The 72,089-nt window shown below is 37.7% G+C and overlaps 4 protein-coding genes across 7 annotated transcripts; 2 read left to right on the top strand and 2 right to left on the bottom strand.

Moving 5' to 3' along the window:
• Positions 1–1,464: 1,464 nt before the first annotated feature.
• LOC122650282 (endonuclease III homolog 1, chloroplastic-like) lies at positions 1,465–10,195 on the bottom strand. Of its 2 annotated transcripts, XM_043843657.1 has the most exons (11): positions 10,038–10,195; positions 9,786–9,907; positions 9,166–9,229; positions 7,994–8,062; positions 6,169–6,287; positions 4,867–4,933; positions 4,388–4,479; positions 4,051–4,188; positions 3,865–3,969; positions 1,841–1,924; positions 1,465–1,631 (listed from the first exon to the last, which is right to left on the bottom strand). In XM_043843657.1, exons 1-11 carry the CDS (start codon positions 10,171–10,173, stop codon positions 1,488–1,490), a joined length of 1,140 nt encoding a protein of 379 aa, XP_043699592.1. In that variant the 5' UTR covers positions 10,174–10,195; the 3' UTR covers positions 1,465–1,487. The 2 variants fall into 2 exon arrangements, with proteins under 2 accessions (XP_043699592.1, XP_043699593.1); XM_043843658.1 differs by lacking the exon at positions 7,994–8,062.
• Positions 10,196–17,261: 7,066 nt separating this feature from the next.
• Positions 17,262–30,893, top strand: LOC122650281 (protein transport protein Sec61 subunit alpha-like). Of its 2 annotated transcripts, none has more exons than XM_043843656.1 (7): positions 17,262–17,345; positions 24,804–24,981; positions 25,513–25,740; positions 25,821–26,175; positions 26,257–26,384; positions 26,556–26,691; positions 30,599–30,893. In XM_043843656.1, the coding sequence occupies exons 2-7, from the start codon at positions 24,836–24,838 to the stop codon at positions 30,836–30,838; spliced, it is 1,233 nt and encodes a 410-aa protein (XP_043699591.1). In that variant the 5' UTR covers positions 17,262–17,345; positions 24,804–24,835; the 3' UTR covers positions 30,839–30,893. The 2 variants fall into 2 exon arrangements, with proteins under 2 accessions (XP_043699591.1, XP_043699590.1); XM_043843655.1 differs by lacking the exon at positions 17,262–17,345 and adding an exon at positions 23,613–23,619 and having other exon boundaries at positions 24,609–24,981.
• Positions 30,894–51,390: 20,497 nt separating this feature from the next.
• Positions 51,391–52,966, top strand: LOC122651009 (protein GRAVITROPIC IN THE LIGHT 1-like; the record flags this gene model as incomplete). Its single annotated transcript, XM_043844353.1, has 1 exon — positions 51,391–52,966. A coding segment is annotated over one exon (1,356 nt), but the record flags the coding sequence as incomplete, so codon positions are not given.
• Positions 52,967–67,097: 14,131 nt separating this feature from the next.
• Positions 67,098–71,324, bottom strand: LOC122652474 (probable alpha,alpha-trehalose-phosphate synthase [UDP-forming] 7). Of its 2 annotated transcripts, none has more exons than XM_043846220.1 (4): positions 71,175–71,324; positions 68,762–70,839; positions 68,386–68,659; positions 67,098–68,031 (listed from the first exon to the last, which is right to left on the bottom strand). In XM_043846220.1, the coding sequence occupies exons 2-4, from the start codon at positions 70,741–70,743 to the stop codon at positions 67,723–67,725; spliced, it is 2,565 nt and encodes an 854-aa protein (XP_043702155.1). In that variant the 5' UTR covers positions 70,744–70,839; positions 71,175–71,324; the 3' UTR covers positions 67,098–67,722. The 2 variants fall into 2 exon arrangements, with proteins under 2 accessions (XP_043702155.1, XP_043702156.1); XM_043846221.1 differs by having other exon boundaries at positions 68,762–70,930; positions 71,175–71,312.
• Between the last annotated feature and the right edge of the window lie 765 nt (positions 71,325–72,089).

The following is a 72,089-nucleotide window of genomic DNA, read 5'->3' as shown; positions in this document are numbered from 1 at the left end:
AGTGCATCAAATACATGGCAGCAGATGATGGATGGGTTGCGACAGGGCTGAGAGAATTCAAGTCCAGTTCTACACCATTTAGTCATGGATGGAGATAGAGATTACAATGGCTTTCAGAGCCAAGATTGGCCTGTATGAGAAGTAACAAGCCTATCCAATTGTTCACCTATCTGAAAAAAAATGGAGACCCACAGATGGGTGCCATGGTGGCTTCCAAAATTGCATATGATTGATCTATGCATTACCTTTTCAAGTTCCTTGTTATGTTCATTTGAAACTTTTTTCTTCTTTCAACACTGTTGGAATCTGTTAAAAACACAAGTTACATGCATATCATACTTATAATATCCTTACTCTCTACTTTAATTACAAAATTACAATAACTGTTAATCACATTGTTATATCAAAGAGAGTATGAATACATTCAGAAGGCCACACCACATCAACCTTTTTCGGTTCCAGCAGAACAGAATCCGTCCAAGCTACTAGTGATTTACTGCCCAATGACAGTGATCCTTGGACCCCTTGGAGAAGTCCCTTACCTCTGCCTCACCATGTCCTCCCTTGTTAACACCCATGCAGCTGCAATACTCACAAATTTGTGTTCTTGGTGAGGAAAATTTAACCCCACCCAATTTAACAAAATTTCAAAAATGGATCCACGATTGGAACGTGGTTCAAAAATTAAATACATCGTTAGTTCTATCAGCTACGGGCAGATCTGGTAATGGATGGTTTGTATCATAGTTTCAGACCAATCCCTCATCAATCTGCCATGGGGCTGGCAGTCAATTTTGCTGAGCCTCAGTTCAATTCAGTTTTCAGCAACCCCTAAGGAACAGGGTTCACATCACCATAGTCAATTTCTAGCCTGTAAGCATCTTCATCTTGGTTGACATTTTTCAAGAGCTTTGACTGAATTGACCAATTTTGACTACCCAATTAATTGAGGAGAGTTAGACACTGGATGACCGGATATGAGAACCAGCACCTTATATCCATTGTGTTAGTGTCGGATTTATTTTATGTTTTTTCTAAAAAAATCTAAGTACATGTTCAGTCTATCAAGGTAGGATCGTCGGACTACCAGCCTCTAGTCCAGATCAGACCAACATTCAGTCCATTTATGTAAACATCAGGTCCACTCATAGTCTCAATAGTGTATGCTTGAGTCAAGGATGTCTAAATCAGTTGCACAGGATTCACTAATCAGTTAGTAATACAACACATCATCCAATTTGATTTTCACACTTGCAATTACAATGTTACTTGAATAATTTCAAGACAACTTCCCATACAAATATATGTAGTCAATGCATACTACTCACAAAAATACCTATCAGCTGCGCAAATATAGGTAGACCCAAAACTCAGATCAACTCATTGTTGCTGATCCATAAGCATTCAAAACAATCAGCAACCTTCAATGAAGCAACCAAGGAAATGATTTGGAAACATTTCTGGAAAGCCCTCAAATGGTGATTCAGTCATGTCTTCTTGATAGGACTAGGATTCCTTTTCTTAGATTTGGGGCTTGTCATCTCCTTGAAAGCAGATGGACAGAGAGTATTTATCTCACACATGCCACATCGAGGTCTTAGAGGAGTACATACCATCTGTCCAAATCCAACCTGAATTTGAACACAACAAACAAAAAAAATAATCAATCTAAATGAGCCTAAGACTTGAAAACTCAGATGATTGTGCCAAGTTTCTGGCCATTATGCTTAAAAGGCATACTGTTAAAGCAGAAACAAGCATTCTTCAATATCTTGGGTGGCGTTAATAATCCTAATGCAATTTGTTAAAAAGATAAAAATAAAATAACATCAAGTCATACCAGCAGAGGATTTATCGGAACCCATTCTTCCTTTGGGAGCCACAGTTGCAAAGACTCTCTTGTTTCCTCAGGAGTTGAAGTTTTCTAGCAGAAAACCAAAAGAATTAACAAATAATGTAAAGCTTCCTTCAGTATCAAAAGGGGGAGGGGTAGAAGAAACTTATGAATCATGGTTGACAATACCAGCATCACAAGCTGTCTGGGCTTGCAGGATTCGACTCACTGTGACAATAACTATCTTATATCTAGTACAGCTTGCAGTACTATAAAAGATGAGAAGAATAAGTGAACTAGAGTTGTGCTGACTCTCTGATGGATTCAGCAAGTGGGAATTCCACTTATTTTAAATATGGCAGGTTTTGTAAGTAGGAGACACCACATCTGATAAAGCTAAAAATCGTGTATTTTCAGAATGGTACAATTCAGCTGGGGCTTGTGAATTTGTAGTTGATGACACTCTTGTCTTGCCTAGCACAACAACACAGCCTTATCCCAACTAAATGGGATCGGCTACAGATATCTTTTCAAAAACAAAGTAGGGAAAACTAAGGTCCCCATAAAGGGAAAGGAAAGTAAGAGAAACTTAAAAGAAATTGGATAAGCAAGGTAAGTAATGGAAAATGAATGATGTAGGTAAGAGGAAAGAGGATAGCCCAGTAATTCAGGAAAAACTCAGCTAAATGGTGTCGATAATGTGGATCCTTGCCCTCCAGTAGGCTCTATTTGAGGTCATATTCAGTACAAGACTCAAACTATGCATGTCATTCTTCACAACCTCACCTATGGTTATTTTAGGCTTGCCCCTAGCTCTTTTAGCTCCTTCAATTGTCATCAGATCACTTCTCCTTACTGGAGCATCCCCAGGCCTCCGTTGTACATGGCCAAACCACCTCAAGCGATATTCTAGGAGTTTGTCACTAATCGGGGCAACTCCCACATCTGCTCTAATACGTTCATTCCTTACTTTATCCTTCCTAGTTTTGCCGCACATCCATCTTAACATTCTCATCTCCGCAACACATAGCTTCGCCATATGACACTTCTTAACTGCCCAACATTCCTCACTTGTTTTTTTTTTTTTTTTGCATGAATATATAATGCGATGTTTGAGTTGGTCAAAACAACAGCATTTTGTTCTGCATCCAACTCCATGCATATTTGATACCTTTGAGCACAATATACAACATGCGACTCATCTTGTACAAAGATTGAGTGCGTGAATTATTTTAGTATTTCAAGAACTTAGGAGAGTCAAATCCCAAACCACCTGACCCTCCCAGTACATACTACCAAACCACCTCCCTTAACAGTCACACCCAGAGCATAGCAGAAGTGCATCTTCACATAAAACAAAGCAAATCCGTCTCCCCCCCCCCCCCCCCCAAAAAAAAAAAAACGAAGAGTTTCAAAGCAAAACCCAAAAACTGCTCCTTCAGGAAAGTAGAAACAGAGAATTTTCCCTCATGCTTCCTCTCCCTCAGCATGTCATGGCCAATCCTATTGATACTAAAGGCATGCATGGTTGCCATAATGGTGCAAAATACACAACCTATAGAAGGGTTATTGCTTGACTTGACCAGGCCAGACATAATCATGACAGTCAAAACAAACTATACGTCACTCTTAGACAGAGTTATGGCTGAATCTATGCTACCTATTCGGTAGACAGTATAGACACCAAACAGCATCAAACAGACGTCAGTGCAAAGAAGACAACTAGAACCTAAGATGAGACCCAACTAGACATTCTATTATAAACTGACAGTCATACAATTTGCATCCATCATACCACTGGCATGTCTTGGCAGTTGGCAAGTTCGGAATAGGAGGCAAACGGTCCATTTCACAGAAGAAGGTTACAATTATCTGGTCAGATCAAACTTTGGCATATTATCCCCCAACTGTGATGTCAAGTATTTCATCCCGAGGGAGGAAGTACTACATGGTTTGTACTTCATAGACCAACATTTCTTTGGTTCTCTCACATCTCTGACCAGTTAAGTGCCCTACATTTGGCAAATTACCTGTTTCGTGCCTGGCCGCGATACCCACCCAAGGCGATTGCAAATGCGATGCACATGAGTGTCTACGCATATCCCTTGAACATTGTTCCATCCTACATTCATAACCTAGACCATCACAGAAAATAAAGAAATTGAATGAACTAAGAAAGTATCTCAATCAATTCAAGTTAAATTATTTTATCCTACCAGGTGAGCCATCTTAGGACCTATTCCTGGAAGTGAAAGCAAATCTTCCAAAGAACTGGGAATATCTCCTTCATACTTCATGAGACAGATATTTGCAATTTTCTTCAAGTTAGAAGCCTTCCTTGAGTAAAACCCAACCTAAATAAGTATAATAATGAAGCAAGAAGAACTTGTAAGCATGTCAGCCTAATAGTGTAGACCATAAACATTAAATTTTTATTGATTTCCATTGGTCAAGTCACCGCTTAAATTGTTATCCCTCCCCTCCCAGCTTGAGTCAACTCAACCAGGAAAGTTTCTTCAGAAAACGAATCAAGTGGTTTAAGAGGAGGCATACTGGGTAAATCAAGCTCTTGATGGTTGCCTCATCAGCATCTACAATGGCATCAGCAGTCAGTAGACCATTTTGAAGTAGCCGCTGTATTGCTCCTGCACACAATTTAGCAAGTGAACAAAGCAGCTAGTAGGTGTAAAGGAATGGTCTGACAATTATAGGTGCAATTGCCATATATATAAAAGGATGTGCATGCAGGTTTTCAGGACCAATAGTTTATTTGTTCTGCCCAGGAAATATAGATAGAGAGATTGATAAACAGGCAGACACTTCAGTAAACTGCAATTTTAATAGCTGAGTGCATGTGCACCACCATCAAACGGATGTTACAAATAGCAATTAATGACCTGACTTGTAATACTCAGACTCTATATTGGCCCACAAGTGAACAAAGATAACTTATACAAAGTATACTCTGAAAGGGCAATATATCAGCATTGTAGAAGTGAATTCCTAAGACAAAGATGACTATTCGAACTTGCCATTAGTAACTGCATCCTTGGTTTGGCTTGAAAGTAGCGAAGACACCAAAACAGCAAATCGTCTTTCCTGATATAAATAAAGAAAAGGACATCAATTCAGTTATCAAAAGGGTAAGTTTACCCATTGACTGACATACATTTAAAGCATGAGCATTCAAATTTCATAACAAATATGAATATACTAACAAACGAACAAAAGCATTATGACTTCTGTAGTAGGTCTACGAACATTGTTATCAAAAGAAAAGATAAAAACATGAAAATGTTACTACTTCACCTTTATTCCTAAAATGGTAAATACAAAATTTAAGGCATCTCCATACAGTAAAAGATAATATGGTAAGTACAAACTTTAAGACATCTCCATACAGTAAAAGATGGACCTTATTCTAATACAGCCAGAACTTCAAGGCTTATATTTTGGAAAGTCATGGAAAATGATCCACACAAAATATTGCCCTACAGGGAGAACAGATCTTTGCAAGCAATAAGGGTATCCCACTGTGCCTCATAAGAGGAAACACATCATAAGAGTTCTTGATAACTAAACTAGGGACATAACAGTCAACAAATCTTCCAATATCTTGCATGTTTACCAAAAAATGTCTCAATATACAGGCAGTAAAGAAAAATCAATTTCTTTGAATGCCCATTTACAGAATGGACTGGACAACTTGATACAGTGCTTGAACGCTCATTGCTTGATACAGTGGTTAAAACTTGGGAAGCTAGCATGAGGAGGGTAAAAGCCTGAGGGAAGCCACATGCAAAATGCCTAAGGCTAGGACTGAATCCAGTCCATACCTCCCAGGACCTGTGAAAATGGGACCCAAACAGGTTATGAACTCACAGCCATGGTTCTAACTCTCAAGACGAAACCTTAATGTGATACCATTTTGTACCTGGTTTTGACATGTTACGATAATTTCGACCTGAACTACCTATATAAATTCACCTAACCCCATCGAAACTAGGGAGTTTCGACCTGAACCTGGTTGAACCACCTTATGTTTCGGTAAATGTTTTTATATTTGTTATTTCATTAACTTAAAATATTATTCATAAATAAGCAAATACCCCCCCCCCCCATTTTGAATCCAAAAAAATAATTAGAAAATCAAATTCCAATTCCAAAAGGACAAAAGTCAACCCCCCGTGAAATTTTCTACTTTCTAATGCTAAGGAAAACCTTGACCAAACTCCACATCCAACCCACAGGAACAACTAGATGCATTTTACTGACCTAATGATTCTATCCAAAAACTGTTGGAGAACCCTCTGAAATTGAGAGAACTATACTACCTTTGGTGGAAGAGTGTTGCCAGCTTTCTCACATCCCATTGAATCTACTGGAGCATCATCAGAAGACCTCATTTTACGTATCCCTTCAAGGACTTCTTCCCAATTACCAGGTGGTTCCACTGTATCAGATGAGATGAGTAATTAGAATTTTCTGTTGAAGGATAGGCCAGGAAGTCATTGTTAATACAAAAGGCTTCTTTTCCCTATCGAATTAAAGGGCTGAAACACAAAGATTTCCCAGGAGGTCACCATCACAGTACTACTCTTTAAGTTTAACTAGTTGAAAACCAGACGATAGAACCCTTCCAAATTAAAAAATCTTTCAGGACAGTTTTGTATTATCTTTGTGATTAAATGAAAAATGAAACAGCATTTTATCATTCATTATTCAACTATATTGGGTCAAGGAAATCACCTGAGTGGAAAAAATGGTGATTACCAAACTAAGAAAAAAAAAAGTTCATTGGGCCACATTCCTGCACCTTCTCACACATGTCTAGATGCAAAAAGAAGGCAATCACCCTCTACTAGACAAAAAAAAAAAAAAAAAAAAAAAAGGGTGTACCCAGTGCACGAGGCTCCCGCCACTGCGTGGTCTGGGAAGGGTCATAATGTACGCAGTCTTACCCCTACTTCGCAGAGAAGCTGTTTCCAGACTCGAACCTGTGACCATTTAGCCACAATAGAGCAACCTTACCGTTGCACCAAGGCCCATCCACAAACCAACCTCCATTAGACATATCCCAAAAAAAAAAGTCAGCATCAAATCAGACCAGTTTTCAACCCTACAAGTTGCCCAGCACAAAGTCGAGCCTGACTACTGCTTTATGCAAGCCCTCTGCAAGCAGCCAAGAGAAAATCCTGATCCTAATTATAATTTTTGTACTCAACACACAAAAAATTCTTCTTTAAAGAGTGACAAGGAATATAAGAAAGATTATAGGAGTTGATGGCTTCTAAACCAAAGGGCAATGCTATATCCATGTCAACATCTCAATTGGACAAGATTCTCCATTGAGCTTGTGTAATTGTGTTCATTGAATAACCTTTCTAAAATTCTTTCCTGAGGGCAAATAAGTATCAGGAAAGGCGGAAGACCTCATCAAACCCCTCATTGATGCAGTAGTGCTGGAGTGGTTGGACCAACATGACCGGATTTGGTGGCCTAAACTAAGACGAACCAGACCTAAACCATTTTTTTGGTTCAATAGGGGCTGGTAGAGATTTATTTCTATGTTGGGGATAGGCAATATAATCTTTTTATTTTATTTGGTTTTATTTTAGAAGGAGTTAGCTACTTAGGAGTTGCTACTTTCCTTCTTTGAGTTTATTTTGTTTCCTAGTTGAGTAGGTTTCTTTATTGAGTTGGATTCCTTTTTTATTTATACTATGTAAACCAACGATGTAGAATAGAATATGGAATGAATGATAGTTATTGAATTTGTAACTGAGTGCCGTAGTAAACCAACAGAATACAATTACTATCTATTGCTGCTCTGATACCATGTGATGAAATCAAAGACAGGAATAAACAGTACCTGCGATGGAGAAACCAAAGAGAGAAGAAGAAGAAAAGAAAAAGGAAGGGGCAGAGAAGCTAACCCTACCGTGAGCAACATTGCTTATTTAAAAATATTTAAGGAAGAAATTACTTAACCTTACTAAGTAAATACGCAAATAAAAGAAGAAACTTAATCCTACGGTAGAGAGCAACTTAACCCAACATTAGAAAAAATGGACAATAGACAGTAAGTATGAAACAGCAGCTTCAACAGTGGGAAAGACCCTTAAGACTTATAACCATCTTAATTATTCCTCCAAATACCTTGTGGTATGATAGATGAAGCATCCTTACTTCCCATAGGAAGCACTTTAGAAGTAGCTTTTGACTGTTCTGCAGAGTCATCACCATGCAGAAAGATTTAGGCTTTAGATAGAACAAAGTTTCAATATGTTATGCCAAAATAAGAGCATACAACCACTTAAATGAAAATAAATTACTCTGCAAACCCTAGTTGCAAAAGTCCTTTCAAACAGCCTAACCACCCACTTTCATATTATGAGTTATGACAACTATGCATTAATAAATTCGTTTGTATCTTTCTGAACTGCATTTAACATTAACTCTGATGCTAATAACATAAAGATTTTCTTCACTGAAAAATATAATATTCCATCATTTGGATACGCTTATGTCACTAAAGACATCACGTTGAACATTTCATATCACATTGTGTAACAGATGACAATTTGACAACCTTTTATTAATTTAATTATTGGGAGTGGAATTTTTATGCAGACACACACGTGTGTGTGAGAGAGAGAGAGAGAGGCAATAGCATTTTAGTCAAAAGAAAAACATCAAAAGGTTATCACTAAATGATCCAAAAATATAAAAAAAAGGGCCATAAACTTAATGATGAATCTTCCTCTTATTTTTAATTCTTCTCTACCCTTGCTCCCTTTGCACTTCACGAGTGCATCTTCATGTTGACTCAACCAAGTAGTTCTCAGCAACTTAACCAAATCAGAGCTTCAAAATATAGGGAAGGAAACCTGGTTCTATTGTTTAATTTCCTGAAACACACAAGACCACCTTGGTTACTGAGAGTTACCATGAACGACTGTTAGAACAGAGCGCCAACAAGTTAAGCTAGATGATTAATGTTAAACACAACCAGGAGAATAACAGGTCAATAAGATTGTAGACTAAACATACATAACTGCTGTACCCTTTAAAGGCTTCATATTTATGACATAGAATTTTTCTTTTTCCCCCCATGTAAAAGAATTAAAGAATAACAACATGAAAAGAGTGAGCTTTAATAAAATTTGAAATATATCCAGTCAGCCAACAATAGAGTAAGCTACTTTCTTGAAAAAAATATGTAATATATAACAGTTTGAATTCAAATAAAATTCAAAGAATCAGTGTAAATTTTCCAACTTGTCAATAGCTGTAAATAATGTCAAAAGTAAAGTAGATCGATAACCTACTCGACTGAGCAGATCCACTGCTCTTTCCATATGCAAACTCTTCAATTTCAGGTAAGCGACAAAACTGCACAGGGTAAATGGACCAATAAGATAAATATTCATTCATCGACATACCCCTAATATTCGACAAATCAAGCGCACACGGATACAAGTATGATATCTATCAAATGAAATTAATAACAGGTAACCAGGGGACAGGGAAAAGAAAGAAAGTAGAAGGGTTGCCAAGGAAAGAGAGGTCTCTAAACATCAGTCTCTTTTCCATGCCAGAATTGGCCAAGTTCTCTACCAAATTGTTGAAACTACTAGACAGTACAAAAGCATGAGAATTCCATATTGGCATGGAAAGTCAGAAAATTCAAAACTCCAAAAACCACAATGGGCAGAAAACAATTATCTTTCTTAGGACAAAGGAAAGAAAATATAACAGGAACTTTTTCCTTTTTGGATAATAACAGGAGCTTTATAATCTGAAAAATTGCATATATATACATGAGACTGATAAAATATTACCACTTCCATAAGATAATTTACGAAATAAAGTTAAAAGTAACATTTTACAGAATTAATTTTGGTTTAAGAAAAGAAAAAAACTTTTTCCCCCTCGAATCCACCCTTACTTTCAGTTCGACAGGTTCTGTTTTGAGCTCCTCTGTAGGGATTTGAACCTCCTTTTTGACTCTTTTCTTCCTAGTAAATACACGAACTTCTGGCCCAGAAGCGCCAATGGAAGATTCAGAACCTAAACGACAAAAAACAGAGAGTTGTCTTCTCGTAATTCAAAAGAAAACAAACTGAAGAATTTCCACATTTGAATGAAAAAAACCAAAAACTGAAAACGAACCAACTCAGAAATTTGAGAATCATCTTACCGGCTACTAACTTTGAGTTTGAAATTCCAGGCTTAGATGTCAATCTTTTGGAATAAAATCTTGTTGTGGCCATTTTGAATTCGAATTTTGCAGTAACAAATGGAAGTATGAAATTCCTAATGAAGGTGAAAGACATTTGGGCGTTTTGGAGGGAGGAATAAAATTTTATTATTAAATAGTAATAATTAAATAAATAAAAGACGATGTTTGGGTTATCTTCAAATCCGTCACACATCCGTACTTTTTTGGGTAACAATGCATCCGTACTTTTGGAAAGGTGGAACGTATTTTACCACAACTTTCCATAGATATTATATTGGGTAATAAGAGTTTTATGAGGGGGGAGTGTGGAGCGCTGGGCGGCATCAACATGTGGTCATTACCGCCTTCCATTGGGGTTGGGGCGATCATTTCGGCCCCCATGTGTTGGGTGGTGCATTCCCCCCACAAAGAACATTTATCTATATTTATGTTTATCGTTGTATGAGTGGTTACTTTCTCTTCATGGGATTGTATCACAAATGACTATTATTATTTAATAGGCAAGAGATCACTCTATCTGATTGTACAGCGCTTGCACTAGTATAGGGCCAATAACAGTTCGTGTAAGAGCATTTGAGTAAATGAGATTTTTTTTTTTTTAGTTCAATGATAGTTGAGTAGTAATTTCGTGAGGTCCTATGTCTTGGCTTAGGAACAACACGGCCGGTTACATTCTTTCTCTCTTATTTTTTTAGGTTGTATTTTTTTATTTCGTTTCTTATAAAGCTTTTTTTTATTTTTTTTTATGAAAGTGTAATCACACAAACCATACACCAATCCCAAAAGGTTTATAAAGCAAGTGTTATTTAAGTCGTATGATACGTTTAATACTTAGGTTATAAGTATTTAATATGCAATCTTCTAAAAAATGCGTTTATCTGTATAAGTGCATTAATATGTAAAAAAAAAGTATTTTTCAAACATACATATGTATGTACATATAATACACGAATTACACATGTATTTACAAACTAATGTCCTACTTTGATTATAAAATTGAAGCAATAACACATTAATGGTTGGATCGGTTTAACCAAGTCTGAAAACTCAAATAAAGAAAAACAAAACCCAAACCTGCATTTTGATCCCCTGGATGTACAAAGGTTTGTTGATATTCTATCAAATTGTTATTCTGTTCTAACGATCCTTGAGTTTGGATTAAGGGTGTCAAAACCAAACTGAAATCGTTTATTGAAATCGAACTAAGCCATGTAAATCGAAACTATAAAAGTGTTTATTAAATGGTTTAGCTTTGGTTTCGAATTTGAGATCATTTAGTTAAACAATTTAAACAGAATTTTTTTTTTGGGGGTAAGAATTTAATTAGGATCGAACCATTTAAAACAACAATAAACCATTTACAACTGATTGATATATATGTAATAAGTTAAGTCATCCATAATTAAAATAAAGGTGTAGACACTGAATTTTTGTCATCATCCTTGGCAATGATGACAACGGGATACAAATAAAAAACATCGTGCCCATAACCCCTGAGAAGCCCAAAAGAAACTCAAACTAGCCCAAATAAGCCCATGGAGCACAATGCCGTGGTAATTCACCATGGCGCCGTGAAAGATAGTCCCCGACATCGTGGAAAAGGACAAACATCACCCGGGTGATGTCATCCATGGCGCCGTGGAAAAATCTTCTACGGCGTCGTGGTCATCACACACGGTGCCGCGGTTATCCACCATGGCACCATAATCCGTGGGGTACCCCTATAAATAGGAGGGCCCCCTACCCCTATTTTCATGGAGAAATAGGTAAGGGAGACCCTCCAAGTCGATTGTCCACCCCTTGTCCCCTCTTTTAGACCATTTTGAGTCATTGTGAGCAGTTTGTTCCCGACATATGGATAAATCCTTTGATTATCCCACTTGAGCAATGAGCGCTTCCTTCCTAACCTAGCCGTTACTCCGTCTGCATACGGGTAACGAGAATCCCTTTTCATAGCTGTTATTCTGTTCGTGTACGGATAACAAAGAGCATCCTCATCAAGCCGGGACTCTGTCCAAAGAACCAGTGATGATGCGCCCATCCGTCTCCACCTGAGCCAGGGGACCTCTGATACTCGAGGAATTCTCGCGTGAAGGTATAATCATTATATTTTTCATCATTGCAATGTAGTCTCTTATGTCTTCCTGTTTTAGTGTATATATTGTAAATAGAATGTGTCGTGTATAACCATTTCAAACATACTTTATGGGGACAGAATATTCTACATTCAACATCTATAATAGAAAAATCGATTCGATCGGACAAGATGGGTGCCTAACATCTTCCCATACTTATAACCTGACTCCTTACCCGATCTCTGACCAGACCATACGGAATCTCGTTGCCCACGTCCACTCGTGTGGGATAGGACTACCCAATCGGGTCCTAGGCCCTGATCCTAGGTGGCGACTCTATCCTTATGAAGCATGACCCCCCATCCCCACTTTAAGCTGTCAAAAACAATTGGATCCAAAAATCCCTGTTGCCCTAAGGCCGGGTGGAATCTCGACCCTCGAGAACCGCGGTACTTACAAGGGGAAAGGAACGCTAACCAGTGTTGTGCCTGAGAGTATACTTGCACCCAGACACAACCTAGCGCAAAAAAATTGACGCTGCCCCCTAGGAAATCGAAAAGGACTAGGGGTAGCATCGATCTTTTCGCATTGGGCTGTGTCTGGGCGCAAGTACAGGCCCAAGCACAACACTTGTTAGTGTTTTTTCTCCCTTAAAATAAACAATAAACAACTATAACCTTACTACTCAGGAGTGTGGCATGAGCCTATCTATCTCCACACTCCCAAAAAGAAAACTATTTCCTAAGAAAAAATAGGGAGAAAAAACTCTATTTGGTCTTGGTGGGGGTGTATTTTTCATGCTAGCATCCTTCTAACTGTTGGATTAGGACAACCCATTTAAGACCATTGATTTAAGGGATAATTTCTTAGATCCACTAGATAAGAATCGAAATTACAAAATAAGTAAGTTTAAGATTTGTTTTACCCCCACTAGTTTTTTTTTTTTTAAAGATTTACTTAATCCTCATATGAGTTAAAAAAAGTAAGAGAATTGCCTAAAATACCCCTAACATCCTTCTTTGTTCTTCTTCTTCATGTGCCTTCGTATTTCTTCCTTCTTCAACAAAGGAAAACCTTTGCAACCACTCGTTCCTCCCTCCTCCCTCCTCCCTCCCTCTTTCCCTGCAACTCCACCCCACGTTCCTCCCTGAAAACCAGCCCTGCAGCACTGCCGTCATCCATCCCTACCTTGCTCTCCCACTTTTCCCCCCAGCCCGCCCCACCATGCTCCCCTTCCTTAATAAATCGTTCAATAAAACGGAGAATAAAAAATAGAATAAATGAAGAAACTACAAACAACCTCTCTGTCTTCCGCCATTGTATGAGAGACTCTCTTACCGTTTGGATTCTATTCACAATAAAATAAATTGCAACTTTTTGGTTTCTGGGAAATGGGTGTTAAAAATTTGTTGGGTTGTGAAGTATGGTATGTGGGAAATCGGTTTGAAGTTAACACTAAGCTTTCTATTTGAGAATACTAAAGTTCTGGTTTTCCACCCAAGGCAATCTGAAGTGTGGGAGCCTTACAACATCGAAAAGGTTTGACAGTTAAGAATTCCACATGAACAACTAGGGATGTAAACGGATCGAATTCGGTCGGATAGTAGCATTATCATATTCGTATCCGTTTATATTCGGACGGATTCGGATAATATCCTATCCGTATTCGGATGGATTCGAATAATTTCAGGATAATGATTTTTTGAATATAGGTTCTCCTAAATGGATATGAATACAGATCGAATACGATTTTTTGACTATCCGTTGACATAGTTACCGTTTTTATGATGAAGGTTAGGGTTGAAACTTAAGAGTTCAGTTATTACCCTTTCTTCTACTCTTCTTAGTCTTTTATTCTCTTACGTTTTTTGCTTTTGATTTTTTAATAGATATGTAATTCCATGTAACACATTGCATAAAATAATATATATAAACCAATAACAAATCTAGAAAAAGAATCACATTATCTTAACTTATAAATTTATAAAAACAAGATAACAAAATCCAATAAGGTAACTTAAAAGGATAGACAAACACAAAGTTATATTTCACATATTTTATTACCGTTGGACTGCTAAACGAATCGGATAATAATCGATCGGATAGGGGGATTATCATATTCGTATCCGATTAATTTCGGACGGATTCGAATTCTACTAAAAGAATACGAACGCGGATCGAATACAGATTTACGAATATCCATTTACATCCCTATGAACAACGCTGATGTGGAACAAGTGAAATTTTTCATGAATTTAATTTAATATACTCTAAAATAGGGTTTGTAAAATTCAACCAACGAAACAAAATTCTGTTAATATTTTAAATCATCTATAGTTGCGCTCTACCAAACCCTCTTTCTCTTGGCTGAGAAAAATCAGAAAATAGGTAAGAATCTCTGGTATTTTGTGTTGGATGTGTTGGTAATTTGTTGACAGGTATTGTTCTTTCTCTTCAGATGCTTGATTCGGACTCATGGTGGAGTGGATTTGTAGAGGGAGAGACTAGGGGGAGAGAGGGGTGGGTGGCGGTGGCGACAGTAGTTTTGGAGGTGGTGGTGCGAGGTGGGGTTGCAGGGAGGAGGGAGTGGTTATAGAGGAAAGATAAAAAGATGTAGGGGGTATTTTAGGTTGTTCATTTAACTCTTCTTAATCATATGGGGATTTGGTAAATCTTTTTAACATCGTAACTTATAATGGTAAAATATATTTTATACCTACTAATTTTGTAAATCTTTTTATTATTTGGTAGATCTAGGTAATTCCCCCTTGATTTAATTAAGGGAACGAAAAAAGACTAATTCAATTAAAATATTAATCAATTTGGGAATAAAAAAACTTTTATAGTAACCGGTATTAAGGTTTACAAATAAAACTGCTGTAATTTATAAGGTAGATAATTATCTACCATTAAATAAGGTAGATAATTATCTAACTTTAAATAAGGTAGTTAATCCTTATATAAAAAAAATAGGTAGTTAATTAAATGTCAAACGATCTCTCTCTCTTGCTTAATCCACGATTACTCAATTGCTGTTTTTTGATTTATTTATTTTTTCATTCAAACAACTTCCACGATCCTTGCTCTTTAATTAAGGAAGATAATTATCTAACTTAATTTTTTGGTAAAGATAATTATCTATCTTAATTACATCAGTTTTATTTGTAAATCTTAATACCGGTTACTATACAAGTTTTTTTCATTTCCAAATTAATTAATATTTTAATTGAATTAATCTTTTTTTATTCTTTTAATTAAATCAAAGGTCTTAAATAAATTATTCCAACCGTTAGAAGGATGATAGCATAGAAAATTACCCCCCCCCTACAAGACTGAGTAGAGTTCTTTATCCCAAGAAAATAAATAACAATAAATAATTCAATTCAACGTTAATTACATCTACTTCAATAAAAATTAAAAAGCACAAAAAACCCTAATAAAATGATTGAAATCGTTTAAAACTAAACGGTTTGATTTCGGTTTATGCCATTAAACATGTTGAACCGAACCGTTTCACACATTGGTTTCGGTCCTGGACTCCTGGGGTTTTGAGTTTGATTCAAACTTGTGCACAAAGTCTTGGAACTGTGTAACCCTAAACCACCTTAACTGAAAAAAGAAAGTGTAATCCTAATCCACCGATTAATCGGACCTCTTATTGATGGCCGCGCAACCCTGCTTGCAGAGGTAACCGGTCACTGCGGAATTTTTTCGGCAGATTACCTAATTCGAGAGTCATCAATTCTCTTACAAAAAAAAAAAAAAAAATTCATCAATTCGACGCGCCCCCAAGTCTCTTTCTTGTTCTTCTTCTTAAGGGCAAAGAGAAGCGCTTTTGTTACTGAGAAAGCGAACGGTCAAAGCGAGAAGGTTCAAAACTTACCCGAGCCTCAAGGAAGCGGAACCAAGCGTTGGTAGCAAAGCTGAAAAACTCGAATCTGGTTCGACTGGTGATTCTTCCCATTTCGCTGGTTCGATTCTCTTGTCTTCTGTTCTCTTCTCTTGATCCTTCTCCTTCTAGGTCAATTACTTTCCATTACATTCCCGTTTTTCTATCTTCATCTTCTTCTTCCTTTTATTATCCTGTTTTATTCTGCAGTTGATCTTCCATTTTTCTTTGATTTTGGCCGTAATACTAGGTTGAGGAAAAATCGTTGGAACTCAGTTGAATCCTCATAGACCAGGCTAAGACTTGAGGGTACTTCTCCACCCTTGGGCGACTCAGATTGCAGAATCTGAGGCGTAATCTCAGTTGTGAATCCTATTGGAGAGTTCAGATCTGGTCTAGAGGTTTCCGCCAGATCCATTTTGCAGAGATAACTACTTTTAAAATATAAATATTTTCTGATAGTTAGGCCCCAAGGAGAATACTTGATTTCTGAAATTGTTAGTGGTTTTCCTAAAAGTTGGCCTTGTCATATATTACGATTCAGATGTCAATGTTTAACATATCGTCCTTATCTCCTTCCTTGTCTAAGTGAGGCTCTGTCGTCTGAGGTTGTACATTGTGCACTTATTTTCACATTTTATTTGATCGTCTCTTTGAGCTTACATTCCATGCTTTTAAATTGTTGTACAGTATAAGGATATTTTCAAAATTTTCGTTGTTGCTTCCCTCCATAGTTTCCACAAGTATAATTCTTTGGTTTCTATTTCCTCTTGTATATTTGAATTTTTTGTTACATAAACATGTTGGCTCTCATGTAAACTTATTTATTATTCAAATTCTATGTTGGCTGTTTTCTATTCTTATTCTCTTTCTCTTTTTGAGTCTCCCTGTTTCGCTTCCATGCACGTTGTATCTTACGCATTGCTTCTCTTCGTTGGATACTATGATGCTTATTCATCAACATCATCACCTCATTAACATTGTCATAATCATCATCATATCATTTTCGTAATTATTATTTACCAATGTCTACAAGGAAGTGTGCCTTACTAGCATTAGGGTTATGCTGAGTTGGTTGTACTGAGCACTTCTTATTGATTTCTTGTCACAGGTTGGACTGTTTTAGTTCTGATAATTAAAATGGGGGGAGGATTCAGAGTTCTTCATCTTGTTAGACCATTTCTGTCCTTTCTACCTGAAGTGCAGAGTGCAGACAGGGGGCATTTAGAGAGAAAGTAATATACACTGTGATCTCTCTCTTTATTTTCCTGGTCTGCAGTCAACTTCCGCTTTATGGAATACATTCCACTACTGGAGAAGATCGGCCCCCCTGGTTAGTATTTTTAACAATCTTTTGCTTTATATTTTTATGAATTTTTTGGTCCTGCTATCAGCATTAAGCCTTGAATTCCCATGATCACAGAGTTTACTTGATTTTTTGGTCCAACTGTATCCGTGCTGAAAAGTTATTTTATGATCTTAACTTAATACTTGTTAGTGGACTTTTCCTTTTGAAGTTAATTTAACCATTTCATGGATGACTTTGCTTCTAATGAACAAAGATAATGACACAGAAATAAGGAATCTCTCTACCTTGAAATTTCTTTACTGCTTAAATAAAAATACCTTGAGAGTCTCTCAGGTTGTCTGACCTTATTTATTTACTACATTGATTTTATCTGTTCTATATTGCTAGCACCATATTCTTCCTTACACCCACATGCTTTATTGCATTGTTTTATATTTATAATTACTTGACACACTTATACTAGCAAATTCAAGTACTGTGGCATTTAGGTGGAGAGGATGCAGGCACTGTTGTCATTTACAACCAGACTGGCTTTGTTGTAATATACTTTTTTTGATGATCTCATTGTTTTCTTCTCAGAAATGGTGGTCAGAAGCTGTTGGGCATACTTATTGCTGTTGGTGAAGCGGTCGCATATGTTCCTCTGAAATTGAGAGAACTATACTACCTTTGGTGGAAGAGTGTTGCCAGCTTTCTCACATCCCATTGAAGCTACTGGAGCATCATCTGAAGACCTCATTTTACGTATCCCTTCAAGGTCTTCTTCTCAATTACCAGGTGGTTCCACTGTATCAGATGAGATGAGTGATTAGAATTTTCTGTTGAAGAATAGGTCAGGAAGTCATTTGTTAATACAAAAGGCTTCTTTTCGCTATTGAATTAAAGGGCTGAAACACACAGATTTCCCAGGAGGTCACCATCACAGTACTACTCTTTTAAGTTTAACTAGTTGAAAACCAGACGATAGAACCCTTCCAAATTAAAAATCTTTCAGGACAGTTTTGTATTATCTTTGTGATTAAATGAAAAATGAAATAGGATTTTATCATTCATTATTCAACTATATTGGGTCATGGAAATCACCTGAGTGGAAAAAATGGTAATTCCCAAACTAAGAAAAAAAAAAAGTTTATTGGGCTAAGTCCCTGCAACTTCTCACACATGTCTAGATGCAAAAAGAAGGCGATTACCCTCTATTAGACAAAAAAACAAAAAACAAAAAAGTTGTATCCAGTGCATAATCATAATGTATGTAGTCTTACTCCTGCCTCACAGCGCAGCTGTTTCCAGACTCGAACCTGTGACCCCTTAGTCCCAATAGAGCAATCTTACCATTGCACCAAGACCCATCCACAAACCACGTACCCTCCATTAGACATATCCCAAAAAAAAAATCAGCATCAAATCAGACCAGTTTTCAACCCTACGCGTTGCCCAGCATAAAGTCGAGCCTGACTACTGCTTTATGCAAGCCCTCTACAAGCAGCCAAGAGAAAATCTTGAGCCTAATTATAATTTTTGAACCCAACACACAAAAAAACTCTTCTTCAAAGAGTGACAAGGAATATAAAAAAGATTATAGGAGTTGATGGCTTCTAAACCAAAGGGCAATGCTATATCCATGTCTACACCTCAATTGGACAAGATTCTCCATTGAGCTTGTGTAATTGTGTTCATTGAAAACCTTTTCTAAAATCCTTTCCTGAGGGCAAATAAGTACCAGCAAAGGTGGAAGACCTAATCAAACCCCTCTTTGATGCAGTAGTGCTGGTGTGGTTGGACCAACATGAACAGATTTGGCGGCCTAAACTAAAATGAACCAGACCTAAACCATTTTTTTGGTTCAATAGGGGCTGGTAGAGATTTATTTCTATGTTGGGGATAGGCAATAAAATCTTTTTATTTTATTTGGTTTTATTTTGGAATGAGTTAGCTACGTAGGAGTTGCTACTTTCCTTGTTTGAGTTTATTTTGTTTCTTAGTTGAGTAGGTTTCTTTATTGAGTTAGATTCTTTTTTTATTTATACTATGTAAACCAAGGATGTAGAATAGAGTATGGAATGAATGATAGTGTTTGAATTTGTATTTGAGTGCTGTAGTAAACCAATAGAATACAATTACTATCTATTCCTGCTCTGATACCATGTGACGAAATCAAAGATAGGAATAAACAGCATCGGCGATGGAGAAACCAAAGATAGAAGAAGAAGAAAAGAAAAAGGAAAGGGCAGAGAAGAAGCTAACCCTACGGTGAGCAACATTGCTTATTTAAAAAGAATAAAGGAAGAAATTAGTTAACCTTACTTAAGTAAATAAGCAAATAAAAGAAGAAAATTAACCCAAACATTAGATAACATGGACAATCGACAGTGTTAGAACAGAGCGCGAACAAGTTAAGCTAGATGATTAATGTTAAACACAACCAGGAGAATAACAAGTCAATTCAATAAGATTGTAGACTAAACATACATAACTGCTGTACCCTTTAAAGGCTTCATATTTATAAGACAGAATTTTTCCTTTTTCCTCTCAGGTAAAAGAATTAAAGAATAAGAACATGAAAAGAGTGAGCCAACAATAGAGTAGGCTACTTTCTTGAAAAATATATTTAATATATGACAGTTTGAATTCAAATAAAATTCAAGGAATCAGTGTAAATTTTCCAACTTTCCAATAGCTGTAAATAATGTCAAAAGTAAAGTAGATCGATAACCTACTCGACTGAGCAAATCCACTGGTCTTTCCATATGCAAACTCTTCAATTTCAGGTAAGCAACAAAACTGCACAGGGTAAAATATCCATTGGGTTGTTTGGGGGGGGGGGGTGTGGGGGGGGGGTGGGGGTGGGGGGGGGGGGGGGGGGGGGGGGTGGTGGGGTGGGGGTGGGGGTGGGGGGGGGGGGGGGGTTTGGGGGGGGGGGGGGGGGGGGGGGGGGGGGGGGGGGGGGGGGGGGGGGGGGGGGGTTTCATCGGCATACCCTTAATATTTGACAAATCAAGCACACACTGATACAAGTATGATATCTATAAAATGAAATTAATAAATAACGAAATGTTGGACACATCAGCTCAATAAATAAACTATTTTTATAAATAGTGTTTTAAAAGAATTTATATTGTAAAGGACAAAAACAAAAAAGGCTTGTCATGTAACCAGGGGAAAGGAAAAAAGGAAGAAAGTAGAAGGGTAGGGTTGCCAAGGAAAGAGAGGTCTCTAAACATCAGTCTCTTTTCCATGCCAGAATTGGCCAAGTTCTCTACCGAATGGTTGAAACTACTTAGACAGTACAAAAGCATGAGAATTCCATGCTGATATGGAAAGTAAGAAAATCCAAAACTCCAAAAACCACCATGGGCAGAAAACAATTATCTTTCTTAGGACAAAGGAAAGAAAATATAACAGGAACTTTATAATCTGAAAAATCGCATATAAATACATGAAATTGATAAATTATTACCACTTCCATAAGATAATTTACGTAACAAAGTTAAAAGTAACATTTTACAGAATTAATTTTGGTTTAAGAAAAGAAAAAACTTTTTTTCCCCTCGAATCCACCCTTACTTTTGGTTCGATAGGTTCTGTTTTGAGCTCCTCTGCAGGGATTTGAAACTCCTTTTTGACGAATCGTTATTGTCTACGGTTCCCTGACCGTTGCGGTTCCCTAGTGCCTCTCACAAGAGGGGGTGGGACCCACCCAGGGTACCTGATCGAACACGCTGCCCGGATGGGGTCCACTCTCCTCTTGTGAGAGGCACTAGGGAACTGCACCGGTCAAGAAACTGTATACGACAAAAATTCCTTTTTGACTCTTTTCTTCCTAGTAAATACGCGAACTTCTGGCTCAAAAGCGCCAATGGAGGATTCAAAATCCAAACGACCAAAAAAAGAGAGAGTTGTCTTCTTGTTGTTCAAAAGAAAGCAAAAAACTGAAAACGAACTAACTCATAAATTTGAGAATCACCTTACTGGGTTCTAACTTTGAGTTTGAAATTCCAGGTTAAGATAAAATAGGGAAGAATAGGTTTTATCAAACACCATTTTCGTTTTGAACGATGTTCTTAAGACAGTTAATTACCAAGCAGTCATTTTTTGTCTCAGAACGCCGTTACAGACCAGAAACGCCAAAGAACGTTTCTAATAACAAACAGACGTTCTTTGTTCATACATTTACCAAACATAGCCTAAGCTTCCATAGACAGCATGTGTTGATATACCCTTAGCGGCTACTAATGTTTAAATGGCCAACATATGCTGGAGCATATGGTGCATTATTTAATCGTGTATTTTTCAATCCAATTTATGTTTCTTTGCAAAGCTTATCGTTAGGGGTGTCAAACCCTAGCCTGAACCGTTAAGATCGATCGAAATCGATCGAAAAAACCCGAGATCGAATAGAACCAATCCAATATGGATCGATTTTGGGCTGGGGTATGATGGGATCGGTTGAAAACCGGACCGCACCAGACTGACCGATAACAAACCAAAAACCAAACTGAATGAAACCGATAATAAAATAATGAGTATAAGGTTATGAATCATTGAATTGATTTCAATATTAGTGAGCAAATTTATGGTTGTAAGATAAATGGTTACAAATCAATGAGTATGAGGTTATGAAAATAGGAGAATTGATTTGTAACAATGCTTATTCCATTGATCTTCTTCTTAAGTGTGGGGCTAATGAAATATTTTATGTAGTTGAAAAGAGAAAGAGAAGAAAATAGGCACAAATCGAACTCAATTTGTTTAAAAAAACCCGATTCCGAACCGAATCCAAACCGATATCAACCCATTATCATAAATCGAAATCAACACGAAACCAAACTACACCGAAACCGAAATCGAAAAATTCTTATTGGATTGGTTTCGATTTCTCTAAAAGCCACACCGAAATCGAAAAACCCGAACCGATCCATTGAAATCCCTACTTATCGTTAAAGATAAGGAATATTTTTTGTATTTATTTCTTATTAGCAAGGATCCTAAAAGTTGTTTGGAAGACACAAAAAAAAAAAAAAAAAAATTCAAAAAACAATAATTGATTAATTGTGGATTAAGCAAGAGAGAGAGAGAGAGAGAGAGTGTTTGAGATTTAATTAACTATCTTATTTAAAGGTAGATAATAATCTACCTTAATTAGAGAGCAAGGATCGTGGAAATTGTTTGAATGAAAAAAGAAATCATAAAATAGCAAGAAAGAAAAGCAGGGTGAGAGAGATCGTTTGAGATTTAATTTAATACCTTATGCAAATCTACCTTAATTAAATCAGTTTTATTTGTAAACCTTAATACCGGTTTATCTGTAAAATTGTCTTTCATTCTCAAATTGATTAATGTTTTAATTGAATTAGTCCATTTTTATTCTTTTAATTAAATCAAAAGTTTTATATAAGTTGTCGTAATCCAACGATTAGAAGGATGCTAGCGAGGAAAATATACCCCCTACAAGACCAAATAGAGTTTTTTTGGTTAGAACTAAATAGAATTTTTTATCCCCAAATATATAGCAATAAATAATTCAATTCAATGTTAATTATTTCTATTTAAGAAGCTGATTTAAATAAAAATAAATGGAAAAAATTTTCATACACGGTTGTGTAAGCCGTGTATGTGAAAGGGTCTCTCACAAAGAATTGGAAAAGTCATAAATCCCTATCCATTAATTAATGGCTTGAAACTCTACTCTATCACATATACGGTTTACACGATCGTGTATGAAGACTTTCCCCTAAGTAAAATCATTGAAATCGTTTAAAACTAAACGGTTTGATTTCGGCTTATGCCATTAAACATTTTGAACCGAACCGTTTCACACATTGCTTTCGATTTGATTCAAACTTGTGCAGAAAGTCTTAGAGCTGTGTAATCCTAATCCACCTTTACGAAAAAAAAAAACAAGAAAGTGTAATCCTAATCCACCGATTAATCGGACCTCTTTTTGATGGCCTCGCAACCCTGCCTGCAGAGGTAGCCGGTCACTGCGGAATTTTTTCTGCAGACTACCTAATTCGAGATTCATCAATTCGACGCGCCCCCAAATCTCTTTCTTGTTCTTCTACTTAAGGGTAGAGAGAAGCGCTTTTGCTACTGAGAAAGCTAACGGTCAAAGCGAGAACTGAGAAGGTTCAAGACATACCCGAGCCTCAACGAAGCGGAACCAAGCGTCGGTAGCAAAGCTGAAAAACTAGAATCTGGTTCGACTGGTGATTCTTCCCACTTCGCAGGTTCGATTCTCTTCTCTTCTCTTGATCCTTCTCCTTCCAGGTCAATTACTTTCCATTACACTTCCGTTACTCTATCTTCATCTTCCTCTTCCTTTTATTATCCTGTTTTATTCTGCTGTTGATCTTCCCTTTTCTTCGATTTTGGCCGTAATCCTAGGTTGAGGAAAAATCGTTGGAACTCAGTTGAATCCTCATAGATCAGGCCAAGACTTGGGGTACTTCTCCACCCTTGGGCGACTCAGATTACAGAATCTGAGGCTAAAAAAAAAAAAACAAAAAATAACTATCTCGGTTGTGAATCCTATTGGAGAGTTCAGATCTGGTCCAGAGGTTTCTGCCAGATCCATTTTGCAGAGATAACTACTTTTAAAATATGAATATTTTCTGATAGTTAGGCCCCAAGGAGAATACTTGATTTCTGAAATTGTTAGTGGCTTTTCCTAAAAGTTGGCCTTGTCATATATTACGATTCAGATGTCAATGTTTAACACATCGTCTTTATCTCCTTCCTTGTCTAAGTGTGGCTCTGTAGTCTGAGGTTTTACATTGTGCACTTATTTTCACATTTTATTTGATCGTCTCTTTGAGCTTACATCCCATGCTTTTAAATTGTTGTACAGTATAAGGATATTTTCAAAATTTTTGTTGTTGCTTCCCTCCATAGTTTCCACAAGTATAATTCTTTGGTTTCTATTTCTTCTTGTATATTTGAATTTTTTGTTACATGTACATTTTGGCTCTCATGTAAACTTATTTATTAATCAAATTCTATGTTGGCTGTTTTCTATTCTTATTCTCTTTCTCCTTTCGAGTCTCCCTGTTTCGCTTCCATTCGGTTATTGCTTTTCTTCGTTGGATACTATGATGCTTATTCATCAACATCTTCACCTCATTAACATTGTCATAATCATCATCATATCATTTTCGTAATTATTATTAACCAATTTCTATGAGGAAGTGTGCCTTACTAGCATTAAGGTTATGCTGAGTTGATTGTACTGAACACTTCTTATTAATTTCTTGTCGCAGGTTGGACTGTTTTTGTTCTGATAATTAAAATGGGGGGAGGATTCAGAGTTCTCCATCTTGTTAGACCATTTCTGTCCTTTCTACCTGAAGTGCAGAGTGCAGACAGGAAGGTCCCATTTAGAGAGAAAGTAATATACACTGTGATCTCTCTCTTTATTTTCCTGGTCTGCAGTCAACTTCCGCTTTATGGAATACATTCCACTACTGGAGCAGATCCTTTTTACTGGATGCGTGTTATTCTCGCCTCAAACCGTGGGACTGTCATGGAACTTGGGATTACTCCCATTGTGACATCTGGCTTGGTGATGCAACTCTTAGCTGGGTCGAAGATCATCGAAGTGGATAACAATGTCCGTGAAGATCGGGCCCTCTTGTTAGTATTTTTAACAATCTTTGCTTCATATTTTTATGAATTTTTTGGTCCTGCTATCAGCATTAAGCCTTGAATTCCCATGATCACAGATTTTACTTTATTTTTTGGTCCAACGGTATCCGTGCTGAAAAGTTATTTTATGATCTTAACCCTATACTTGTTAGTGGACTTTTCCTTTTTAAGTTAATTTAACCATTTCATGGATGACTTTGCTTCTAATGAACATAGATAATGACACAGTAATAAGGAATCTCTCTACCTTGAAATTTCTTTACTGCTTAAATAAAAATACCTTGAGAGTCTCTCCCCTACATTTATTTTATCTGTTCTATATTGCTAGCACCATATTCTTCCTTATACCCACATGCTTTATTGCATTATTATATCTTTACAATTACCTGACATTTATACTTGCAAATTCAAGTACTGTGGCTTTTAGGTGGAGAGGATGCAGGCACTGTTGTCATTTACAACTAGACTGGCTTTGTTGTAATATATATTTTTTTGATGATGTCATTGTTTTCTTCTCAGAAATGGTGCTCAGAAGCTGTTGGGCATACTTATTGCCGTTGGTGAAGCGGTCGCATATGTTCTGTCTGGGATGTATGGTAGTGTCGGCCAACTTGGAGTAGGCAATGCAATTCTAATCATTATTCAGCTTTGCTTTGCGGGTATTATTGTGATATGCTTGGATGAACTTCTCCAGAAGGGTTATGGACTAGGGTCTGGTATTTCCCTGTTCATTGCGACAAATATCTGGTAAGCTGCTGATTATTGTTGTTTAAGGGTCTTCATTGATTTATCTTTGTTGGTTGTGACATTCGGTTGCATTATTGCAGCGAAAACATAATTTGGAAAGCATTTAGTCCAACAACCATCAATAGTGGACGAGGAGCTGAATTTGAAGGTGCTGTAATTGCTTTATTCCATCTGCTGATTACTCGTACGGACAAGGTCCGTGCTCTCCGTGAGGCGTTCTACCGGCAGAACCTTCCAAATGTGACAAATTTGCTCGCTACAGTCTTAATCTTTCTCATTGTTATCTATTTCCAAGGATTCCGTATTGTTTTGCCTGTGAGGTCAAAGAATGCCCGTGGTCAACAAGGCTCATATCCGATCAAGCTTTTCTACACCTCCAACATGCCAATCATTCTGCAATCTGCCCTTGTTTCCAACCTTTACTTTATTTCTCAGGTGCCAAGGCTTTATGTTTAAATGCTGGGATTTAGCTTTCTTCATTGTTTTGTAGGCAGCCTAATACTGTTTGTATCGCAGTTGCTGTACAGGAGGTACAGTGGAAATTTCATTGTTAATCTTCTTGGCAAGTGGAAGGAATCCGAATACTCTGGTGGTCAGTTTATCCCTGTAGGTGGAATTGCATACTATATCACTGCACCATCAAGGTGATTTAAAGCATCTCATTTATTTTCTCTGTTACTTTATTCTTTGGATGTTCTTTAATATGGCAGAGTGCGCATCCCTGCCAGTGCGAGTAGTTATTGGTGAAATTTTTTGTTCCTTTGCCTTTTCTGATGCTATTTATTGTCACTTGACAAATTGCGATATCTGTACAGCTTGGCGGATATGGCAGCCAATCCTTTCCATGCTCTGTTTTATATTGTGTTTATGCTGTCAGCTTGTGCACTGTTCTCGAAAACTTGGATTGAAGTTTCTGGATCCTCTGCTAGAGATGTTGCCAAGCAACTGAAGGTATCGTTTTATTCTACCTCTGATCCTATATGTTCCTCCTTTCATATGTATATGATTTTCCTACTTAAAAGCGCTATATAGGAATTCAGTTGGATTTTTGAAGTTCAGGGAGAACAGTATATGTGCTTGAATATTTTGTGTATGCTTGGATTAACTTATTAAAACTTATACATGCAGCTGTGCAATAGGTAGAGTTAATGTCTTTCATTATAAGGTGCCCTGGAGCCATTATATTCTTTTTTTGGGATTATACGGTAATTTTGTATGAAGGTGTTTGGTTAAAGGTTTTCTCATACATGTATGTTTTACAGCAACAAAGATTCAATACTTCAAATGCATGGACTTAGGATCTTGTGATTCTTTTTTTTTTGTCTTTTTTTCAGTCTTTAGGGCTTTTGCTTTACCTATGCCTTAAGATTCTGCGTCAACCATGTGTCCTTTTTGTTCAAAGGACGTGGAAAGAAACTCAATCATGTATTATATCATGTCCAACAATTTTAAAGCTTAGGAATATTCATATTATGAAAGCTGAAATATGTCAACTATTTGTTTCCTTGGCTGCTTCTTTTTATTTTTTGGGTTGGGAGCTTTTGGAACATAGTCTCTGTGACATGGTCTTTTGCTTTGCCATTGACAACTTAATTGTTCAGGGAGGAAAATTATAATTTTCTCAACTGAGTAGGGTGATACAAGTGATTTAATATTGGTACAATGACTCTGGGTACGGATAGCTATAAGCTAGTAAAAAATCGGTGCTATGTAGTTTGGGGTTGCTTAGGAATCTCATTTGGCAAGCCCATGGGGGTTTTGTCCAGGTTTGATTAATTTCAAAGACAAGTTTACAAAGTTGGAAACTAAAGGTTACAATTGGAGAAGGAAGACGAGAGTAGGAAGAAGATGGAGAGAAGAAGAAGAAGAAGAGAAAGAGTTGGCGGCAAAAGTTGTGGGAGATTATGTTCATTTCTCCCCTATATTGATTCACTTGACTCACCAATGGTAATTACATCCTTACCCCTCATTTTAATATAAGATAGCTAGGGGAAGTAAAAGTTAAAAATGGAAAAACACATTACAACATTGCCTAGTACCCAAAGTGCCCTTATTACATGAAATTATATGAACTCTAACACTCCCCCACAAGCTAGAGAATAAATGTCATACATTTCCAGCTTGCTTAGAAGAGTACTGAACTATGACGAATGAGCCCTTTGGTGAAAAATGTCGGCCAACTAATCACCCGTCCTCAAATCTTCTTTTTAATGAATATCGGTCTACCTCAATATGCTATGTCCAATCGTGTTGCATAATGCATAGGATTGTGGACGTACGTATAGCAGCCTTGTTATCACAATAGAGTCTCATAGGTGCCTCAGTATCAATCCCTAGCTCTTGAATCAACCTTCTCAACCATAGGAGTTCACAAACTCTGTGTGCCATAACTCTAAATTCTGTCACAACAAACTGGTTTTTGCTCCTCCATGTGATCAGGTTACCACCCACAAATGTACAATAGCCTGATGTAGACAGTCTGTAAAAAATTGAACCAGCTCAATCGGCATCAGTAGCCTTCTGTCCTCAAATGATTGTGCTTAGTAAATAATAGCCCTTCTCCTGGGGTGGACTTCAAGTATTTGAGGAGAAATCTATTTCCTCACTAGTCTTTGACTCACCACCCCAATTGCATTGGTGATATCTGGGCGAGTCTGAGAGAGAAATCTGCTTCCTCACTAGTCTTTGGTATTTCCTTACATCAATAAGGGATGGACCAGTCTTCTCTTGGCTTGTGATTTTTGGTCAAAACCAGCAACCCAACAAATTCCTGTTTCTATCAACAAATCCAGCACATACTTCCTCTTACATATATTTATTCCTTTTTTAGAGCTTGACACTACAATCCCCAAGAAATACTTCGAGGGTACAGGATCTTTAATCTCATACTGTTGGGCCAAGTAGGACTTCAGTCTGGTTATCTCAACCCTGTCATTTCCAGTCATCACAATGTCATCCACATTGATAATTAGGTACTGTGATAGTACAATTACCTTGCCGGGTAAATAAAATGTGACCAGCTTGACTATGGGAATACCCATTTTTCAGAATGGCCTGTTTAAAGCACTCAAAACAAGCCTTCGGGGACTGTTTGAGGCCATATGGTGTCTTTTTATGAACACGCTTTCCCTTCAGGTAAGGGAAGCTTGAAGCCTGTTGGAGTTTGCATATACACTTCCGCTTCCAAGTCACCATGGAGGAAAGTATTATTCACATCTAGTTGATACAATGACCAATCTCTATTGGCCGCCAATGATAAGAGAACTCTTACCGAGTAGTGTTTAGGCATGGGAGCAAATATCTCCTGATAATCAACCTATACACTCGACTGTATCCTTTGGCCACCAACCTGGCGTTATGTCTCTCAACAACATCATCTGATCGGTACTTGATTGTGTAGACCCAACAAGTCTACATCCAACTGGAACTCTCTCCCCTGGGAAAATCAACCAGCTTCTAGTATTAAGAGTTGCAGTCAAACCTCAGGGACTGTTAACTGTTTCTACCACCACCAATTTGCAGGATTAATCCAATCAACCTATGGTTTCTGTCATTGTCCCTCTTGTAAGGGTCAATATTTTTTGGCTTCTCTCCTTGAGTTTCTGACTGCTCTATGTTGGTGTAAGGAAGTTCTCCCCTCTGGTGTGCGCCTGGTTCTGTCTCAAACCTGTTCCTTGTGGCTATTAAAGATCCATTTGTTAAATGAACTTTTAGGCCCTACTTTAATAACTTAATTCTACTTTTACTTCTTTCTATATATATTAACGAAATTGCAATACACCTTATTAATTGAGTTGTTTAATATCTGAGTGGGCCCATAGCGAACCCAACAAGGTCTTTCCAACCTGGGTTTTACATCATTTGGTTTGGCCAAAACTGTACTAACCAACCTGTCTCATTGAGGCACACACTATAGTGGTCGTGCTTATAGGTAATAATTGGTTCAATATCAGAAGTATAATTTGATTTGCTGCTGCAGGATTTTCTATTGACCCTGAGGTTCCAAAGTTTTTGGGGCGTAGATACCCCATACATAGATAACCTGTGGCACTATACCCCTAAACCTAAGGAATCTCAGGCGTAATTTACCTAAATTAAATGAAGTAATTTTTTTTTTATTTTGTTCTCCATAGGGTTTGAATGCTCAAAATTTGCAATTTTTTGATCCCATCAGCCAATGATGATAGTTAGAGAAAAATTTTCCCTGCCAAATCTACTTTGCTTTTCGATTTTTCTGACTTTATATTAATGATAGGATTCCAAGCAAGGAAATGATTTCTGTAACAATAAATAATACATCCATCTCTCCTGCAGCAAAAAGGAAGGAATTGATTTCATTTTGCCTAGTGGTGTTGATGATGTTTTCTTCTCTGAAAAGATATTTGTGTTTCTGCCATGATGGTAGCAGCTCCTTGCAAGAAATCATGCTTGCTGGGAATTAAAGGAAGCCATTAATTACTCTCATAAATGTTGCCACAATTTGTCAATAGAAGCGGATGAAGAACTTATTGATGTCATTCTTTTGTCTCCTTGGATGGTTGGAGAAAATAAGCTTTAAAAGACAGTCAATTTACATCTGTGGCCCCTCTATCTGTGCAATTAAGGGTTTGCTTGTTCTAAAGGAGGGTCCACGAACTACTGAGGTGGTTTTAATTTCAGATATTCACTTGCATTTGGGCCATTGAAAATATATATTTTTAGTAGATATCTAATGATAATGCAAAGTTCTCGAGTGGAACCATGTGTGCATTCCTCTTTTGTATGCTTATGAAATGAAATTCCATCTTTCTAGTAATTGTGTATGTGAACAGATGTCAAGTAAAATGCTTATGGAAGAGATTTGATATTGTTTGTGCAGGAGCAACAAATGGTGATGCCAGGTCATCGGGAATCAAATTTGCAAAAAGAATTAAACCGCTACATACCCACAGCGGCAGCCTTTGGGGGCATGTGCATTGGTGCATTGACAGTGTTAGCAGACTTCATGGGAGCAATTGGATCAGGGACTGGAATTCTGCTTGCCGTCACTATCATCTACCAATACTTCGAGACATTTGAGAAGGAGAGAGCCAGCGAATTGGGCTTCTTTGGACTTTAAGCCTGATCAAGTGATGAAGTTCCACTTGCTTGGTTGGACCTGTTTGTTCCAGTCTGGAAGCCCAGGCCAAGGAGGAGAACTGGTTCCAAATCTGATTTTTGGTCCATTAGGGATTTACTTATTTGGTTGGGTTTATGTTAATTAATATTTAATATTTATCCTGTTTAGTAGTCGGTGGAGGTGGTTGAGTTTGCTTCAAACTCAGTTTCAGTTATAGGGTCTGAGTAGGAATTAAATTTCAGTTTCACTAGTCTATTTATTCGTGTAACCCATCAATTTTGAGTGGATTTGAATGAATAGAATAGAGGTTTTTTTCTTAGAAAAAAAGAATATCCTTCTGTTCTTGTGTGGACTGGGAAGAACTTTTCTGGTCAGCAACTTCTAGTTCCTCTTCCAGCCGACTCTCTTATCAGGCCAAATTGTTCTTCTCTTCTTTCTTCTTATTTTCTTCTTATGCAGCGGTACCTATTTTATGACTTGTGCCCTGCTAATTTATTTCTTTCATTCCTCTTTCATCCATTGTGAATTTGATCTCAAACTTTGCATTCAGTTTTCTGGTAACATTCTCTGTGGAGAGCTGTTAATATTATACTGTTAGTTCCTCCCTGCAGCTACCCGTCGCACAAACTCAGCTTCCATCAAAGTGTTATTTTCTAGGACCGTGGTTGGGCTACTCCATTCCATAGTTTCATCACAATCAAGCTTACCTGGGCTGTTACAGTTCTGTCGTTTTGGTTAGGTATTAGTGAGATTTGTTGTATCATGGAGGAGAAAGACGGTTCTTAATAGGAAACAAGAACCGATTCCATATTAATTACAGAAAAGCCACTTTTAATATTTGCCTCTAGCTATCCCTCATCTTTTCGAAAGATGCTGTTAAATCCTTTTTGAATTAAGGAAAAATTACAAGATTACTTGTCCCAAAACAATGTCCCTTTAGGGACAAAGAATGCCACCCTGTCGTACGTGTCAGTTATTTTGTGTCTGACTGTGTCTGGATTGGACGCAGGTGTATGCACAGACATGGCCAGGTGGCATTCTTTCTCCCGTCCCTCTATTACCAATCTTTTAATGGTATATTTCAAGTAATTAAACAAGAAATTAGATGGAAAAATCTTCAAGAGGACATATATGTAATTTCAGATGACTCTTCAACATCAACTCTAGTGGGTGGGTGGGGGTTTGGTTTGGATTTAGCCCTCCAACTTCTCGTCTGCAACAGTAAGACTGCAACGCGGTTTTCTTCACCTTACGACTCGAGTCTCCAATAGGGACTTACTCATATTTGATTCGTGTTTGTATCCATTTAGGGGAGAATTCGTATTCGTTTCGTGTCCGTATCCATTTAGGGGAATCTGTATTTGAAAATTCAGTTTTTGGAAACTATCCAATTCCGTTTGAAAGCTCAATCGGATGTGGATATAAACCGTTTACATCCCTAATTTTAGCCTCTTCTCCGACTTCCCTCCTTACTTCTTTATCTTCTACTGCCACCATGGTCCGATGCCTCTTAAGGCCCTTCGAACTGTCCACAACCTTTCTCCCTTCTCTTCGTTGGTTTCATTCAGGACAACAAATAAACTTTGGAAAAAAAGGTAAATATAGATCATGATTCTCGATAACTGGGTATCCCAATGTTTTATACCCGGTCAAAGGCACAGTTTCTCTTCCCCATGGTTGGTAGGGTCAAGAATACGATTGCCCTCGAAAAGTTGTTTTTTAACACAAGTTGGTCGTACTATCTTAATTAAATCTATATTTCATTTCATCCCAATTCCCAATATACTTCATGGCTTGTTTTCTTTTCCCTTCTAAAATCTGTAGACAATTAGTCTCAAATTTTTGTTTTTGGTAAAGACAATAGGACTCAATTAGCTCTGCTTTATGGGTAGGTGAAAGAAAGTTTGTACATATTTCGTGGATGTCCTTGTGTGTGCCTAAACAGCTTGGGAGTCCGGATTCCAAACCAGTACCATTCACAATCCCTCTCTTCTAATTAAACTCTCTTGGAGGTTAACGAGTTCATGTTCTTAGAATACTTCAGGAATATCAATATTTTAGATCTAGATGAAAAGCTTAGAAATGGTTCTTGGATATGGCGTGGGATTAAGACTGTGGAAATTGGTTTGTTGGAATATTCATAACGGACAAAATGTTTCCAGAAAGTATGTGATCTTATGTTTAAAGGTGAATGGAACACTAATTTAATTTGGTCAATTTTTCTTTCATGGATTATGAAAATTAACATAGGTCATTATATGTCTAGAGGCTTTCTTCCTACCCCTCTGTCTCCTAAAGGTTCTTTTGATTACTAAACATATTGCTTTATATTTATCTATTATCTAAAGCACATTGTGAATCAAATCAGTTTGCATCTTTTAAATGTTTGTGGCAGTTCTTATGGAAGCTTAGGATCCATCCTGTGTTCAAGTATTTTATTTGGAAGGAAGGTCTTGATAGGAAGGTTACTTACAAAGCAGAAGCCATCTTTTGTTTCAATTATTGATCAATCGCGTGACATTTGTTGTGAGGGAAATGGATCTGATTGACACATTTTATTGTCATATAATTTTCTTCTCGTTTCTTTCCAATCCTTCTTTTAGTTGTATTGATTACATTATACTTTATATGACATGCTTGTAATCAACATTTTATTTTTTAGCCAAAACCAAATCTTCTTTTTAACTATGGCTCATATTAATCGTTGGATTACTGATTTAGGAGTTTTATTCCAATCTAATGTTTCATGTCCTAACTCATCATCCTTCCCTGTGACATAAAGGTAGACAAATATATATCACGCCCGCCATCACAAGATATCCCCATTTTGCTTTTTCCGGAACCTATAATCCATGTAATAGAGTTTCTAGATGGCTTCTATGAGTGATCATCAAAATAGATTTATGTGGTGTTTTAAGGATTTTGGCATAACAGGATGTTTACAAGAGGCAAAGACAATGGGCTTTCAACAAGGATTGCAAGAGGCAATGGAGGTGGGATTCACAGAATTAGAGACATAGACAATATTGGAGATTTGAAAAATTAGATTGAATCACATAAAAAGTCTAAATGGATTTGGGAGTCATTTATATTCTTATTGACCATTTATAATATGTTATCATCTTTCTCTTTTGTTAGTATTTTGTTGAAGGACAAAATATGTTATATGTTAGTGATTGATATTTTGTATGTTGTTATGTAAGCTTAATTTCATTTTTCTTTTCATAATAAAAAGGCAAAATTTCTCTACATGGTTGTGCACCGTGCATGGTCCTGTCCCCCTCTCACAATAGGAGTCGAAATGACATAAACCCCCTATTGACATTTTGTAACCTGTCCCCTTTCATGTGACTGCGCATGAACCCCTCCCCACCCCCCCCAAAAAAAAAAAAAAAATTGAAAACTTTTGACATAAAAAATAGTATTAAAAAACAAACAACTATGGAGAAAGTGGATGCCAATAGGCTCGACACATGAATTGTTGACAAATATATAGATTCCAAAAAACTAGTACTGAAAAACTAACAACTATAGAGAAAGTGCTTGCCAATACATGAATGTTTGATAAAGATATGGATGTGGTGTTCGGTTGAATTTATACCCTCTATAGAATTGGATTCCTGTAACTATGCAGGAAACGAATAGAAAAAACAAACAAACAAACAATCAATCGTAAAATACAAGAATATACATAGTTCGGCAAGATGTATAACGTGAGAAAGATTAGAGTAATTTCACTACCATTGGAGTGGGTTTACAAGCTCTCTTCCTCACACCTCTCTTTGTTAAAAAGAATTCCCAAGAAACCTAATAATCCTCCAAGGCTCTATCGCAACAATTTATAAGGAAACAAAGAGAAACAATTTTTCTGAATTACCCTCATGTAAACCCTAAATATTTTCCTCGGGATGCCACCCCCAACCCTTGCATAGACCCCACAACTCATTGTGGCCCAAGAAACAAGGATAAAACACCAAAGTGGGGCCGGCCAACCCCTCTAAGTCTCATGCCCTATAGATTTTTAACCGTCCTTCGGAGGGAGCTCAAAACCCAGCCCATATAATACAAAAATGAATGTTTATGAATTAAATTTACTATTTAAATAAGCAAAAACATGATGGTTGGATCATATCTTTCTAACTAAAATTTCAAAAGTTGATGGTTGGATGATATCCTTCTAATTAAAATTCAGAAATTTCTGATATTGTCTGATCTTAAATTAGAATTTGCCATCCATTGTGTTTATCATGATTTGAAATACTAAATATAGGTAACATTAACCAAATCAAAAGTTAAAAAAATGTTTAAACATGATAGTTAAATTCTATCTTTTTAATACCCTTTGATGCTAACCTTTCACCATTCGCCATTCGCTATTCGCTCTTGGTATCCATATCGTAAGGTTAGTTCAACTCTCAACTCTTCAGATTCATGACCATTTTAACTAAAGAGAAGATTCGAAAGAAATTTCATTGGCACAAGGGAAAAAACTCTTGACATCCCCGTGGTCCGGTCCAAATCTTTTGGGGCCAGACCGGGCCGGGCCAGAACTGTTCATCTATCCTGTGGGCCGGGTCAGCTTGGCATTCCTCTACATACAGAAAGTGCTTCTTTTTTGGTAAAATACAAACATAGAGTGCAGCTGCTCCTCAAAACATACAAGTTGGGAATTATTAAAACCAGAAAAAACCAAAAAAAAAAAAAAAAAAAGAAGAAAAACATTACAACCACAGTCAAGTCGTCGAAGTCGTCGTACTAGTACCGTTTTTGGCAGCAAGTGGATGCCACATCAGCAGTACATCTAATAATAGCCGTTGGATCCTATGTGTGTGATTAGACGTTGGTGCTATTGCAGTCTGGAAATGTAAAAAGCTGCACAAGTCCACCACAACTGGATAGATAGATACACCATATCTTTACTCTTACACACACACACACACCTGACAGTCTCTGACACGTCCATTCCCGGCCTAAAGTCGTCTAGTCACATCAGTCCCCATTCTTTTACGTTTTCATGCAATCAAGCCTCGTGACCCTTTGATTTTTGATAAGCTGCTACCATATCCCACCCATTATATCATTGCATCAGGGTTTAATCCTTTGGCATGGCATCTATACACAATTCCTTAGTGGGGGCCAAGATGTAAAGAAGGGCTTTCTTCCCGTCACTATGCCTAGTGTTGTATAACACATTGATATTTGACAGATAAGAGTATATCAGTTAAATAAGTAGAGGGTGTTGAATGAGTAGAGGAAGTAAGGTAAAATTATAAAAAATTTCGTTTTGTATTTTATATTCATCTCTATTTGATAGTATTTTGATAATGGGCTGATGTTCTCTGGGCTGCGTGCAGTACGGACAGCCTGCATCCAGACACATGGGCCTACCATTTAGGAGGGTAGGGTGGTCATTTTATCCATCCCATGTGTCTTGATGTTCTCTATGCTTGAGACACATGGGTCTACCATTTAGGGAGGTAGGGTGGTCATTTCGCCCATCCCATGTGTTTGGATACAGCTTGCACCCTCGGCACAAAGAACATTTGGCATTTGATAATTTAACTAAAATTTTGAATCAGAGTTTGAACAACTTTCCTTACTTACTTTGATTAAAATATACCATTGAGATGAATGTGAGGTCTTCTTGTAAGACCATATTGAAGTGTTATACTTCACACTATACCTAGAAGGACCTTTTAAAGAAATAGAAAAAATGATTTGGCAAAAAAATTTCATGCATGTCCGTGCATGTACACGATCAACATTAAATGTAGTCAGATTGGCATAAATGGGATTTAGCTCTCCTCCAGCCGTGGCGGGAGCTAAAGGGTCCAGGCCAACAAAAATATTCAAAAACATGGGTGTTTTTGGTCATTACATAGGGGTCCCACCTGTGAAATGACCATACTCTCCTGGCTTTGATCCGCATAAATGCTATCCAAAATGACATAAACACCCATGACTCTTTTATTTGATGGAGTTGATGGGAGAATCTCCAATGTATACCTTCCCCAAATGATTTTTATGCGTTTCATTTTGAGAAAGGGTTCTTTGAGCAAGCGGCATGGAGAAGCCCACCTATAAGATGCTGTAAAATGGTATCATTCATTGGAGTGAGAACATTTCATGTGAAGAGGAGAGAGAGAGGTGCTAGTGTACCTTATCTTAGCAGCTCGGAAAACCTTTTCCCTTAATTTTATATATGGCATAGGTTTCTTACGATTTCAGAATGAGAAATCACAACAATGAAAAAACAAGAAACATATTTGTTCAACGGGAGAACCTACATTTTATACGAAAAACGAGTGTTAGTGTGAGTCCCACGACTCATTATAAGAGAGGATGCAGAAAAGAATCCTCAATCAAATACTCTCTTCACCGTTCATTGGCATGTGTTCCCATGTATGTCTTGGAATGTTTACATTATCCTCAATCACTATTGTACATTCTCCCATAATCCTGAATTTGATATACGGATAGAAGATTGCAATATGATAGTGAAGACTGCTTTCATCTCACTGTGAACGTAGGTATCTTATCGAACCCCGTATATCCTTAAATTATGATTATTGATTGTCTTTTATATTTTTTATTTTTTGTACTAGGAGTCTGGGATGTCATACTAGAAGCCCTCTAAAATGTAAAAGGGGCCAGTCCACTTGTGAGAGTTGAGGCTTTGGATCCTCATTGATCATTTCCCACCATAATAAGTCCTCATTTGATCTTTGAAAACATTCACTCACCCTTTAACTAGCTTTACACCTTTTAACTTTCACTGAGATTACTTGAAGTAGCAAAAAGAAAGAAAAAGTAAGGCATGAGAGGGTTGTGTTGGTTCAGCAAAAAACGGCTGTGTTAACATGTGTTTTGTGAGAACTTAAAAAGGGGCCTTAGAATTTATTGATAGGCAGCCTTTTTCACTTCCAAGTCTTTCAATTGAGTGGACAAAAGGGTTACATACCCACATGCAATGGAATGCAATTCTGGATTCAGTTTCTGTCTATTGTTAATTCGACTTTTAACCTAAACCCTTTTTCGTTTATAACACATGGATGGCAAGTGCAGCCATTATGGCTTGGTTTTGGGCCTATTTAAAAACCTAATTGGTTTGGTTTAGTTTTGGACCCACCAATTTTCACACTAAATCATTCTTAATTTGTAGGACATGTAGGGGACCTTTTAGATGATTGAGACTTTCAATTTTGTGATCCTCTCATCAAGGTCCATTGTCATTTGTGAAATGATCAGAAATGGAGTAGATTTGGTAGAAATCGGCTGGATCGGCGATAGTTGATTTTGATCTGAATCAGTTAAATCATTGATCTGATTTACGATTCTTAAAATCATATGATAAGATCTCGACAAGGAAGCAAGAAGACTTTGGGGGAGATGACAACATTTCTATGGTTAAAGTGTGTTATAAACCCTAAATGGGATAATGAAACCATCTCCTCTCCAGCATCCGAAGAAAAAAATGTGGGATTACAAAGTATCTTTCACATAGGTGATAATTTTCTTCAAGCTACGTTGAAGGAGGAATTCCTTCACCAATGATCAATATTGCAATAAAATGGATGTTAGGGAATAGTCAAGAGTATTTCGGAACACCAACAAATTAGGGATGAGAGCAATACTGACCCTAGATTCCTGGGTGTTTCCTCTACCATGTGTGAAGAGAAAAGTTTCTTCCTTTTAACATATTACTCTTCTAGGAATACATTTTGACGTATGAACCCTTTCCGAAATTCCATCCCGTTCAAGTATGCATGTTATTAAATATCAAACAATTAAGTATTTCATAAGAACTCAATAGTGTATCTCAATTATTTATTTATTTTTAATTTTTTAGAACCTAAATAATACAAAATTTTCCTCCATTCTGTAGAGAAAGTGCAACTATATATTTACTTTAAATATAAAAAAACAAAACAATGTATTTAAAAAAAAATAATTACAGTAAGATAGATTTTGTCACTTATCTAAAATTATTGCATGAGTTGGACCATAGGAGTCATACATGCTTTCATGTCATTTCTATATATGTTAGTAGTACGAATTCTTTCAACTTTTAAAAATTTTCTTATGGATACTTTTATATTTAAATTTGTCTTATCCATGTAGAAGAAATAAAATATATCCAAGTTAACAAGACACCTAGCTTTATGAAAAAATTGTTTTAATTTATATTTTATGATAAACAAGTGGAGACAAATTTACACCTTAATTAGATTGAATTACAAAAAGATTCATATTTTTTATGGGAAAAGGTTCTTTGAACCATTGGGAAAGTGTATGCTGGCACCTCTGTGTTTATCTCTTTCTCTTTTATATAAAATGACCTTGCTACCCTCTTATGTAGATTATTGTTTTGCCGCACCTCTATACCACTTACTCAAAAAACCCTCTTCCATATTTTATAATTAACAATGAATTTGACTAAGACAAATTTTATAATTTCAATTTTTTTAATTGACAAAAATATGTCAAAAAATTATTAAGTAAAAATTACTAAAAATATCATAAGTTTTTCATTTTTAGAGCAAACTAAAGTTGCACATGAAAATGAATATACCTAACTACCTTCAAATTGTTGATAGGTGTCAGTGTGTTGTATTGACAAGGTGTCTGCACATGAAAATGAATATACTTAAACCTACCTTGCTCCCTCTCCCTCACCCCAAACCCCCAACCCACAAAATGTTGAGGAAAAGAAAAAAGAAAGAAAGAAGAAGATAATTATTTGAATAATTGAGGATTAGAGTGTATTTAGTAGGGTATAGGTGCCACATATAATTAGATTTGTTCTCAAGAATCAATTAAACTCAAGACACCAGACACTCTCTTCTAGCAAAATTGTATTCTTAATGGGGAAAATCACAACACTTTCAAGTTTTTATGGGCTCGCAGCTCAAATCCATGTTTCATTTCAAAATCATAGGTGATATATATAGGTAATTATTGTTCCTAAAGAACATAAATAATTGGGGTTAATTAAATAAATAAATAAATAATTTGGGACTTTGCAACTTGATTAAAGTGGTCTTCTTGGGAGAAGCAGCTAAGCATGAATAATTAACTGTAAAAAATCTAAGAGAAAGGTATTATATTAACTTTGTAATATTATTAAATCCTTGATTATGAATAGATTATGTTTGTGCCAATATGCTGTCTCATGAAAAGCTTGATTTTCTCAAACGTGGGCCTTAGAGTCTACTCCTCTTAGAGTATCTCTTGGTCCTCAGGTTTTGAGCTGCAGATGCCTCAGCCTATTACAGCTCTTCCTCAAAAAGTAATTAGTCATTACTCATTAGATAGATAAACATACTATAAGGTAGTGACAATGAAAAGAAGAACACTTGGTTAGCAAGTTCTTTGGTTGGTTTTGCTTTGTGGAAATGGGGGCAGTTTGATCCAATCTAAGACTCTTCTAGGGATTGTATTGGTGGTTAAATGTGTGATTTGGGTGAGGTTCAATTAAGTATTTGGGAAAAGGTTGGGCACGCCACCAAGGTGCCCATGTGTCATCCTCTCTCTTCCCTTGAGGAGAAGACCCCTTTATCTTTCTGTGTTCAGTTTTGTGATTGGTGTATGTTGTTAGTATATCGAAAGCTGACGGCATACCCAACCCTCTTCCAAACTATTTATATGCAAGTGATCTGTTTTCTCCTTTCATTGAATTTTCTCCATTTTATATCATCATCTCTCCAAATAATTTATCCGTATTATCTCTTGTCACAAAAACACCAAGAGAAAGAGAGAGAGACAGGTCCCCACACCCCACCTGTGTGTGATAAGTTAACAGGCAACACCAAAGAGGGCATAATTAAGATGAGGCACCCTATAGAATGGCAGATGGTTCATTTCAAAGAGGGGGAAGATAGAGATAGACACAATGGATGGTGTGCCCAACATTTTTCCTTTGTTCAAGAGAATTTTTGTTTTGTTAGGTCAAGTGCATATCTAGTTATTTTGATAGGATGGTCTTGGCCTCTTGGGCCTCTTAGCTCATTTGAGTAGTACATCAGAACCAAATATTTTGGTTTTATATCCAAAAATGTTCAAAAGGAGTTTTCCCGGTTCTTATGTCCCTTTCATATGTCCCACAACAATGAGGTTCATAGTGGGTGATTTTCATATGGACTTCATCACCATAGGCCATAATATTAGATTCACTAGTCATTCAAAAAGAAGTTTGAAGTTTGAACGACGGGTAGTCAACTTTTTCTTTAGAAATAATTTAGATCTATCATTAGAAGGTGCTATCGATCATTGTCAGTTGTTTAACTTATAGACAATCATACATCGGTTATCTGATACCATTGGGCACGCACTGAGCTATATTCACCTTATAGCTTAAACTTTTGGGTTGGATCTTTAATTGGTATTTTATGAATTATCCAACTTAATTTAACATTGTTTCAAAGCTTAGATCCTTTGGTTGTTCTTTTAAGTTTGTCTATCCATATGTAAAGTTAGGTATACCGAAACTACAAGGAGAGTGTTGAGATATTTGAAATTATAACAATATAATTTCACATCGATTATTTGAGACTTTAGATGTGTCCTTATATACCTGTGATATTTCCACCTAATATCTTAGCCTTTCGGGTTGAACCCCCAAGTGATATTTCATGGACTATTCCATTTTATTTAACAATAGCAACTAGCAACGTCGAAACAAATGGAATCTTATGGGTACAATAGAATTTGGTAAATACAAATTAAGTTATTCACAAATACACTTTAAAATGAATGTAACAATTTAATCACTAAATGGATAGAGTTAGATACGGCATGCATAGTCCCTCTACTTAAAACAATATCACATAATGGACCTTAGGGAATGGAATAAATTACTATCTCCACTATAGTATATCGAAACAGTTTATTCAGAGAACCTGAACCATTGATTGGATATAAAAAAAAATTAGAACTCTTTTTAAAATATAGTAATTAATAAATAACAAGAATTTAAATACTTTGCATGCCATTAACAAAATCGTCATTGAACCTGAAATTTCGTTCAATCACAATTAGATATCTCTCTCAAGATATTCACCCTGTTCAAAAAGTAGATTCCATATAGTGCACTTCTTCCATTAATAGATAAACATTATGAATCCAACACACTATTATATAGCCAGTGGAGGCGTTAACCATTAAAACACCAAAATGCACAATGTCTATCTACAATAGTAAGGACCTCTCAAGTCTAGGGACCAAACAGCTATTACCGGAAGCCTTGCTTTACAAATACCCAAACACCCTATGAATACTTGTCATTGTGACTGAAATCGTTATTCACATGAATACATTATACAACAACCATGTAAACATAATGCCCTATATCTTGTCTTTAATTGCGAACAATTTTAGGTAAAATTTGATAGACACATATATCCAACACATAAATTTATAAAAAAAATCCATTTTCATTATGAATCTTTCATATTGGTCCCCCCCCCTCCATTAACCTTGCCCCAACCACATGCTCCTAGATGTGTATTCACATAATTGTTATTCTTTTTCTCTTGTACAAACAAAATGTTCCAAAGAATAGAAACTTGCAGTTTTGTCCCATTAAATGTCTCACTCATAGTTCGTCTAATTATCCATAATTTATAATGGTTCATGGGTCACTTTAACAACAGAAATGCAACTAAGGAACATGCCAGCAAGGAATATATAAGTTTCCAAACCAAGTCTGTCTAAATATATATAAAGGGAACTCAATAATGTTATGAGCTGCCACATTCTTGTCCTTCAATTCCTACCATGAAAAGAAAATAAGGGAAATAAAAATCTAATTTCCCCAAGCATTTTTCATTTGGACACCACTTGACAATTGACAAGTCTGAGAAAGTAAAAAAGATTCCTAGCTAGTAGTCCCCTTGGAAGCAAATTAAGATACCAAATGCATCTAACCTTTGGTGCATCCTCTAAATGGTCCTGCCTTGCAAGAACAAAGTCAATAAAGTCCCATTTGTTGTTGGGAGAAAAGCATGTACATGGAAAATTATTAAGGAAATTTAATCATTTTATATGAGTTTATTGTCAAATTTTCCTTTTACTTGTTTTAGGATGTTGTTAACCTTTAATTCTGTTAATAGAGAGGTTTTTGTTCATCGAAAATACAAAAAAGTACTACTATAGGTTTAGGGAGAGGGTTTCCTACAAAGGGTAGTGTACGAAGGAATCTGAACACCACCATTCATATGGAGATCACATGGGGTCCACATGATCAGAATATGAGAGAATTGTCAATGTGGGTCCCATTATTTATTATGTGAGAAAGGTATAAAGGAATCTATACAAGGGCATTGTAGCAATCTTTTTTTCCCATAATGTAATGGCCCATAATACTATGTAACGCTAGATGTCTTTTACTTGCAATGTTTTTCCTAGATTAGTGATTTAGTTAAATGTGAAATATTAGGAGGAGGTATTGTAAATTAAGACTGTGTTTGGTATGCATTCTCAGAATAGATTTAGGGTGTAGAATGTATTTTGAAACTTAATTCTTCTCTATTTTATCGTGTAATAATGCATTTTAAGACTCTGAATCTATTTCGAGAATGCATACAAAATATGGCCTAAGTATGCAATTTAGTACAATATATGATTGTTTAAAAGAAAATCTGTATATGACAAGTGTACTCATCTTCTTCATCTTTTTTTTTTTCTAAAAATTTCTAGATATTCAAAAGTGCGTCGAGCTCCTTTCCAATGAGGAGATCGCCCATGAGTGCCCAATGAGGCATCCAACGGGAAGGTTGGCTGTGCATGCGTTGAGATACGCATCTAGTCAGTCTAGCAGGTGGATTCCCATTGGACACTCATTGGCCTTCGGATCTGCCAAAAGTAGCATAAGAACTCTTTTTGTGTGCTAATAGGATGGATAAAGAAATGTTTGGACAATGGGTGGTTGACTTGTTGGTGTTTTACCAAAAAAAGACTTGTTGGTGACCACTTAAATCCATTATTAATTCACTGATAATTGAACCTGACTGATTATTACAAAGAAAATGACTTATGTGGCCATCTCAACACTCTTTGCATTATGGTTAGTATTTTACTTTTTTTTGTTTTTCCCTCTCCTTCCTTTCCTTTTCTTATTTGAAAGTTAAAAAAGGAAACAAATCCCTCTCACAAAACTAAGCAAATCTATTAAAACTAAGGTTGAGGTAGATGGACAGATCAATGATGTCCTCATGCTTTGTTTACCAAATTCTAGAGTTATAATAAGCCTTTTCATGAGCATACGCAATTGCAATGAATGGTAAGCAAACATTTAAGTATAAATATAATTACAATTTTAAGCTTAATCACTACATCCATGTAGTCATTAAAGTAACATTGCTAGTATTCAAAGGAAAGAAAGAAACAAAATTAAGAGTGGGTTCTTAGTATCAAGCTTAAAATTAGTTCATACTAAATTTCATACATATTTTAAATTAGAATCCTTAAAAAGATTATCATTTTTTTCTACTTGTTAAGTAAAGTAGGTGGGTCATGTTTGCCACTAAGAAATAGAAAATAGATTCTCTTATTATCGAATTAGAAATGTCCATATTATATGGATTGTGATAGATAATTACATATTTGTGTCTCTTTTGAATTAAAGTATTCAATCGTGGAAACCATATAAGAGGTACTCAAAAGAATTTTGATGTCTTTGCATATGATGGAGGGAAAAAAAAGCTTGAAGGCGACCTCTAAGATTGAAAAACACACTAGTATTGATTAAGAAAGTACTTAACGTAGAATCCATTCATGCATGCAAGAAATATTCGAAATGGAAATTGAGATAATGGCATTCATGAGTATGACATACGTCACTTAATTGTTATGTTTGTGCGAGATATCTTTCTCCAGTCGTGTAGTCTCTACACCATCGCAAGGGTCAATGTGAGCGCACGTAGGGACATTAACATGAATGGGTAAGAACTTTTAGGCATAGTTAAGTTAGGAAAACTTTAATGGACCCCTTTTTTTCAATTGTGATAGGATTTGATTGAATTGAGTAAAAATAATATTAATTAAGCACTATGGTGGGATTTAATTTTATAAGATATTTTAGTAAAATAATTTCTAACTTTTTAGATCAAAACAGTTTCCTTTTATTTTATATCAATTCTTGCAAATATTGTCTTTTGAATAAATTGGAGCCCTAAGCAACCTATAGAATGATAAACACATTCATCAACCAAGGAGCGGAAATTTGTTAAAACAAAATACATGAGAAGCAATACATAAGCTATATTCATAATTCTTCTATCGAGGGGAAAAAAAAACAAAAGAAGATCGGAGAACAAAAGAAAAAGGCTAAGGGGTTGCTGTCAGGCTGCATAGCCTTTGCATCAACGTGGGGTCAATGGGAGCATGCACAAGGGCATTGATTGGGGGATTTTTTATTTTGTAAGGGGGTTGGTGGTTGGGTGGTCATTTTAGGAGACTGTGTCTGGGCGTAGATTGCACCAGAGTGGGGTCAATGGGAGCACAGGCAAGGGCATTGACTGAGGGATTTTTCATTTTGGAAGGGGGTGGGTAGTGGGGTGGTCATTTTAGGGGCTGTTTGGGTGCAGGTTGCACGTGATCAGGCACCGTTCTTTTTCTCAAAGAATAGTTATAATATTACTTAGGGAAAAAGTTTCTTGTCTGGGGCGCAGCCTCAGCTAGCACCCCCTCTCTCTTTGTTTCTCTCTCCTCCTATGAAATGACTTCCCTACCCCTATTGAGTGAACCGGTTACAAATCCATTTAATGAGTAATCGAGGACATGTTAAAAACTCATCATCCTGTTCTCATTATATCTCCTTTTCTTAGGCTTTAAGACAAACAATTTCTATAATCATTTCGTAATAGCAAATGATGTAAATCGGATAATAATACTCCCTAGTATTTAGGCATCAAACCACTCCTATCCTACTCTGCTGTTGCCTCACTACGCATGAGGGTTTTATGTAGTTGTGCTTCCCATATTACTGTTTGGTTTAGAAGATGAGGGAAGCAAAACAGAATAAAAAGTTAGAAGACCAAACGAGTTCAGCTTTGGGTCAGCCTGGACGGTTATGTAAATTGTTGTAACAACCCGGGTTGGTTGGGTTGATGAATCGGTCCATTTGTCATCCGATTCATGGACAATAGGAGAAGCTTATGACTTGATCTAATTAGATTGCTTCAAAGGCAATGTAACAATCTTTTTCCCATAGTGTTCATCGACCAAGGAATGATGGAATTTTCCATATATGATCAATAGGACGGATCAAATAACACAAATAATAACAATATTAAGAGATTCGATTAAAGTCATATATGGATTCATATCGATTGTCAAATAACTCTTCGAATGCTCTTCTCTCTCTCTATCAATCTTGTTTGCTGCCTTCTCTATGTAATTGTTAGTGATAGTAACTAATGGGCATTGCAACCTTTATATAGACATCATCACATCTTAAGTCGACATGTGATACTACACGTCTAAGTCGACATGTGATACTACACGTCAAAGTACTTGTACCCTCACCCACTTTTGGACTACACATGTGTAAAGTATTGGTATGAAAATTGTATTTCACAGGGATCGAAATGTCAAATCCAGATCAATCTTGATTTCTGATTGAATTTACTAGTTACTCAATCACTGGGAACTCACTGCAGTCATTCTTCCTATGGAAAACTATGACTAGAACTACCAAATTAGCTACTTCGTATAGAAACTCACTATAGTTGCTTCAACCTATAGCTCACTGGGAGTCTCTAACTCTCTATACACTATCTCAAGTCCTCAAACTAAGTAACTCTACTAGTTCTTATAAAATGTGTATCCTTTAATTAGCAACCTCTAGCTTACGATGAGAAAACAAAGGGATACAAATTTTATGCATTACCCCCATGTAAACCCTAAATCCGAACCTCAGATCCTACAGGTTATTAATTAATGGTCCTTTGGAGACCGTCCACAATCCAAACTACACAATACAAGACATCGACCCTCAACAATCTCATGGGATTGGAGTGTAAACAAACAAGTAGGAGAGGGATCCACCATCTACAGTTGGTCCGATCCATTTGATCCCCTTGATCCAAGGTTTCAAATTGCCCAATTCCAACACTCCCCCATCCCTTGCTTCCTCGTGTAAGTTACCTTATAATCAAGGGAATGAAACTTTATTAACATCTTCTCAAGTTTGTTCTCATAAAATATTATTGTTCATATAACATCGTCCAAATTAAAAGCCCGATCGACTATATTATATTGAACTGTGTCGGTTTTATTTTTATTAAAAAATTAGTTTTTTGTCTATTTTTACCCCTGTTTGTATCGATCCATCGATATAGTATCGATCCACCGATATGGTATCAGGGATCGATATTGGTGACGATATCAATACGAATCAATTGGATCAGCAGATCTAGTATCGATTCCTCAAACCATGGTCGGGCTTGAACCCATCCATTGCACCATCTTCCATTGAGTACTAGTTAGGATTTCTTTGTCAATCTTCTAACGACTACTCATCTATTGATGATTTGATGTATTTCTCTTGTTCTGTCGAACCTGTTCTTTTGAGGATTTTTGTGCCGATTCGCAGGAACCAAAAAACAATTTGAATTCGCCAAAAGTCTTTTAGGTATTTTTCTGTTCCCACTAGGGTATATAGTAACCAGTACTGGTCCGTATGGAACAGATTTATCATTGTTTTTCTTTCAAGTAAATTAGATTTTCTTACACTTTCACTCTTGTTCGTACTGATCCGGCGATATGGGATCAGTTTCGATTTATATCGATACCGATATGAAACAATTGATCTGACCATATTGAATCCTCAAATCATGATTCCCACATAATGAAAGAACAAAAAAACAAAAGAACTATTCCCCGATATGATTACCAAACGCAGCATAATACTTTGGCCTTTAAATTTGTTTGGACCTTATCAATATGACACATGCTTTGGTTTTCTTTTGCAAATTGCAACCATTTTTATGGTGAATGCATGGTTTTAGTGCACGGTGTCAGAACCGGTATCGATCAACTTAAAAACTGATATAGTAATCGGTATTGGCAAGGATCGGTCATATTGGATATATTTGCTTCCGATCCTCCTTTGAAGATAATTTTTTTGACTATTTTACCCTTTATTCGTATCATGACACTAATACGATATCAACAAGGTACAAAATCGATACAGATCGCTTGTCTAGGGCAATCTAGTACCAATACTTAAAACCATGGTTGCATAGGAGGGTTATGTGTAAAATGTAACCACACATTCTATCATCAATAAATAAATAGATAAATAAATACCACGGGGATAGAGACGTCATCTGAGGGTGCCTTGTACGAAGAAGTAGAAAACACCACCAAGTAAAGATCTTTTCCTCTAATAATAATAAACAAACCACACAAATTTGAAACCGTCCAACTCGTTCGTCTGTGGCCGTAAGTGCCCTCTCTATGCTTGAATCGTTCTCTGAAATTCTGTTAGGCGAGGCTCTGGCACTTCGTGAAAGACTCCTTGCTGCTGCTCACACAGGGTTCCATCAACTGCTTGTCGAGGTGGATAGCTCCAATCTTGTGTCCATGATAGAAGACCCAACCAAGCCCCACCCTTTACATACTGAGAACGTATTACAGGACATTAGACATCTAGTCCATTCTTTAGTGGTGATGTCCATCGCCTGGATATCTAGAGAGGCGAATCAGGTCGCAAATTCTCTAGCTAGGAAGGCCATACCTATACCAAATAAGGTAATCTAACCAAACTCTACTCCTTGGCTCCTGGAGCTCCGTAACCAGGATGTCTTGTGTTCTTCTTGCTCTTATCAATGAAATTCTCAATTACCAAAAAAAAAACAGAGGACATTTATGGCAAACACGTTGTGCAATCCGGTTCAAATCCCATCGGGGTGGGACCAAACAGACAAACAAACATGCCAACTCGCTAAAAGAGAGAAAATTTTAACGAATCACAGAAAAGATATAGATAAGGGACATGTGTCTCTAATCCAACTAAACTCTGTAACCTACCATTCAACTTTCAACGGTCCTCGTCTCCAGAAGATTTAAAGTTAAAATAACTTCAATTTTTATTTAAGGAAAATCTCGAGAAATCGGACGGCTGGGATTAAGATAACGTACCCCACAATTTCCAATTTAATTTTGCGATTAATTATTGGTACGCGTTTGGCTTATCGGAGTCCAGCTACCCAAATTCTGTAAAGTTTCAGATTCTGAACCTTACGGTCACAGTTCCGGACGACGTGATGCCAGTCCCGCTTCCGCCTAATTGTCCAGCTGGAACCAATCTTCTCTGTTTATTTGAAATTACTCAGTTACCCTTGTTATTTTTTTTTTCTTTTCCATAAAAATGTTCCCCCAATGGGGATAACTGTCTTCTGTGGGGGCTACTCCTATAACCACTGGATTGGAATCTATAGTATCGACTATCCATCTGTCATGACATTGACTATGATGTTATTGATCCCCGCTAATCTCATCTTAGACTTGACGTTGAAAATTTTTAAATAACGAAAAACCCTTCAATTTAAAGAAAGTACAAGTCGAGGGGCAGGAAATTTCTGGTAATTAAGTAAGAAACTCAAGGGCATAAATGTCATGAAAAATTTTATTTGTTTGGGGGGTTTTTAATTCCCAATGACTCAAGATTCAGACAATTTACTTGCTCTATTTGCTTAGGTCTTTTCCAAGCGCTCTGGCAGGGGTTTCTCTGTGTCGTCTGTCACGAAGCTCTCTGTCTTCTCTGCTGCTAAAAGGAGGTTCACAGAATGCATATGAGTTCAATATCAATCAGTCTCTTCTCCAAATGAAAGGTTCTTAGAGTTAAATGTACTGTAACGGTGAGAAAAACATGGTTCCGAGGAGGGAGTGATTTTTCCGGCCAAATTTTCTTCTTTGAGGACACAGAAATACAATCTCTTTGTCCAAGAAGATTCCGATATTGTCGAAGTTTCTATTTAAATTTCCAGAATCACTAATCAAGAAGGTTCTCCGAAAGGTATTTCATAGTTATGAGCTTAGGTGAGAGAAGAGACCCTTTGCCCTTTGGGGAAAGATATGAAAAAAATTAGAACAAAACCCTTTCCGTTATTTCTCATTTTTCGCTATTTTAAGAGTCTTTGATTCATTTTAAATTTCAGAGATTTATTTAAGTGATTTGTTTAATATTTCGTTGGGATACTATTATGAACCCAGGGTATCGATTTTCTAGTTGTCGACTAGTCTTAGCTGTTTTAATATTCCTCTTTTCTTTTAAATAGAAGATTCTGGTTCTTACTTGTGTGAAATCTGTGCTAGGGTTTTTTGGTTTGGTAGACATTTCAGAAGTCCTTAACTCCATATAGTGTTTCTTTCTTTTTTAAGGTAATCTTTCCGACGACAAACAAAAAGATTCATGCTTTTTTGCTTCATATTTCCTCTTCTCGGTTCTCTAACTTATGTTCCACTTGCAGAGTTGCAGGTCTCGCCATTGAAGGGCTCTCCATGGTGTTATTGTTCCGTTACCTTACGTTTCACGGTAGATGAAGAGAAGTACAAGACTCTCTTAACTCTTAAAGGTACGGTTTTTATGATTGAATGGTTCAGATTAATCAGATCTCTGATTAAGTGGGCCTGATTTACGGACTTGGATGTACCTCGAGGCTCGATCCACCAACCTCAGTAACACCGGAAAATTTTTATTCCTCCATTATTTCTTTCCTCGTGGTTTCCTTAGTTCTGTAAGTCCTTACTCGTTCCTACCACCATCACCGTCAATGTCCTGTGACCGCCCATGTACTTCAATTGTTAGCCGTTTGATGGTACGTTAGTGGGACATATTGGACATTTTATTAATGTTTAATGGTGGGCTCTTTAGAATTATTCCTCTTGAGTCTGTAAGGCGGTTCTTATTTTTTTGTTGTTTATTTTATGTTTATAAACTGAATGTTTGAGAGTGAATTTAGTAAATTTAAATAGTTTGGAGACATGAATGGAGTAATTATATTATTAAATTTGTTAGGTTATGAATTTATTAGTATCAAAGTATGAGTTGTGTTTTGGTTTCAGACAATCTGACTACAGAATTTTGTTTTATGGGATGTTAACGCGTCTTTTGAGTTTCTGTAATGTCGTATATAAACTATTCATACGTTTCTCTGTTTTTCTCTTTCTTTTTCTGTGTGTGTTCGCTTCGCCATGAGGTTCTCCTGTTGAGGGTGGTGTAGCTTTTCTTTGTTCCCGCCTTTAAAATCTACTTTTACGCTTGAAAAAAGAATAGGAAAGGGGGAAAAGAGTTAGGATTAGAAGCTGATCTAAAGCCAAAGTTGAAAATCCAAGACACAAACGGCCTCGATCGGAGAGTTAAAGAGAACAGCTTTTTTCTTTCTCAATCTATCTTTCCTTCGGACATGCTCGATTGTTTCTCTTTTCTTAAAGTTCCTCTGTTAACGGCTTAATTCTACCCCCATTCTTCTTCTTCTTCTTTGTCATCATTATCAAGTTTCTGATTGATTGTTCTGGTTTAGATGGATTCGGTGAAACCGGCGACCGGTGGGTTAGTTCGTACATTTGCCAAAGTTCTTCGGTTTCGTGCAGCTGAAAATGGAAAAATCCGGCGATTCAAGTCTCAAAATAAGCTCAAGGATGATGAGATTTATATCAATGGGCATCAACATCAGGGTAAGGTCGATTCTATTGCCGTTAATGGAGACCTGTCCAAGTCCTTTGCTGAGGAAGATGAAAAGCTCCGGAACAGGGCAGCCCTGGAAGCTTTTTTAGCGAAGCTTTTTGCGAGCATTTCGTCTGTGAAAGCTGATTATGCTCAACTTCAGATGGCTCAGTCCCCTTACGACCCAGATGGCATTCAAGCTGCCGATGAGTTGGTGGTTTCAGAGCTGAAGCGGCTTTCGGAGTTGAAACAGTGTTATTTGAAACAGCAGATGGATCCTTCTCCTCAGGTTACACAGTTGTTGGCGGAAATCCAAGAACAACAGAGCCTCTTGAAGACTTATGGAATCATGGGAAAGAAGTTCGAGTCCCAGTTGAAGGTTAAGGAGTCGGAGATTACCTTCCTCAGAGAGAAACTCAAGGAATCCCAGGCGCAGAGCAGAATACTAGAGAAAAAACTTAGCCCCAGTGGTGTCAGTGGGCCTCTCTCTGTTCTCCTCGATGATCTCCACTTATCCGGTTTAAACCCCAATCACTTCATAACGGTTCTCCGATTCGCCGGAAAATCCATTCGTAGCTTCGTAAAGGTGATGATTGAACAGATGAAATCAGCAGGATGGGATATCGAGGCAGCGGCCGATTCAATCGAACCAAATGTTGTCTACGCGAAACCGAACGACGAGTGCTTCGCATTCGAGTGTTTCCTATGCAGAGAGATGTTCGATGGCTTCCACATCTCCAACTTCTCTCTCCCGAACGTGTACGAGCCTGAGAGGGATCAGCGTCAGAGCTACTTTTTCGCTAGATTCACAGAGCTGAAATCCGCAAAACCAATGGAGTTCCTAACACAGAAGCCTCGTTCTCCGTTCGGGAAGTTCTGCCGAGCCAAGTACCTGAAGCTAGTTCACCCAAAGATGGAATCGTCTTTCTTCGGAGATCTGAACCAGAGGAACTTGGTGAATGCAGGGGGGTACCCAGAGACTGCGTTCTTCGCAACGTTCGCAGAGATGGCGAAGAGGGTATGGCTTCTACATTGCTTGGCCTTCTCGTTCGAACCGGAAGCTTCAATATTCCAGGTGAGGAGAGGATGTAGATTCTCAGAGGTGTACATGGAGAGCGTGTCGGAACACGCGCTCATGTTGCCCGTGGAAATGGCAGGGGTTGGATTCACGGTGGTGCCGGGTTTCAGAATAAGGAAGACAGTGATACAGTGTCAGGTGTATCTATCACCGGCGTGAACACGGGCGTGTGGGGACGGTTGATTTCGTCGGGTATGGGTGTGATACGAATCTTTTTTTTTTTTTTTTTTTTTTTTTTTGCTCTTTCGGCGGAACACATCCCTATCTTCTGATGTATCGTAACCTGATGAAATGAAGGGTGATGTGATGATGCGGCGCATCAGTAAAAAAGTATTGGGATTGGGGCCTACACGTGACTTGGATGCAGAGCGGATATGACTGGATTCGACCTGGAGTTTTGGAGTGGACCAAGTGAGAAAGGCGCGTTGTTTTCACTTGCACACTCCGCACTCCGCACTCTGCATAGGGGGACCAGTAAAGACAGAGCTGGGTTTTTCCTTGTGTGGGTCTTCTTTTTCCAGCTGAGGCTGAGCTAATGGTCTTGATACCCATTGGGGTTTGGAATAGACGAGTTTCAAGAACACTTCTTTGTCTGTTCCTCCCTTGTGGGTGGAGATTTTGTTTTTATGTAAGCCAAGAAGGATATATAATTATATGTAAGTGTTAATAGTATTAGTATTAGGGGTGTTGGTGAAAATCAACATGTCTATGTATGTAAATATTTATATAGATGGATAGATAGTTGTAATTTTATTATGCATGGAAGGAGGTGAAATTATTTATAGTTCAATTTTGTAATAACCGGGGGTGTTTTTTAGTTGTCTCTCTCTCTTTTTGATGGAACTTGGAGTGTCATTCTAACAAAAGTGGGGATGGTTGCTTCTCGGAGACCTGATAATCATTTCTAGAAATTGATTTTGTTTTAACTTTTTGGGGGGAATTTTGCCTTTTCTATTTTTAGGTGCTCAAGTGGTAATGGTTTTATCCCGGACAGAAACTACTGTTACTCCACACCTCTTAAAAGTAAGGGAAAATTACAAGATTAGGCACATTTGAGTTTACTCTTACCAAATTAGCCACTACATGTTCAGCTTTACAAGATTGTATAATATTGGGTTTTACATTACAAAACTAGCCAAAACATCATTCCATCTTTATTTACATATTTTTTATGACAATTTTGCCCCAATCCTTATCGTTTATTTCCTCTCTCTTCTTCTTCTTCCCTCCGGCCAACCCACTGTTTCGATCGCACAACCCACCCTTGCAATCCCTCCTACCCCACCCCGTTCTTCGTTCCGTCTCCCTACTCACGGCTCGGACTTAGGATCGTCTCGGATTAGTAGAAAGCCAAAACCCCCTCAATTTACCGCTGTGTTGCCATCGTTAACAAGGAAAACCACCTTCAATCTTCAAGGTGAAATTAACTTTGAAACATTTTTCGTTATTTTTCTCTCTTTCTCTGCAACTCCAACCTCTGCCATTAGTTCATTTCTACTCAAAGGGTTGAGTTTAGATGGATCCATCATTCCTGCTAATGCTGTCAAACCATCTCCATCTCCACGACCACCTGGATCCCAATTCATCTCTCCTCTCGGACTCATACGCACCAAGCAGCAGTACCACTACCTCCCCAACAGTAACCCTCTCCTCCACCTCCGTCACCCCTCTCCTCTTCTTCACCATCGCCTTCCTCTCCCTATACTGCATCCCTCTGCTCCACCTCCTCCACTACTTCCTCTAATAACAACAAAAACGATCATGAACGATCGCCCCACCCCCACCTTCCTCTCCCCTTTCAATTTATTTTATTATAATAATATGTCACTCCTTCTTTCTAGTTTCTTCTGTCGATCAATCCCATCTCAAACTCGTCAACACCGAATCCAATTCTTTTTCCGCTTCTCCTTCAATCCTTTTTCTTCCAATAGAATATTAAAAGGAAAAGACGAAAAAGAGCTGAGAGGAAATGGGATTATGTAGCCATCTGAAAGACGTCTCCTGGAATTCGATCCCGATGTGTTGGTAATCGTGGCAAACTGGGTGGACTATTTGCGATCCTTGCTTATTGGGTTCCTCCAATTGATCGGTTTATCAAGATTTAACATGGTGGATGAGGTCGCCGGCTATGGTCTTTTCGGTCTAATGGGCTCCGGCTTGGCTGGCCTAGTCGTATTGGCCGAGCAGTTTAACGTGAACCGGGTCTTCTCTTTATTCTGAGTATGGGGAGGAAGAAGCTGCCTCCGGCGGCAGCGGCGGAAGCAGATTTAGTGTTTTTAAGATTCCATGGTGTGCTTGTGTAGGTTCACGAATGGGGTGTAGGGGGTGGGTTCGGCGGTTGAAATAGTGGGTTGGCCTGTGGGATTGCAGGGGTTGCATAAGAAGAAAGAAGAAAGAGGGAGGGAATAAACGAATAAAATATGAATTGGGGCAAAAATGCCACAAACCATTTGTAAATGAGGATGAAGTACTGTTTTGGTTAGTTTTGTAGCGTAAAACTCAATGTTATACAGTCTTGTAAAGCTGAACATGTAGTGGCTAATTTGGTAAGAGTAAACTCAAATGTGCCTAATCTTGTAATTTTCCCACTGTTAACTCCACAGTGTCCACACCCAGTATATTATATTATAGGCCCACACGCCTGTGGGGTAAGGTAGTGGGCCGCTACAAGACAGGTCATCATATAAAAGGGGCAGGAAGTCATTTCAAAGTAAGGGTGTCAAAATCTAAATCGAATCAATCAAATCGGCTCGACCTGATCGAACTGAAGCATTATTGGTTTGGCTTCGGTTTACTGGTTAGAGCACCATTTGGTTCAGTTCGCTCTGGGCCAAACTGACGGGCCATTGATTGGTGTAAGTGTGTAACCGCTAGGATAGAACTCAAGTTGAACCGAACATTGAAACTAACCCCCCAAATCCAAAAAATCCTACTTAGTCCCTACCCAAAATCAGTTTATACCTGGTCCAATCCGAACTGAACTAAAATAGATATCACAAATCAAACTAATCCGGAGTCCAACCCAAACCGAAACCGAGCCAAACCTGAAAAGTACTTATTGGTTCAATTTTGGTTTCCTTGAAACTCACACCGAAAGTGAAAAAGCCGGACCTAACCGTCTGATTGACACCCTTATTTCAACGGTTGGAATAGAGAGATAAACACATAGGTTTTTAGCTTGTGGTATACTGGTAGCATGCTCAACCTTTTCCTTAATTTAATGTCAGGATTCATAAGAACAAAATTCTTATGTCTCTGATCAGATCGAAAATTGACCTGATTTGGGCAAAATGTCTTTATCCTAGAAATCCAGTAGGGATCCACTAATCCAGATAATCTGGAATCAACAGTGATCATGGATGATCCGATCCTAATTCTCAAAACATTGCTTGATATTAGACCACATTGCCGAGTTAAGTTAGGATGTGAACGGATAGTCAAAAATCAGAACTCGAATTGCATCTGTATCTATTTAGAGATATCAGTATTTGTAGGTTATCCGGACCTGAATTCGGATAATCCGAAACAAAATCTATCCGATCCAAATAGATATCAGTGTATAATTTAATATCTAATGATATTGAAGGTTCGACAGGATTTTGAGAATGAGAAAAATAGCTAAGACAACGGAGAGACATAAATCAATAGCAAATCAAATCCCCTAGGGGAGGAAGATATAAGTTATATAAGTCAAGGATGTAAACGGATAGTCGAAAATTCAAATTCAATTCACATCTGTATCTTATTAGAGTATTCGTATCCAGTCAGGAGATATCCGGATTCGATGACTTCCGATTCGTCTTCAATCAGTTTACATACCTACTCAAAGTTTTTTGATGGTTGATAAACAATTCCATTGGTTGCAATTCAGATGGTTGTTGGAATGTTTCAAATTGCATGGGATGTTAGATGGCTGGTCGAAGAGATATGGTCTTTGCATGATTCTTTCATGAGCTGTGTTTTTGCATATCATGTTCGAGAGACTAATAGCTGTGCGGATTTCTTGGCAAACTTATTGCAGTCCTCGGAGGAGGTTATGCTATGTATACATTCCCTCCCAACAGCGCTCTCACAATTAGTGGAGAGTGATGCTGTGGAAAAGAATTACTTAAGAATGTAATCTTGTTATGGTAATTTATAATATATAAGCTCACTTTTAACCAAAAAAAATAAAATTTCATAAATATGATAAGAAGATATCAGGAAAGTTGTGGCACATGGTTAGACATTTGTCTCAGGGTAGGTTTGTTTCTTGAATTGGACTCGAATAAGTACATGTGACCAAGCCAGTCCAAACTCAATAAGTACCATCTACCCAATTTGAATCTGACCCATCCTTTAATTGGGCTATAAAGGCCAAATCCAATATCAATCACGACCTGATTCAGAGTTTGGGCCCCGATTCCACACCTGAACTACGCAAATATCGGGATCAGAATTGTCACTTCTTACCTTGATGTCCCTGTCTAAGGATATGTTGCGTCAAGAACTGGGGTGGAGCGTGCCGTTTTTGGACAAAAGCAAATAGCAATAAAGGACCGGGTCGAGTCGATTTAGTCACTCTGATGCCTAAGTCTGAACTCTTTAGCAACAGATAATTGTCATTGGATTCAGATGAGATCATAGAAGGAGATTACCTAGTTATTTATAGGTGATTGGGAGAGTCCTGCAAGCATTGGCGTGACTTATTAGGAAAGGAAGTTTCCTCGGAGTGAGTTTAGGTGATTAAGAGTCCTTTTAACATTGGGGATAAGTCCCCTAGCCCATTACGCCTCATCAGGCTGGATTGGTGTGTTAATTTAGGGCCATTAGGGCCACTCTGACTTATTTTCGGGACTTGACTCCACCGCCTGGTCTGGATTAGTCATCGTGACATGATCGGACCGTTCTTAGATCGGGTCACTGTCTATTCTAGATCGGCCCTTCTCCAACCTCGTCCCTCAGGGGCGTCCTGGTTGACTGCTCGTACCTTGTTCTCTTCGTCCTCTCCCCCGAGGGGACACGCGTCTCCTTTCTATTGGGTGCCGGTTTTATGATGTATCACGATCCAACCCCCCCCCCCCCCCCCCATCCCCAATATCTCCCCTTAAACAAAAAAAAAAAAACAAACAAATAAAAAAGAAGATGAATTGTCAATGCCTAATAAAATGAACCAATTAGATTTTGTCAATGTGGTACACTAGCATTGCAAGATAATAAAGATAATTTTATCGTATACTGATATTATGATGAAAGTCACCATGAGACCTGATAAATATCGTGTTGATAATATGAAATAATTGAAACTTTCAAAGTGGTGACAACCATGATGTGGATCGAAAAAATATTAAATTTTGTCTCCATCAAATCCAAAATAAATTGCTTAATTTAAATCAACTCGCATTTATATTATGTGAGCGATAGTATTTCTTGAAGCATGATCTCAAAGTGTTTGCAATTAGGGATGAAGTTAGGTTCGCTGTTGATATGGTTCCCACATTTTGTGTGTATGAGAATAGAGATTGTAGATAGCAATGCGGGTATACATTTGTAAGTGTACTAGACTTAATCATTCGAGAACCCTGCATGATTTACTGTCGGATATTTTATATAATACGATTCTCTTGATAGTTATGTGGTGTGTAGACCTGAGAGGTTTTTACCTTTGTAGACCGATATTGTGTAATTTAGTGCACTTGATGCCTACATCTAACTGCCTATATACATCATTACATTGGGTCCATTTTGTTTGTATGTGAACGAAACTAACGCTTAACGTCCGTTTAGGGAGATTATCTTGAGAGATGGAATCATGAATTTGATTGGATGCAATTCCAAGCTCGGTGGTTAAGTTGTAAAGTGTTTTAAAAATATTGTATTATTTTCTTTTGTTATCAAATCAATGGTCATGATACTTTATGTTAGTTGTTCATTGAACTATGTTAGTGATAATAATTTAAGTTCATATTCTGAGGTTCATTATGAGATATTATAAAATGGAAAGACCTATATGTAATATTTTCTATCAATACAAATTTATGATGATTAGATTATCATATTAAGATGTCTTTATAGGTAATTATGATGAATTTGCTTTTTGAGTAAGGTTTCAATTAAGCAGCTTTGGTGTACGACCTAATGGGATTGCCCCACTTGGCACATGAATCCAAAGAAGAAAATGAATCTAGTTAGGCATTTAATAGCCTAAGGAAGCGAGAAAAACTGCTCTTGTCATTATCTCATATCTTGAGAGAGTTAGATCTCTCTCTCTTTTGGGTGGTACTGTTGTTTAAGGGAGGATTCCGTTGCGTTCTTATCAATCAAAGCGTTGAGTGGAGATCAATTACTATTTCTATGAGTTCGGTGTTCAAGTACTGTGAACCGTTGGAGGTCTTTTGCTTGTGACACTAAAGAGGTAAGGCTAAACCATGCGTGGCTGCCAACAAGGGTCTTGTTGTACCATGCACATTGTTGGGATCCATTGATTATTCTTAATGATTATGATACTTGCGGGTGTAAACTGGTCAGTTGATGATGGTTTCAGTCAAGCCTAGTTAATCCTCCCCCCCCCCCCCTCATTTTAAGATTCCACACCATAATTTATCGATTTAAGTAATCGGTCCTCATAGGCTAGACTTAGTTCCATTTATAAATTGTTGATCTGGTATCAGTGTTTAATCGGGCTACTATTAAACAAACCTAAAAGTCTCCAGTCAAATGTTGCTACTCTGATTATTTGACATAACAACTCAGCTAGCCAATAAGTCTAGAAGGCAATAAGGTTGTACTCGAGAGAGACATGAGTTGTAACGAAATTCTATGTTGAAAACAAGGGAGTCTAAATTTAGAACTTTCGCTGTCTTTCTGCTGAGAGCTTCAACACGAGTAGAAAACTTTAATATTTTTTTAGACAGAATTATTCATTTTTGTTATTGAATCAAGTTTTGGTAGTCACTGTGGAACATCAACTTCAACAATTTGGTGGATTTGAAATATTTGGCCAAATTTTTTTTTGTCAAATTTCAAATTTTGTACTTATAGCTTGCTATGATGGACTTTGAAAAAATATTCAGACAAGAATGACATGACCATCATATGACTTAAAATCTAAAGTCAAACTATCATTTTGAGTGTTCCCCTCCCTCCCCCCTCCCCCCTCCCCCCTCAAACTAATGATTCAAATATAAATAAACATGTTCAAATAGGCATTCCTTAAAATTTTAGGGCAAAATTCGAAGTTTTAACAACCAAAATGATCATTTTCATAGTTTCAACCGAAATGGACTCACCCCCCACTCTGCTTTTCTTTCCATTCTATTGAAATCTCTTGAAACACTTTTTCCTTAATATGCAAGAATTTAATTTCAATTGAATATCCAAATAATTGAAATACTAAATATTTCGATTTTGGTTGAGCCAAAATTTCAAACCTTAGATGTCAATTAAATGTTAGGGGAAAATCTCTTTCAAAACATTTTTTATTGCTACTCATAAGTATATTTTAATATTTTTTCTCATTAAAAAAAAATATATAGAAGAGAATTTTCTATGAGGAGAATATAACAAGGAATATGCAGACAACAATCAATGAGGGATTGGAAAATGGTATCATTTGAGACTTTAAATGTTCAAGAACCCTTTCGCTACCAAGCTGATGAAAAAGGGTAAAACCGTAATAGGATTGAGACCCTATTAGAGCTCAATCCGGATCGTCTACGGCCCGCCTGTCCGTTGCGGCCAGAGCAGCGCTCTGATGAGGCGTGGCGCAATGATCATCTTACCCTTGTCAGTCGTCTTGCCGGAGCGGGGGTAGGGCGATCATTGCACTGTGCCTCATTAGTACGCTGCTATGGCCGCTACGGACAGCAAGCTGTAGAGGATCAGGGTCTTATTAGAGCTTGAGCTGAATTTTTTTTTTTTTGGGTTCAAAAAGATTATTAGTTTTTGCTTGAGCTGTATCGTATACGCTAGAAGTGTTTCCTCATCACGTTACACACGTGGTTGTTTGTTGAGGTGGGGTAGATGTATCTGTCTCCCACGCTTTACACGTGGCTACTGACCATATTATTGTGGGTGAATCCAAATTATACACGTGGATTGGTCCAGTTTTCAAGATCTTTTATCGTTCCCTCTGCTTTTAATAAGACAAGGAATTGAACCAAACATCCTCTGCCTCTTTGGATTTTGGATCTTTGTGGTCTTCCGATTCAACTCAGTCCATTAAAGAGGGGTGGGCCCCAGGGTCCACCGTGAATTGGGGAATGACGTAGGGCTTGCTATGGGCCCTGATGGCGGGGCCAACGTTAAACCAACCCATTATGTATAATCCACTGGGCCAAGGTGGGCTAGGGTTGGGCTCAGGCCATTACTTTAACATGTGACTTGTCCATGGTTTTCCCATCAATCTAATTAAGCAGATCCAAGTACCAAATTAAGGGGGGAAATAAGTAGGTGCCTTGCCGGAAATTTCTTTTTCCCAACATTATATAGTAAGTAATAGATCTCACGGTCTATGGCCAGAGTTGGGCCGGGTCGAGGTGAGTGACCAAGCCCATCCCAACCTCAAAGACATGGTTTGACTCAGCCCAATATGCCCTAAGCCAATCATGGGTTTTGTCAAATTGGGCCGTATTAGTTAGGCCCATATATATACCTTACTATGGGCCAATTTAAATTGCAATTAAATGGGTTGGTTCAGACTTCATCTCTCCAGCCATTTCACATCAATACAACTGAAAGATAAAACATAAGAATAGAGAATTTGGGAGACGCGACAGACAGTCTGCCCCTACGCCCTGATACAGGGGTGCACAAAATGACCACAGCACCCCCTTGGAATCCTTGAAATAATCAGGGGTGCAGTAGTCATTTCACGAGCCCCTGTGTCAGGGTGCAAAGGCGGTGTACACTGCCCGACCAGTTGGTGTTCTCTTTCCCAGAGAAATTATAGATGTTCTATCATTTTCATGCATTAAACTACTTAGATGGATCAGAGAACCAACCAAGTGACCTACCCAGTTATAATAAAGAAAGAAAATGTTGTATTGGACGGTTTTACATCGTTTTTTTCTTTTAAAAAAAAATGATTTTTGGATCATTTTACCTTTGGATATGGAGTGTGTCTTCAAATATTTAAGAAGCTCAGCAGTGATTAATGAGTCCGTTACAAATATTTGTATATTTGAATGGCCCTTCATTAATTCCTAATTGAAGTAAAGAGAGTTAATGGTGAGTTAGTTCAAACATAAAACCTACTAAATAACCTCACCTACTGTTACTTGTTTGAAGATTTTAAATTCTGCCTGTGTCATCATCATCCTCAAATAATTCCAAGAAGGAGGGGGGGGGGGGGGGTGTCCTATAATTCAGGACAACATAGGCCCTAGTAAGATGGACATGTAACCATTCAGACACATGGTTCTAAGTATCGGTATTGTATTGGGCGATACGTATCAGTTTTGCTAGTCATCGATACTGATACTGTGCCGATACCGTATCGGTAGCACGGTACAGACAGGGGGTAAAACAGTCCAAAAATTCATTTTTTAAAGAAAATCAAGGGATAATTTTATTCGATATAGCCGATCCAGGCCATTACTATATCGGTATCATACCGGTTTTCCGTGTTACCAAAACCATTCCGATACCAAGCACTAAAAGTCTAAAACCATGAGCACAAGTGGACCCTAAATATTTTCCTTGTCCCTTCCCTTGTGCCAATCTCTCTCTCCTCCCACAACAGGGGACATATTTGTAGTCTGACAACAACGTTCTTTCTCAAAAAAATATATCAATGTTTTTAATGGGCTATTATTGATAACTACCGGTAAGAGCCCATTAAGAAATCGAAACTGAAACCGACTGGATTGATAACTATTAGTTTTGGTTTGGTTTTTAGAAACTGAACCCTTATCAACCAGTTTTGGTCTGAACCTAGAAATGCAAAAAAACTGAAAAAACTATCCGAAACTGGACCAAATTGACCATTTGACACCCTTACTCTAGGTTGTGCAGGCTAGGAAAACCAATCACTTCCTATAACTTAATAAAACTCTAAAGTCTAATCACATTTTTTTTTTTTTATCACAAAGCAAAATGGAGAAGTGCTTAATTACCAATGGTTGAGTGCAGAACAAACAAGCCTTTCTTCTAAAATAGAGGAAATGAACCTTCAAATAGTGTGGATTGAAGAGTACTCAGAGATAGTTATTGATGGTATCCTAGGTCTCATCGACATCAATAACCCAGAAAAATGTAGGGTGTTTTACCAGGAATATAGTTCATGAATCTCTCCTTTTATTCATTAAAAAAAAAAAAAAACTATCTTTACTTAATTCAGTCACAAGCTTCCAAACATGATAATATTTTTGCTTAATTCAGCCACATGGTTTTAAAAGTGGTTGTATTTTTGCAGAATTATATTTTTATCTTGGTAACTAATATTGTATCCCATATTTATTAAATGAAATCCCATCAATCAACATTCTATTTTTTAAATTGTTTTAAGGACGTTAAACATTGCAGTTTCAGTTAAACTGTTTTTTCATGGTGTTAGAGGTAGAAACCAAAACCAAACCGTATAGAAAGTGCTGCACCCAAAAATCTATTCTCATAAAAAAATCATAAAACAATTATTTAATATAAACTAACTCCATCTTATTGAATTTTGAATAGTTGCTTTTAGAAAAAATACAGTTTCATCAATGTGGAGTGAAAGTGCGAAACCATGAGGATGTCAAAGATTTGGGAGGGTATTATTTATTTAATATATAAATAAAAATTGAATCATTTTTAATCGATTTATATGGTAAAATCAAAATCAAACAATTTAATAAACGGATTTATTTTTTAAACCAAACCATTAAATGGTTTGAGTTTGGTTTTGACACCCTTAGCTAAGACACCATGGTGCAGTTTTGCACCAACGAGGAGGGGAAGGTTACAAATCATCCAATAGGGGTGCTAGACAGTCACTGAGGAGATAGGGTGTAAGGTCTATGGTATGTGAGAGGGCATATGCAAGAATCTGCACACTCGCGTCATGTGGTCCTTTTCTCAGTGTTTATTATAATTGATACAAGTTTTTTTCCCTAAGAAAAGAGATTTTTAAAAAAAAATTAGTGTGATAGGCTATGAATGAAATTTCTTTTCATGGCCATCAAGGTAACTTCTTTTATTGGCAAAAGCTTCCATCACTAATTATCTCGAGAAATGATTAAATAACTAAAAAATAATTCATCCTTTATTGAATAATAGATTAGTTTAAGGCGTTGTGGAACTAGTTGCACAACAATTATCCTTGGTCAATCTCCACATTTTATGAAAATGTTGTGCACATCATCATCTATTCTTGGATAAAATTTTGTTAAATCCATAAGTATCACATGTAAAGAAAACACTTGAAAAACACGGTTTTGTATAAAAAAAAAAAAGGGGGGGGCTGATGTTCTCTGTGCCGTAGCGCAACTTACTCCCAGACACATGGGCTTGCCATTTAGGGGGCAGGATGGTCATTTCGCCAACCCCCATGTGCCTGGGCGCAACTTGCACCCCCAGCACAGAAAACATTTTCCCAAAAAAACAATATGTTCTTTTTCCGAGAGCGCAGGCTGCTCCTAGACACATGGGGCGGTCATTTTGGTCCTTGGAGGGGGAGGGGGGAGGCGGTCATTTTGCCCACCCCCATGTGTCTGGGAGCATCCTGCTCCCTCAGTGCAGAGAACATTTTCCCCAGTTGAAAATACAAAGAAGCCCATATATGATGGGTACAAGGTAAAATAAAAAAATGATGGCTATATATATGTTTAGATAAATAGTCAAAGTTAACATATGTGGCTTATCCAAGGGATTCCTACCCATTGAACGGTCAGAATAGGTTTGGTAGCCCTTCTAGCCACATAGTAGTAGGATGAGGGATCTCCTTTTCAGAAATCCAATTAGAAACTAAGCATTAATTTTGTTAAAATCATTATTTATGCTTCAACCAAAAATTAAGTTTGTTAGTTCTACTATTTGATAGGTTTCAGAGATGTGTTCTTAACTATGATTGAAGTCCCTTTCCAAAAACAAAAAACAAAAACTATTATTGAACTTGAGAAGGAGGTTCTACTAGTAACAGTATTGAAAGGAACCGATAGGATGTACTGATGGATGGATACAAGAAATCCTTGCCTGAAATTCGAATCTGGGTTAAGTTCAGATTCAAGAAAGATCATCTCTAACTGTATAGAAAAGCTTCAAAAGCTTATCCCCACATGATGCTTTGTTGCAACTTGCATGTACAATGGCAAAAATGTGGCATTTTCTGACTCTGCTCTCCTCGCTGGAAAACTTTGGTAAGGACGGCTAAAAGCCAAGCTCCACGCCTTCCACTTGCATTTATTTATATCATTTGAAGCCCAAAACATGCAAAGCAGCATTGAAAAACCAAAGAGATGATTGTGAAATTAGATGGAATGGGAATTCAAATAAGAACATGGGAACAAAACTATGGTAGAGAAAACTGAGAAAAAGAGTGGTCCATGAACTATCACATGCGCTTCTTCAGAAACTTTTTCATATAGAGTGACTTCTGATGATACAAGTGCTGGAGTCTCTTTCAAGTAACAGTGACTTGTTGGGTCATCCAAACAATACTCTATATATCCTGTTCTTGGCCCTGACTTTGCTTTCTTTCACTCTCAATTCTCATCTCCCTCCAAAACTCATGGAGTTGTCCAACTGATGAGGAAAAATTTGATGTCTACACGTGAGGGACCCCTCTTCACACAAAAACATATAAAATGGTTGTCCTTTTCAGTCCTTCACTTCCTTCAACAAATGAGCCAAATGGTACCCTTTGATTATCTCTGCAATCTAACAAACAAACAAACAAACAAACAAGTGGTGTGTTATAATGTATACAAGTGTTTGGTGGTGTGACCTGTGGATACCTCAAAATTTTACTCTTTCAAGAAAGGAACCAATCAAAAATCTACTTAATCACATAAGTATTAACTGGGAAGTCTTAAGTAGTTTTGGAAAGATACAATAATTAGCTCTTAGGTGGAGACCCTCATGCCTCAGTCCTTCAAAAAGTACTCCTGATTAGCTAAAGAGATTAGTAAACAAATCATTGATTAATAACTACATGTCAAACAAGTTGTAGAAACAACCTATCATTATTAGCTCAAATGACCTGTTTCAACAAAGAAACAAATGATCTCACTCATCAAGCAGTAGGATTAGACAACTAAATAAGATTGGACATGACCAACTTACTGAAATGACAATATACAATTCATACTCGTCCAAGTCTTCTCCAACTATTTGGGATCTTTATATAAGAAATGATATAGTTGTTAAGTGATCTCACATAACACAATTCCACTATTAGCCTTAAAAATTAGGGTCCTCTTAGTGAAGCACTATCTGTCATATAAAACAATATATGGGTGGTTCCATGTGATAGAGAATCTCATGCTCATTTCAGTGCTTGGACAAGAGAGACCTGGAAACCAGGTTCTTGTTGATTTATGGCATGTGAAGAACATTCTAAAATGTAATCACCTTCCCGAAGGTGAACTTCAACTTCATTATGATCTCATACAACACAGCTACAAAAATGCTATAAGATGCAAAAAAATATAAAAATACAGAATGGCATCACTTATAGTTTTTTTCAGCTGGAATATAGTAATAAGATGGTAGTGTGGCCCTACATAACATAGACCCATCTATGTACTGCCATGTTGCAAATAGTAGAGTATAAGATCATTAAGCATTGTTGGCAGGACGAGCGTAGAATTAAGTCGCCAAAAGCTTTCGGTAGCCTAGGTTGCTTTAAAGCCAGCCTGATTTAACTGTTGTTTTTCCGTAAAATAATTGGTAGGTGAATAAAGAACATCTTAAACCACAACATTTGACCTTTATATTAGACTTTCAATTTGGTACAATAGGGGGCAAGAGTTGATAATAAAACTCTCCAGCGCAAGAATCCAATCATAAGATCAATTCATGGTGAATGGAGAGATTCTCCTTCCATCCTGAGCATGGTTATCAGTAGACTGACCGAAATCTGTTCTGATACCGTGAACTAAAACCATAACCCTGAGAGATGAAAACTCTCTTCTTCGTTTTTTCGGTTGGACAAGTATAGTTTAATTGACTTGGTAGCTTTTCAATCCTCAGTGTCCTGGATACTGGTGGTGAGGCACCAGGCTGGCTAGCAGCATACAGAATCCAGTTTAGCCTTTAAAAAAGCCTTCTAGGAGGGATCTTGGAACTTGGAATCTTTAAAGACAGACTTTGTTTAAGGTGAAGAACACAACTCCGGGAAGACACTTTTGTTAATTATGATACTTTGAGAAAAGATGTGGATGCATCAGACTTGAGACCAGCAATAAAATAATTCCAGTTTCAAGCCAGAGCTAAGTTGTGGATGCATCAGATTTGAGACCAGCAATAAAAAATTTTAAATCTGACAAATTTTTCCATGGATTCTGAAACTTCACTGAAATGACTTACTTTAGGACTCCCCCCGAACACAAAAAGACCCACGAATGTTTTCCCTGGGATTCACATATTCAACTAACCCACTTAACAAATGGAGTAATAGAAAACTACCATAACTTAGACTCAAGAGAATGGAAGGGAAATAATTAGCAACTACATTATCAGTAATATATGCATATGTTCCTGCTACCCTTCACCTTCCACAAGTTTCTTGGCAGCCACAGGATCTTCTAGATTTGTTATCCGATTCCTTGCTAAGAAGCTGAAAGATGATCAAGCCTACATAAAAAATAAAAAACAAGCGGTGTTCCCTTCTGTTGAGTCAGTCTTTCCCAATTAATGAACCTTTAACAATGGTTAAATTCCTTCAAATGTTTGAGCTGATGCAGCAAAAATAATCTGGCCTTCGGACACTGAGCACCCTTCAACTCACAGTAACATTTGAAGCTGCAGGTGTCTTTTTTTAGCTATCCGCCGCCTAAACCACAATAGGCCAGAAAAGTCTTCCAACAAATTCTTTCTGAACAGAGCTGTGCAAATGATCATCACCTCCAGTTCTAGGCTTCCATAATCTTTCCGAGTTTTCACTCTAGACGACACTGGAGTTCCTCAAAACAAAGGAAGCCCTGAAGGAAGAGGACAAGGATCACCTTAAGTTCCTTCTTAGGCGGATGTTGAATCAGAGTCATTGGAGGATGGAGAATCAGAGGCTTCCGCTAGAGCTTCCAGCATGTTGATGACCTCAATTGTGTCATCCAAATAATACTTGGCTTTGCTTGGCTTCTGCCCAACCGTGCAGGCAAACAAAGCTGTGTGAGACGACAGTATATTCTTGTTCATAGCATTACCAATGATCTCAAACATGTCCTCATCTGATCTATCATCCCCAATACACAACACAAAATCTGCTTGCCTCCCTTTCTCAGCCATGGTGGTAAAGACCCTTTCTGCAACAAGACCTTTGCTTACTCCCTGAAATCCAAAGCCAAGAGACAACTTCAGGCATCCTAATTAGTTATACAAAGGTTGACATTCCAAGGCAACAAGACATTAGGATGACCCCGGTTTACTCTGATCAATTAGTGACCATTTACAGTGCAAAAAAAAAAAACAAATGTCCAGTTTCATTATCATCTAATGCAGCTACTGTTACATCAGTGAAAGACACTAACATGGAATATAAAACATATTTCTGAGTGGTTCAGGCCTAACATAAGCCAAGAAATTCCTACATTTGGCAATCAGGGGATGAAGGGGTTAGCTAAACAAACCAACCCAAGCTAAATAATATAGATTGAAGGAGGAAGTTGAGAATAGAAAATAAACCTGAGGCTTCACTTCAACAATGAACTGACCACTCTTCACAGCAACAGGTTCATTTGCTAGCACACTCTCTAGGTGATCTAACAGCTCCTTTGCTTGACAGGACCCAAAGCCCGGGTCTGCATCCCTATGGTGCCAAACCAACGCACTCTCCTTGGTTTCAATGGAAGAACCATCAGTGGCTTCTGTATACAATTTGATTACTGGCTCAGCTATCTCCATCCACCCAAAATCAGTACCCTGGCCACAGATTTCCCATTCATCACCACATGACCACCTGATAAATCAAATCATTAGAACATCAGTAGGATTTCAACTACCAGACAAGGAATGGAGCTTGAATTAAAGAACAAAAGGAATTAAAAACAACGAGGCATACCTCAATAAGTAGCCATGTTCGGCTGCAATCCCAAGCTTCTCACATGAAGAAAACCACGTTCCCAAACTCTCCCTCCCTCTTCCGCTAACAATGAAGACCGTATTCTTATCATCCCCACAAAGTGTGTTTAGAATGGAGAGAACCTCTTGACTTGGAGTCTTGTTTATCGAGGTTTGAGGCATGACGGTGCCATCATAATCCAGCAGTATGGCTCTGCTCTTAGCCCTTGAATATGCTGAAACAATAGCATCTATGGAAAGCTTTCTGAAATTAGGATCAAGGGCCACAACCCTAAAACCGAAACTCAACCCAATTCCCCAACATCTTCTCCTGAAATGATCTCTACAACTTCTCTCCATATCTTGCAAGAAGCTTCGTGCCCAATAAGCCACATCATGGGTACTTACATACCTGTAATGCTTCTCATGCCTTAGCTGTTGCTCAGCATCTGGCATTGAAATAGCTTCATTCATTGCCTCGGCCGTCGCATCAACATTCCATGGGTTGACGCGTATTGCCCCACTCAGTGAAGGAGAGCACCCAATGAACTCTGACACCACTAGCATGCTCCTCTTTGGTCCAGTAGACTCTGAACTCGATCCAGCTGCAGAGGCTCCCTGCCTGCAAACAATATACTCATAGGGAGTAAGGTTCAAACCGTCCCTTACAGCTGTGACGACAACACACTCCGCAATAGTATTGAAGGCCATTCTTTCACTAACCGAAACAGGCCTATCAATGAACACCACCGGTTCATAACCAGGACTACCGAATTGTTCATTGATCCTCTTGCAGCTCGACTGTATTTCTTCTTGTATCTCGTCAAGATTTCTTCCTGTGCCCCTCGCAGGATTAGCAATCTGAACCAGTACAGCCCTTCCCTGCCATTTGGGGTGCAACTTGAGCATCTGTTCCATTGCAAAGAGCTTCAGATTAATCCCTTTGAAGATGTCCATATCGTCGACACCAAGTAAAACAGTTTTCCCTTCAAATTGCCGCTTAAGCTCTGCAACCCTCCACTCTTCATCAACCTGTCTCAGCACAGACTCGATCTGACCCATGTGGATTCCAATAGGCATGATCTTGATGCCTACGGTTCTCCCATAGTATTCTAACCCAATGTAACCCCTTTTTGATTGATACTCCAAGCCCAGCATCCGACTGCAACAGGAGAGGAAATGCCGAGCGTAATCAAAAGTGTGGAAGCCAATCAGGTCAGAATTCAGCAGCGCCTTGAGGATCTCTTCCCTGATGGGGAGAGTCCGGTAGATCTCAGACGAAGGGAAGGGGCTGTGGAGAAAGAAACCTATTCGCAATCGGTTGAAGCGTCTCCTCAAGAAAGTCGGAAGCACCATGAGATGGTAGTCATGAATCCACACGTAGTCATCTTCTGGGTTGATGACCTCTATCACTTTCTGCGAGAAGAGTTTATTCACAGAAACGTAGGCTTCCCAAAGAGAACGATCGAAACGTCCACCCTTATCAGCAGAGAAGGGAAGCATATAATGAAACAGAGGCCAGAGGTGCTGTTTACAGAAACCACGATAGAATTTGTCGAAGATATCTGGTGGGAGGAAAGCAGGTACAGATTTGAACTTCTCGAGCAGAATCTGAGACACATCGTCTTGCTCATTGGGCTCCACTTCAACCTTCAAGAGCCCAACATAGATAACCTCCATGTCTTCAGGCAATCCATCCTTGAGCTGCAACAGTAACGAATCTTCATCCCAACTGAAGCTCCAGCCTTTGTTATCAGGCCTTCGCTTCGATTTCACGGGTAGCTGGTTTGCTACGATGATTATACGATCTTGAGCGATCGATGAGGGAACGTCCGACGACACACTATTGGCCTGATCGTCATCGAGCTCGCAGACAATACCAGGAACGGTCATTACTCTCGGAAGACGCTTTCTTTCGCGACCCATTACCGGAAAATTCCCGGACGCAAGATCCAACAGATTGGTATACGATCTGGAAATCATTTTCTCTATGGAAGGAAATCTCACAATGACCTCAGCAGTCAAGGTTTCCTGTAATAACTTCAAAGATAGCAGCTTCGGCGGGATTCAACACAGAAACTGAAGCCCGTGAAAAGAGATTAAACAATCAATCAAACCGTCAAACAAGGACGATTTCATAAATCTAGGGTTACACATGGAAAGCAGTGACCTTCCATGAAAGATGAACAGTAGTAAGAGTGTATATATAACAAAATAAAATTTGTAAAAGGAGAGGATCAGATGATTGCAGAAGATCTATCTAAAAGGATTTCTTTCCATTAGATTGATAATACAAGTAACCCAATTCCAGACAAAGAAAAAAGACTCAGAAAATCCCGAAATCATGACATTCATGGAAATAAGATTGTAAATTTTAACAAAAAAGGATTAAAAATTTAGAATTTAGAACTAACCTCCTTTGTTCTTCAAAGAATGGAAATGTTTTTCATTGAGTCCTCTTCCTTTGCCCTTTTCGATCTGTAAATCAATAAACTTATAAGTTTTTTTTGCTTTCTATTTTCGTGAATACATCAAATATAACCAAAACTCACACACACACACACTCTCTCTCTGTCGGGTTTGGTTTTCACCGGTTCGGCCTTCACATTATAAACTCCATCTCCTCTCTCCATAGCGGAAGAACCAACCAGAGGATTTGAATATTCAATCATTTAAATGATTTAAAAAAAATAGTAATAAAAAATAGAAATTCTGGAGAAAAAAAAAAAAAAGAATAAAGAAACAAGATAAGGTCGAGCACGAGGCGACTACCAAGCTAATGCCAGCTGGCATCCCCACACGGTCACCACTTCACGCGCTTTCCTATTTGCTTTTTCCTGTAAAGCGGGGCAGCCTGACACATGGCAGAAATACATGTTGACACGTTAACTGTCGGGGAAAGGAAAGCCCAAAGCCCAAAACCCAAGGCCCAAGGCCCAAGCCCATCAGTCATGAGAGGGTGTTTTGGTCTTTTCAAGTTGAGAGCAAAATATCTTAGAATCTACCTAGATAGGTAGTTCACTAGTGAGCACGCACAAGTGGACCAAGTGGTAATGAGATTGAGAATTGTAGAATCCAGCGAGGATGAAACCAAAAAAAGTGTAGGCATTCTGGCCATTAGGATTTAAGACTACTTAGGTCGGAGTGGAGTGGGGTAATCTACTACTACTACCCTACATCTACCATTGTACAAGCATATCCACCGAAAGAATTGAAGTCTGTTGAAGATAAGGTGTTCGATACTTTGTCAAGCTGAGCATATGCCGCCTCTTTCCGAACATTCACATGCACCGTCTAGACATATATAGTCCACAAATATCAATTCACCC

This window comes from Telopea speciosissima, chromosome 2 (assembly GCF_018873765.1).
Source record: "Telopea speciosissima isolate NSW1024214 ecotype Mountain lineage chromosome 2, Tspe_v1, whole genome shotgun sequence".
Taxonomy (NCBI): Eukaryota; Viridiplantae; Streptophyta; class Magnoliopsida; order Proteales; family Proteaceae; genus Telopea; species Telopea speciosissima.
Note: the sequence above shows the minus strand (reverse complement) of the source record. Positions and strands in the feature narration are given on the sequence as shown.

What these genes read in the sequence shown, in the direction of transcription:
- LOC122650282 (XM_043843657.1), bottom strand. Translation starts at nt 10,173, where the DNA reads ATGTCTTTCACCTTCATTAGGAATTTCATACTTCCATTTGTTACTGCA. An exon ending in CAGAACCTGTCGAACTGAAA is followed by an intron (nt 9,230 to 9,785) that starts GTAAGGGTGGAT and finishes TACCCTGTGCAG; the next exon opens with TTTTGTCGCTTACCTGAAAT. An exon ending in TTCATCTATCATACCACAAG is followed by an intron (nt 6,288 to 7,993) that starts GTATTTGGAGGA and finishes CATCTGATACAG; the next exon opens with TGGAACCACCTGGTAATTGG.
- LOC122650281 (XM_043843655.1), top strand. Translation starts at nt 24,638, where the DNA reads ATGGGGGGAGGATTCAGAGTTCTCCATCTTGTTAGACCATTTCTGTCC. An exon ending in TATATCACTGCACCATCAAG is followed by an intron (nt 26,385 to 26,555) that starts GTGATTTAAAGC and finishes ATATCTGTACAG; the next exon opens with CTTGGCGGATATGGCAGCCA. An exon ending in ATGTTGCCAAGCAACTGAAG is followed by an intron (nt 26,692 to 30,598) that starts GTATCGTTTTAT and finishes TTGTTTGTGCAG; the next exon opens with GAGCAACAAATGGTGATGCC.
- LOC122652474 (XM_043846220.1), bottom strand. Translation starts at nt 70,743, where the DNA reads ATGATTTCCAGATCGTATACCAATCTGTTGGATCTTGCGTCCGGGAAT. An exon ending in GAACATGGCTACTTATTGAG is followed by an intron (nt 68,660 to 68,761) that starts GTATGCCTCGTT and finishes TTGATTTATCAG; the next exon opens with GTGGTCATGTGGTGATGAAT. An exon ending in TTGTTGAAGTGAAGCCTCAG is followed by an intron (nt 68,032 to 68,385) that starts GTTTATTTTCTA and finishes TTTGGATTTCAG; the next exon opens with GGAGTAAGCAAAGGTCTTGT.